We start from the raw sequence: 72,089 nt of genomic DNA on the forward strand, positions 1-72,089 counted from the left end.
CTCCTCTTGATTCGCGAGGGTATCCACCCCGTGAGTCAGTCAGAAGGCTTCCTCCTCTCCCTCCCTCCCCCTATATGTTGCTATAGGCCTCGACTGCTGATGGCATCTTTGGATACACTGAGCTCCTCCTCTCCTTTTCTTCTTTCTCTTCTCCCTTCTCCTTTTTTCTCTTTCTTCTCTCCTTCAGGATAAATTATTGTCTTTCAATGCACATTACTAACTCTACTCCTTTCCGAGAGCCTCTGTGCTTCCTTGCCTCAAGTTTCCATCAATCGTGGCTGTCTGGAGCTGGACCTACTGGAGCTAAAGATCAAGATAAAGATCTATTATATATGTATATGTGTGTGTATATATATATATATATATATATATATATATATATATATATATATATATATATATATATATATATATATATATACATATATATGTATATATATACATATATATACATATATATATATATGCATACATATATATATATATATATATATACATATATATATATATACATGTATATCTATATACATATACACATATATATACATATACATACATATATATACATATACATATGTATATGTATACATATGTATACATATATATATGTATATATATACATATATATATGTATATATATATACATATATACATGTATATATATACATATGTATATGTATATATACATATGTATATGTATATATATACATATGTATATGTATATATATACATATGTATATGTATATATATACATATACATATGTATATATTTACATATACATATGTATATGTATACATATACATATACATATATATATACACTACGACAAAGCATTCACAGGGACTCGTTGTAAAAAACAGACGTGAACATGTATCTTGATGCAGGCGAATATATTTTTGTTGCTAAACATACAGTGCCACATTGTGGACAAAATGTGTCAAGATAGCTTTACATGGAGCCAGTACAGTCTCAAGAACGGTAAATGCACAGAAAAAGATTCACAAATGCACGAAAAGATTCACAAATGTGCACAAGGATTCACAAATGCGCACAAGGATTCACAAATGCGCACAGAACAATTCACATATATATTTGATTTACAAATGCGCACAGACCAATTTACAAATATTTTTGATTTACAAATGCACAAAGAAGGATTCACAAAAACAATTTAATGATTTTTTCTAATTTTAAAAAAATATCACACAATATACTTCTGCATTTGTATGTATCTTTTTGTGAATCGCACAGCATTTGTGGCTCCACATTGACACGTTGCTTTTTTTGAGACTCCCGTGCCTTGGCTCGATTGCAAATAGGCTCGTTCGAGATGAGCCAGTTCTGCGCAGAATCATTAGCCGGCGATCGACACGCAATGCATGCCAGTTAGATATGTGTCTGACTTGTTCCCGCCTTGTACTGACGTCATCCACACGTGGTCAATGATATTCATGTTTGGTCTAGCTCATCCTGTGGAAAAAATCATAGTAGTGATAACAATACGGTACTATACAACAGTGCTCTCTGCAGCGGTCCCAGCTTCCCATTGGCTGCGGGAGCGTAGGTTGTGTTCAGGGGCCATGACTTGACCAATGGGGATGCGGTATGTTGCCAAACTGCCGGTCATCAGCAACATCAGTGTGCCTGTCAGAGTGGCTGCCCAACTGCATGCTGGGAGACCAACCTAGAGAAAGAAAGGGAGAGAGATTTGAAGTTGGGAGCTTGATATTGTTCTGCAACCATGACATTGCTAAATCAAGAGCTAATATTGATTCATCCTAGACTTAAAACAATGGGATAGAAATGTTGAATGCTTCTCAGTGTTGCTTCTCTATATACGCATGGCTTGAGGTGCAGTGTACTTACAGTTCCCAGCAGATTGCTCAGAGCAATGTCAGCATATGCAGAGAGGAAGGCTGCATGCAGAGTAAAAGGACTTAGGCTAAATATATCCAATGAGACAGTACAGTCTAAAAAAAGAAATCTATTAAATCAAACTTTGAACTGACAAAATGACAGAAACTATTAAACAATAACTATTTGGCACAGAGAAATTGCCAAAGGACATTAATGAAATATTGGTCTTCATGCATATGTCTCCTATATTTTTAAAGTAAGGAGCTGAATGTTTTGTTACAAGTTTCTTTAGGTCCACAGACAAGTCCACAGCCTAAGCAATGCTGCTGAATTTAGTCTCATTATTAAGTCTGACAAGTATGGAAAAGCCATATAACATAAAAGAAAAATATTTTGATGTGGTTTAAGTTAAAAAAAAAAAATTGCTTTTTAAAAAACGCTAAAAGGTTGAGTTTGTAAGATTTTAAAAGTTACAGAATCTTGAGAGAAGCAAAAAAAGACGCTTTACTCTGTTAATTGTAATATTTCTGGAAGTAATATTTATACTAAGTATGGTTAACTCATCCAAAGTATTTAGAAGAAAATGTTCATATGAACCATATGAACATTTTCTATGCTTTTTCGTAAAAAACTGTTAGAAAGCGTAAGAAAGCTATTCCGTATATTACACAGTATAGAGTGGTGTTCAAAATGATAGTCCCATTTGAAGCAAAAGTATAAATGATTGCTTTTTAGTAAATGTGTGATAACTATATTGTGCAACATGTCATTGCTGAAAGTAATACCACACAAATCCTGAGTGAAAAGCAGGTTTTGTTGGACCAAAACAAACCAACAATAAATAAGAGGGATAAACAATATCTATGGAAGAGTTATTGGTTATGTTAGTTATGTTTTGACAAGTGATAAAAACACTTTTTTTTAGTCCTGATATTTTGGCCATGGTTATTAGACAAATCATATATTCTTTTTAATAAAAGAGCTGTGGTATACACCCCTTGTACTTCAATTCATTATCGTTGTATGAAAGATCACCAACATTATCATTATGCACAAAAGACTATTGTGTGTGCTTGTGTGTCACCGTTGGCGATGGCAAAGAGGTGGGTCCTCCAGCTGAAGGTGAAGAAGAGTCCTCCAACAGCCATGCAGCCCAGGGCTCCATTAAACCCCGACAGGCCTGAGTACAGAGATTCATGACGCACCGCCATGGATAAACCTGTCTCTTACACACACACACACACACACACACACACACACACACACACACACACACACACACACACACACACACACACACACACACACACACACAGAGTTACAAATCTAATCACAAAGAAATACTGAGTCACTGCTTCTCTAAATGCTAAGGAAAGGAGCAGCAATGCTTCTCAAATTAGCCCCATTAGCATAGAAAACACTGGACCTTCCTTTACAAAAAGAGAAGGAGATCATTTTCGGCCACAATTCCATGTGGTGGTGCAAAGTGACGCACCATTCTAACGGGGATTCTAGTGGGCCGTTTGACTCATGTTTTCATTATCATCTTTTTTAACTATTTTGTCCCATTACAATAAAACACTATCAAGTCAACACTCCTCGGTCACATTGAGTTGTGTGGTGTTTCATAAACTGTTGTCTGCATATTCTTCTGATCGGATTAAAATCTGCATATAAACCATAACAACATGAAGGGATATGGGACACACGTATATGACACACATTGTTAGCGGGATAACGTATTTAATTCAGAATGTTTGAAACTAAGCAAAGAGACAGTTTAGTAGCTTTTTAGTTTCATGGATTCCAACCATGAAACTACTATTACTTTTCTAGACCTTCTTTAATTTCTATTCCAACTTTTTTAATGAAGTAATTCTTCATTCAAAATGTGTGAACAACTAGGTTGTTCGTGTTGTTTGCATGGCACAACACTGCAATAACATGGATGAAGTATGCACTTTTTTGTGGAACATTGGAGTTTCACCACTAACATTTGCCTGCCGTCGCACCATAACAACGTTGGTTAGTGAAAGTGCAGTTGGATCCTCTAAACACCACGTTTGTCTTTTCCTAACTCCTCATGAATTCTCCTTTCCATCGTTCCTTGACTCTGTGATGTTTTCCATGGTCAAGGAAAAGTGGTTAGACGTCAGGAGTCATTTTGTGACTATTTGACTGCAGCCTTGAAATCACACATACACATACAGACACACACACACACACACACACACACACACACACACACCCACACACACATACGCACACACAAGCTCAAAGATTTGGCTATACTAGAACGCTCCATGAGAAGGCGCTAGACACACACTGTGGTTTTTGTTGCCTTCAGATCAAATGGTAATTTGCTGTAACCTAATAAGGAAATGTTAATTTGTCACTCTCTATTGCCTCATATCCAAACAGAACTAATTTACCGGTGTTTACAGGAAATAATGTGCTAATAAGGAGGAGTTGACATGTCATTCATCTGCTTTGTCTATTGTATGTTCCACTTTGGAAAAGACTGTTCAGCCAATAGTCATGTGATAATGGCGTATAGGGCTTTGTACAGGAAGTGCTGACAAAGGCCCTATGTTTCTCTAGTATGCCACATAATAAAACGGTTCCAGCTTATTCTTTTTGTCTTTTACTGTAATGAGTAATGGGAAAAGGAGACACGGGGAAAAGAGGAAGCTTTTGGTGGGGAATACAACAGTTTTGTTTCTTACATCAAACAACTTAAGTATCAATGTATTATTTTGGCATTGCATCTTTTGGTTCAGATTCCATCGTCCAGTTTCTCCGCGGTACTGCTGCAAAGCATCGATACGAGAGGCTGGTGGGTGCACAGCAGGTCAATCTCACGCCCATGCAAAGCAAACACTACACCGTAAAGCTGAAGCCTAATGCAGACTGCACAGGGGACACGCTGACCCAAATAAATCTGAGTGATGCCAGAAGCGTTGACCTTTTTTCTGCTGGGTAAAGCATCAGCTGCACTGTGTCTTTCAAACCACACGTGATGGCTGGGGTCAGAAGTGTGCAGTGTTACACTGTGACAGTGATGTCACAGTGTACTGACCCTGATTTTAAAAGGGATTTGTTAATGTTCTTGTGTGACTTTGAGGGAATATGAACTAACAATCACATAACACACAGAAAATAACCAATATACCTTTTGTACGCACAAGCCCAATTTGCGCATTACAAAACCGGAGTGGAAAAATGCTAAATTATAGTAAATACAACATTTTTTTTAATACCTTTAGCTTCCCATACAACATTGACAGCCGGACAGAGGAGTTGGTGCAACAGGTAATTTCTGGCACTTTATAATTCACAAAGATAGAATGTACTGCAGGACTGTTTGTATTGCATTGCTTGCTATTATACAGGAGTAGCTTCACCTAATTAACTGTAGTTGAAATCAGCAATAATTGGAATTTTTAGCCATTTTTGCATCTTAACCAAGCTAATGATGAAACCACTGCATCTGTGTGTGTAAGCAGAGGCCATTAGTCCTGCAGCCCCACCCAGAGGGACTGCCACTGCTCCGTAGAGGAAAGAAATGAGCTTTAAAACTGCTTGCTGACTGTTTCCCTGATATATTAAGTATATATGTTTTGAGCAACATGACTCCTCCAGCATGAATTTATTTTTACCTTCCGAGGTTAGAGCAAAATCATGAAATATTACTGAACACTGTCTGACTCGACAGAAGAGTGAACACCAGTAACACACTATTTGCTGTAGCGGCAATGTGTTATTTACACACACACATGCACAAAGATGAATATGCTCCTGTGCAACTGCGAGGGAATTATCCTTTTACTAAATAGCCTGCTTGCATTGTCACATTTTTGTGAGTAGAATTTTTCTCAAACCTAAAACTACATACTATATATAGAAGCCTAATGTTGAGCCATCCATGCTAAACAAAAGATACATTATGAGAAAGACAAAAGGATGAATGCAAAATGATCATTCATGTATTCATCGCGTATAAATGCCCGTCAGACCGTGCTGCGATTCTTTCCCTTATTAGCAGGCATTGTGGTCTGCAGTAAAGCAGTCTGGTCCTGTATCCCACTGACCACACCCAGTCCTGCCTCCTCACTGTGTCTCTATGGGCTACTCCGCCGCCCTCTCCCTCTTTTCACTGTTTGTTTGTTTGGCCTCTTTCACAGCCACGCTCTTCTGCAGCCAGCACTGCACTCACCTCCTCTCTTCTTTATTCCTCACTTCATTATCTTCATCTTCATCTTCCTGTCCCCCATAACCTTTGTTTCTCAATCACAGTTCTTCCCTCAGTCCCTTCTTTCCTTCCTTTGTCACACCCTTGCACTTCTCCCTCTTGTTCCCGGCCCACATAGGGGTGTCATTAAAGACTAATGGCAATGTGGGAGGGAGGCCCCAGAGAATACTAAAATGTTTTGCTGTTTTTTCTAATTTGTGTGTTTGTGTGTGTGTGTGTGTGTGTGTGTGTGTGTGTGTGTGTGTGTGTGTGTGTGCGTGCGTGCGTGCGTGCGTGCGTGCGTGCGTGCGTGCGTGCGTGCGTGCGTGTGTGAGTGTGAGTGAGTCACTCCCAGTGAGATATTGTCTATGCTAATAGAATGAGTCAGAGAGCTCTTATCATATCAAGCCTAATATCTCCTCTCCTCTTTTCCGGTTGCTGCCTGCATCCAACCACAGTGACTAGCTACAGATTAACTGTAAGTCAGTGCAATAGGTTGGAATGAACAACTGAGACGAACTGCACATAATGCATTGCTTTTGAGTGTTGGTGTGCAATGGCTGACTTTGCATTTGGGCCTTTGCTCTTCATTCAGCAGACTGACGCTCTCATTCTGTCATTCAATGCCCACGAGGGGGAAACTGTGGACACAGCTGAATGCTTTGCTTTCGACTCACAAATATCAAATGTTCTATGGGCTTATTTCTTTTTTTTTGTGTTCTTTAATATATATTTCTCTTATATAAAACCCTTATCTAGCCTTCTGTATAGATGCTAGTGGCTCTATGAGGATGTGTTATAGGACACAGTAGTGCTTTCAGCTAAATCCTAGTATCAGCATGCTAACATGCTTGTAATGCAAACATGGTAATGTTTTCTGGGTAATGGTTACCATCTTGGTTAAGTATGTTATCATGCTAACATTTGATAATTAGTAATGCACTTGTTTGATCTAGAAATACAAATTATAGTTTTTGAAATTGAGACTGGATAATAACACTTGATAAAAAGTAAGGGTATTTGCTCATTATTTAACATAAAGTACAGTTGAGGCTGATGTGAATGCTATTCGTTATGCAGACATAACTATATAGTACTGCCAATAAATATACATCCTTCTACCAAAACATATGCTTCATCCCGTCTGATGCTGCACCAGCATGAAGTCAAAAGGGATGCAAATGTGCGAATGTAACTTGAAAATTGCTTTTCATCTGCTGGCACATGATACATAAAAATCTACTTACAGTGAACCCAGGTTGGCTTTACTTTTTCTTCCCTCCTGTATTTGATCCCACTTGAAAGCATTTCTACAAATATTCTCCAATGACACAAAAGCAGCCGGAGGTGGAGGCTCCGGTCTACATAAAGCCCCTGATCTCCTGCTTTGGAAACCCCTTATGGGAATAGTTTACGCCCCAATGCTTTGAGTGGCAGCTCTAAATATGGTCTCACACTCTGCCTGTCGCTGTCTCTTCCCTCGCTCAGTGTGAGCCATGCTGCTGAACTGCTGTCATTCTTGCTCCTTCTCAAAGATAAACTAGACATGCATTAAGAAGTGACGAGGCTATTTACTCATAGAGAGTCAGCGATCCACACATCTCTAAACATCTGCCGTCTGCCCAAAAACCTCTGGTCTCTCACCTCAGCTTAATTCTTGAAAGAAAATAATTAAACGGATGACAACTGCGCTAAAAGTGGAGATGAATGAGACGGTGGCGAAAGCAATGGCACTTTGAAAGCTAATTCCGAAGAGGCTAAATAGAAAACAATGATCATGATGGTGAACATAATAGAAAATAATTAGGATAATGATGATGACTGTGGTAACAAAGATGGCGATCGTAATAACTGTAATTTCCGCACAGCACACATTAGTTGTAAAACAAGAAGCCTGTAAAAGGCTTCTTGAAATGCATTTAGCCCAACATAAAAAAGTAATGTCTGTATATTGCAGGGTAGAGAAAGCACTAGTATAGCAAAATATATTATGATGAATAAAAAAATGTAAAATGATTTGTTCCGACATAACATATTGATGGTTTAAAAAGCTGAAAAAAACCTACATTTTGCATTATGAAACAGTGAGGTTGCAGTCTCACCATCAACTACTTTTCCCAGAAACCAAACCAGAGAGCTGTTACACAATAAGCATAGTGATTGCAAAGCACCAATGGAGGGAAGTGTGTAAGTGAAAAGAATGTTAAGAGGGGGTTTGGAAGCTCACATAAAGAAAGGATTTAAGGCAATAGAGAGAGAAGTTATGGAGGGGATGAAAGAAAGACAGAGCCAAGGGCACAACGTGTCTGAAGAAGATGGTTGTCAATTCAATAGACTCAGGTGCACACAGACCTCCTGATCATGGAGGGTGATCAGTTCATAAATCAAAGTTGTTAAGAAATGTTCTTTGATACATTTCTTAACAACTTTCAAGTTCACTTCTCTCTCCGGCGCTTCATTTTCTACATTTCACTCACTCTATTTTTTGTCCCCTGTTTTTTTCCCTATTTATTTTTTGTCTCTCCTCTCCATCTGACACTTTCTTTTTTGTCTCTCGACACTTACCCTGCTTTTCCCCTTCTGGTTCTGTGTCAGGCATTAAGCTTTTGAATCAGACTTTGTTTCAGTTATTCACACTCTCTCACTTGTGCCGCTTCTTCACATCTTTCTGTGTGTGCGTACGTGTATAAGTGCATTTACATTTATTCAGGGCAGCCGGTTCACCAAACTTCATGGTAAAATATGCATCTTACAACACCAAAAGTCCAGATTCTGATCATAAGAAACCTTTTTGTAACATTCTCCTAAAATAGTTCCAAAGAGCAGAACTACAAAAAAGTAACACTAATAAGAGAAAAAATATATAAAAATATAATGAGTAAGTCGGAGATAAAAACAAAGCATGTCTTCAGGATAGCGAGCACATAACTCGACATGCTCAGATGGGACCACTTGAAGATTGTGTACTCGTCCTAAGTCAACAGAACCGGTAGTGCCAGAAATGTCCTCAGGTACAATTGTACCCCAAATTATTCCAGCATATGTTCCAGCGGCTTTTGCTGCCCTGCAGAGGATTCTTTTCAGTGTGTGCTTGGCCACTCCCACTATCTGTGTATGTAACTACCTGCCCAGTTTTTAGACCAAGGACTTCACAAGTTGGGGTTGAGTTGTTCTGCGATTCCTCAGATAGACCATGGCCACCTCCTTCTGGCTGTCTTGGTGTGTGTGAGGGGGTTGACTGTTTTCCTCAGCATTTCTCGCCATCTCTCCCTCTGTTTCATTTTCCGTGTCATAGTTATTCTCATTAAAGCCAGATTATGGTAATGTTGTATGCTGTTCAGTCCTTTCCAGCTGAATGTCCCTTTGTCTTAGCACTGCTTGTGGGCGATCAACTTTTCAAAGCCTGGAGTGATGTATGCAAACGTGAGTGCTCCCATGCCTCACGAATATCACCGCACCATCTTGGCCGATGACCAAACCTGGACCTTTCAATCTGTGCAATCCACCTGTTTGTAGTAGACTTTGTCCCCTGTTTCGTATCGGTAATTAATGGGCCGCAGTTCTTTCAAAAGAGCTCTTTGGATCCTTTCAGAGCGCTCAGCTTCTGTAAATGCTGTCTTTGCAGCATTTAATGTTGTGATATGCTGAGCTTTCCAAATACTCAAAGGAGTACCTTCCAGGGCTGGCAGTTTCTTAGTGATAACTTTTTTAAATACTAGCTGGTAGGGACTGCAGCCATGCATGTTGGCATAGAGTTCTTTGCCATCAGAGCTCAGCCCTGGACCATCCTCCAGATACATCCCTTGTGCCTGTTCACTTTCATCAGGATTTCAGTTAGTGCTAATTGTTCAATCCAAAGTACTGCAGTATCTTGAAAGGTAACAAAAAAGATAGATGACATACGCTCCTCATTTACTACTCTACCTTCTTCTACTACTTCACCTGAATCAACTTCATCTTCCCCCTCACTGTCCTCCTTTACCCCGTCTCCCAATCAAGTTCTTACCTTGGTGACCACTTGCCCCCTTGACCTCATCCCATCTCATATTCTCAAGTCTATCCCCCTGACCTTCTTCCCTTTCTCACCCATTTCATCAACACCTCCATCTCAACTGGCTGTTTCCCCAACTCTCTGAAGAAGGCAAGAATTAACCCTCTCCTGAAGAAACCCACTCTCAATCCGTCCGAAGTCAACAACTACTAACCTGTCTCTCTCCTTCCTTTTATTTCCAAAACTCTGGAGCAAGCTATCTTTAACCAAGTCTCCTGCTTTCTCCACCAGAACAACCTTCTGTACCCTCATCAGTCTGGAATCAAGGCAGGCCACTCAACAGAGATGGCCCTCCTTGCTGTCTCTGAGCAGCTCCACACTGCTAGAGCAGCCTCCCTCTACTCTGTCCTCATCCTTCTTGACCTCTCTGCTGCCTTTGATACCGTGAACCACCAGATCCTCATCTCCTCCCTCCAGGATGTCGGTATCTCAGGCACTGCGCTCTCCCTCTTCTCATCCTGCCTCGACTATCACACTTACCGGATAACCTGGAAAGGATATGTGTCTGATCCTTGTCCTCTCACTACTGGGGTCTCTCAGGGCTCCGTCCTAGGTCCTCTCCTCTTCTCTCTGTACACCAACTCCCTCGGCTCTGTCATTCGCTCGCATGGCTTCTCCTACCATAGCTATGCTGACGACACCCAACTGATCCTCTTGTTTCCCCAATCAGAAACAGGGATACCAGAGCGAATGTCTGCCTGTCTGACTGACAGGCAAAGATGTCCACACACCACCTGAAAATCAACCCTGACAAGACTGAACTGCTTTTCCTTCCAGGAAAAGACTCCCCCACACAAGACCTCACGATCACTTTCAACAACGCAGTGCTGGCCCCGACCCCGACTGCCGGGAACCTCGGTGTGACACTTGACAGTCAACTCTTCCTGAGTGCCAACATCACCGCAACAACACGCTCCTGTAGGTACATGCTGTACAACATCAGGAGAATACGTCCCCTGCTCACACAGAAGGCAGCACAGGTTCTGGTCCAGGCTATGATCATCTCCCGCCTCGACTACTGTCATTTCCTCCTGGCAGGTGCCAATGCCAATGCCATTCGACCTCTACAGCTCATCCAAAACGCAGCAGCTCGACTGATCTTCAACCTCCCGAAATTTACTCACACTACTCCGCTCCTCTGCAATCTTCACTGGCTACCGGTGGCCGCCCGCATCCGCTTCAAAATATTGGTACTTGCATTCCCTGCTATGAACAAATCAGGTCCGACCTACAAGCAGGATAGAACCCTATACACCAGCTTGTTTGCTCCGCTCAGCTTCAGCCAATCAGCTTGTCGCTCCTTCACTGCGAACTAAACACTCAACAAAGTCACGACTGTTTGCTGTCCTGACTCCTTGATGGTGGAATGAGCTCCCCATTGACATCAGGACAGCAGAAAGTGTCTAAATCTTCCGCTGCAAACAAAAAACTTATCTCTTTCGACTACACCTTGAATAAGGACAGTGGGAGCAGCACTTAGATGGCTCTTACTTATAGCACTTTGTAGTTTGACTTTATTTAAGAAATTGTACTCTCTTAATTCCTGTTGTTCTCAGTTTGTACTTACAGGTGACATTTAATGTAATGTAATGTTATCTAACACAGCATCTAAAAGCTCCATCTTGAACTTACGTAGTTGTACCGTAAGATGTAATTGACCATAACAGCCATTAAGGTGTCAAACGAAATACATTTAGTGTTATGAATCACATAATATTGGACGTTTCATTGCTGTCACTTAGGCTAGCAATAGCTAGCTAGCAACTGTTACTTTGCTAATTTGCATGGACATACATGTCAGAAGACCAGTATCTGGATAATGTATGCTAGTTATGAAAAGTACAGTTGCCGTGTACATTCATTATAAATGGCATAAGTTCAGTTTAGTAAATTCACAACTAGCAGGTGCATACACACACAGTAACCATTTTGGTGTGCTTGTTCACTGCCTGTTTGGAGGGGGGCAGGAGAGGTGAAGTGGTGGGGGGATTTGTGTGTAAGGAGTAAAAACCTGTCAAACCTATCAAACCTTGTTAACCATAGTCATTTCCTATTCAGCTTGTATCGTGTTTTGAGGTGCACAAAACCCAATCTCGCCAAGGGCAACCAAAGGGCTAGAGCCGGCCCTGCACTATCCCTCGCTCTTCCCGTCAGTAATAAAGCAACCGCTAAGGCCTACTTCTTCTCCTCCAGGTCTGTCATCGGCCTCCAAATTTCTACGTCATTTTTTGCACCTCTTGTAAAAAGAAAGGCCCAGGAGTGACACCTGGCCATTTCTTCTAACTTAAGATGACACATATGTATAGTTTCATAAAAAAAAGGCTACATAACATAAAACAGCTGGGTACTGTAGCTTTTTCGTTTTTTTTTCAGCTGAGGGTAAATACACATTTGGTGCTTGAGTGAACAAGCGTATGTGTGATTGACTCCAAATGTAACTACAGTGCCTGTGTTCATCATGATATAAGGAACATCACCTTGTAGTTTCTATGTGTTTTTTGTAGTTTTAGGACAACTATGGAATGTGAAGGTACAGTGGAATAAGCTCCAGTCCATCAGGCATTGACAACAATAACAATACTTAAGGATACAAGGTTTAATTAATAATTGGCCCTTTTATGAGCTATGTGTTTAGCATATTGAAAGCCTCGTCGTTTAGACATTCAAAGTAGCAGTAACTATTTCAATTATTCAACTCCCGGGCAACCAGAACAGAAAAGTCAGACTTAATGCTTAATGTAATGTCTTACATTGTTGCTTGTTTCTTGGAATTAGTATAAAAAGAGAGAAGAGTGTCCTCTGGCAAAAAAATAAAACTATGGCTGACTTTTTGAAGATTAATAAAATATACAAATTGGACAAAATAAAATGGACAATAAAAGGGAAAGAACGAGAGGATGCACATATTATAGCATTAAAAACCATGTCGGCTTTGTTGCTCGTTTCCAGTTGTTGTTGTTGTTTTCCCATCACCAGTGTTGTTGACTTTTTTTGATACTGGTGTTTTTATTGCAGCAGCATTGTGTGTGTGTGTGTGTGTGTGTGTGTGTGTGTGTGTGTGTGTGTGTGTGTGTGTCTGCTACGGTCAGCATGTGTCTATGCTCCGGTTTGTATGTGTATGTATGAGTCCACTCCCACTCTGCTTCTTCCAGCATGACTCATAGCTACACACACACACACACACACACACACACACACACACACACACACGTATTTAAGGACACTGTATTGTACTTTTATCTGCAGGGGGCTAAATCTTTTGAACTCCAAGTCTTTGTCCTTTTCTGTCCCTGAATAGAGTGAGGCATATGCAGACGCCACACAGCCACGGGTGTGTGTATACACAGCCACAGGTGTGTGCTCTACTAATTGCTCTGTCTTCTGAAAAAGCCTACAGGCAGCCACCGCCTCTTACGGTTTCATATTTATATGAGCTACTAGGTAACACTTTAAAATAAGTAGACAATATTTTGCATTAGTAAAGCATGGATGAACACTGAATTCATCATTTAAAAAGCATTATTCCAAAATGAACACTCATTAGTAACTCATTAGTATGCAATTCATCAAAATATTTATAAATGTTTCATACTTGATTCCCCAAATGTAAATTAAGTCTTAAGTCAGCAGTTAGTTAAGTATGTTCTGTGACCTCATCTAAAGTGAAGACTATTTATGCTTTACAAAGCATGTATAAGCAGTGCCTCAAAGCTACCACAAAGTGATAAAGAACATTAATATGATGGTGATGGGGGACGCCAGTGGCATGAGGGTTCCAGTTTGTTTTATAATATGTATGTTACACATACATATTATGGATTGTGATATATATATATATATATATATATATATATATATATATATATATACTCACAATATATATATATATATATATATATATATATATATATATATATATATATATACATATATATACATATATATATATATATATATATATATATATATATATATATATATATATATATATATATATATATACACACACACACATAATATTATTCTTTATATTGTGATATATTCAAGAAATACTAGGGTGCACGTTTTGCTGATTGCATAATATGGTAAACCTCACCAGAATATACAGCTGCTATGCATGGAGCTAAGCCTGCATTCTTTCTGAGGTCCTGACTCCTGACTAATGGTTTGATAAATGAAAGGTTTATGCTGCTACTGTAGATAAACGTTAATGATATTGTTTATACTACCAGCATCGTTGAGATGGCTTGTGCAACTTTGGTGGCAGAACATAGTTTCAGTAACCAAATAAAGTTCGTTATTAATACTATATTCATTATTTTAGTGCTTACTGTTATGATCGTACGGAAATCATAATTATTAGTGCAAATAATAAAACTTGCGTGAATGTTTGTCCGTGTGATAGTCTGGCGCCTTGTCTCTTGCCCGTACTCAGCTGCACGAGGTAAGAGGATGCCGATGATAGATGAATTTCCAGGTTGAGAAACTCACAAGAGACAGATTAAAAGACAAAATGGGGCTGCCCCTGAGGTTTATGGGTTGAGATGCCAACCATAAACCGCAACATCTCCGGTTTGTGTCTGTTGCATATCTCTCTCACTCCCTTATTTCCGGTCGTCTCTGCTGTCTATAATAAAAGGCACATAAATGCCCAAACCACAGCAGGTGGAAAAATAATCAGACTTTAAGTCTTTATTATATGTCAAGCTCTAGAAACAATAGATTATACCTTCACAAACTCCACACCCAGTTAGAATTATAGGCTTTTTGTTATAAATGTTTCTCAAACCCTGCCCTCACCAGTGACAGCTGCGATTGGCTTCAGCACCCCCTGATCCTAAAGAAGATAAGCGGTTTGGATAACGGATGGAATGAATTTATGTTTCTGAAACCCAACAGAGCTCCTCCAGAGCCACGAAATACATTATTACACAACTGTTTTAACAGACTGTGATGTACTTCCCATGACTAGTGAACTGACATGCATGTGTGAAATGCTGCAGTGCCTGTTTAAGTACAGATATGGCCAATTGTTATACAGTAAGACTATTTACTGACACTGTGTGGGGCCCATGGACACTGACGATGTGTGGGGCCCATGGACACTGAACAAATTAAATTAAATGATTCTTTATCAATCTCCTCGGGGAAATTCTTCTCTGCATTTTACCCATCTTTGGTTAAGAAGCAGTGGGCTGCCCTCTGAGGCTCCCGGGGAGCATCTCGGGGTTGAGTGTCTCGCTCTGGGACACTTTGACATGTGAACTATATGGGGGACTGGGGATTGAACCGGCTACCTTGTGGTGGGGCGACCACTCATCCCCCTGAGCTACAAAGATGAGTCAGTACAGTACAGTATGGCTGTCAAAAGCACATTAAAACATTCCCACTTTGCTAATGCTCCCACACACTCAGATTGGGACTCACCAGCCAACGTTCCCACTGCTGATCCCAGCAGAGCATGGGCGGCCAGCAGGGGAGAGTAGAGAAGAACAGCACCGAGGATGAGGAGGGAGGGCCCCAAAGCTTCACAAGCAAAGATCTGACCCACACCTAGAAGGATGCCACGCGTAACCTGGGCCATAGAGAGAAGTTAAAAAGAGGATTACAGAATATAACATATTGTTAATGATTATACAGAGGTGTTGAATGCAAGTATAAACATTATAAAGTAATACTACTTTTAGAATAAAGAGCCAAAGCACACCCACAAAAACTGAATGACAACATTTGTGGGTTGTACTCAATGGCTCTCTTCCCAGTTGAAAACAGCCTATTGTCTTCTCTCAGTTAAAATGGGACATGAAAAATTAGCTTTTTCAGTGCTTGTGCACATACATTTGGGTATCCGGATTGACCAACGTACAAACTGTGAAATAAGACAACCCCGTCATGAAGATACCGCCCTTATCTACACCCACGGTTAAAAAAAAACATAGGTGCGGCATATTTTCTAATAAGCCAATCAAAGCAGGCTGGGATTTGTTTGTTTCAAACAGAGGGTAAATACAACCATATTCAAACAGTATAAGAAAAATATGTTTTCCTTGAAGCGTTTAAACATGTTTGAGAAGAAACCCAAAATAAAAGTATGAACCTTGAAATGAGCATTAAATGTCCACTATAAAACACACATACACACACACACGCACACGCACACACGCACACACGCACACGCACACACACACATCATTCTTAACATTCAGTCAGGAGGTAAGAGTTTCCATGGCAACAGGATGGGTGCACCTGCCTGTCACAGATATTTACAAGTCATAAATGGTGTTTAATTATATTGCAACCACATACACCCTTAGTATGCATGTGCTTCTGTGTGCGTACTCCTGTGTGTTTGTGTGCAGAAAGATTAAATAGGCTGTTGTGGTCGTGCAGCGAGAGCGCCCTCCTCAGAAGAGTGAAAGCTGAAGACATTAAATATAAATAGGACCTACGTCATCCTCATCTCTGGAGAGTACCAGAGGAAAGACGAAAGAAAGAGGAGAGAAGGAAAAAGGAAAAGGAGATGGGTGGAGGAAAAGAAAGGGGAAGAGCAGTATAAAAGATAAATGGGATGAAAGAGGAAAAATAATAGCGGAGAAGGAAGAGGAGAATGTTTCGGGGGGACTGTGACAAAAAAATACAATTGTGTTGTCCTTGAATATGTGGTTATTGTACATTTAATTATGAGGGAGGAGGGCAAAGGAGGACGAAAGAGGCAGATTCAAGAAATGACGAAGAAAGATGCAGAAAGTGGGAGATGGAGGAAGGATAATTGCATGGCAGAGCAGACACATAAAGACTAGGGAGAAGAGAAGCAAAGGGATAAAAGGAAGGATTTAGAGGTTTCAGATCAACAAGCCAAAGACAGTTCATGAAGTGAAAAGGACTGTGTTTAAAAGGAGAGACACAGGCCAATGGAGAGAAGAAGAAAAAGACGGAAAACTCTTTTATAGGAGGGCAGAGGGGCTGAAACTTGTGGAAAGTCATTATCTAGTGCGAGGGACATACTGTGCCACGGGGTGTGATGCTTGTTAATAGAAGTGTTGGGCAAATCTTGATTTTGGACACACAACAGCAATGAGATGATTTTCTCAGAGTAGCTAATCTAGTTTAGAGAACTTCTGTCAGTTTGCCGATCACAGTGTTCTGGAATACACTTATACAACATCCTGTACCACTCCTGGCTCATAAAACAGTACATTTTTTTCCGGGTTTAGTGGTATCGTCTCCATCTTCAGTGCTGTGTTGACATAATATAATATTGTGGTTTGTGCTGCTAAAATACCAAATTTGAGCAGTGAAGATATTTTGTATATCTAGTGTGTCATACATGTTTATAGTAATATGCATAGTTTGTTGTCTCTGCATGTGAGGCTATATTGTCCATGTGATCAGCACATACTGTCAAACTGCAAGTTGTCAATACATAGACACAAATGCTAACGAGAACTCTTTATGTACACTCATTACATTTGGAAGAAGACGGAGCTAATTTGGATCACATAATGCTGTTTCCAAACAGCATGGAGATTAAACTCCCGTTGCTCCTGAAGCATTGCAATGCCAGCTGGCTCTCAAACATCAAAAGCTGACTGCAGCTTCCTGTGAGAGTCTGCATTCTTTTTTGACAAAGTCTCGTGAGAAGCATTTCAAAGCGACAGCAATGCATTTCAATCTGGTTTATCGAAGCCATCTATTTTCTGCAGTTTGCATTTTAATCAAGGTGACGTTCAGGAGCCTACATACAGATCTTCAGGTTTTATTACATTTTGACTTCACAAAAGTTAACCGCAGCAATAAAATCCACCTCAATATTTCCTTCTTCGAAACACTGACACTCATACTACCACTACCTCTACACTCTGAATATTGTTTACAACCTCAGACACTTTATCTTAAATGCAACTGCTTCACTTCTACTATGATTTTTAATCATCAATAATCGTTAAATTAAAACGGTTTGGGCTGATAATAATTTCCGAACAGGAGCTTCATCAGTAACTGTTGCTAAGTAACTAGTGAGCCATGGCTGGCGGATCTTATGCATATTTTGCTCCGATCAGTTACTTGTTCGCTCTGGCAGACACACGGAGGATAGCCTCAGTTCAGCCTGATGTTTGTCTCTTAAAAACGATAAGTCACTTCCAGTAGTTCCCTTTGAGACTACTAATGATCTGCACCTGTTTTTATGAACATGTGACTTGATTGACAATTATTACTTTGTTGTGCTCTATTTAATAAATGTTTGTTCACCGTAAATTACGCTTCTCCTGATTTATTTAACTAGCTGTGCCTACCTATTACCATTCTTATGTTTGTTTCAGTTCTTTCAGAGTCTGCTTTTGAACAGCAACCAATGCACGAACAGTTAATGAAAATGAAAATTGAATGGCCTCACCTCTACGGCAATGAGCTCGGTGCCATTGTGCTCTGGCAGCCCCGGAGGCGTAGACGGGTGGTGTGGGAAGTAAGGGTTGTCTGGACCGGTACAAAGGAGGTAAAGGACAATGATGACGTTGAAGGGAAATGCTGCGACAGGCAAGTCCCAGCGGTCCAACACCGCGGAGAGACCACTGGACAGAAAGACACTGAAGATGGGGCCGGGGGTATGGCGGACGAGGATGGTGGGGCGAGGGTTGAGAGAGTAGTGTTAGTGCTGATAATTTTTTATGAAATGGACCTGGTTTACAAGCTTTTTGCAGACATATGCTGTTCATATTCACACTACATACAGAGGCTAATGTCTGGTTGGTTGCTTTGGCTCCATACAACATAGAGACGCAGCAAAAGAAATGTCTTTCAGCCTTGAAACACATTGCAGTGCAAACGCTATTGTGCAACATTAATTACTGAATTATGTAACCATGTCCGAAGTGAGACGCACATTTACTCATATAACGGTTTCACCAAATCAGGTGAACTATATGAATATAATCGATAAGTCTTTGTTAGCAGGTTTTTGGTGATATGTGCTGAGCTGCCAGTATCACAATCAGATGTGATTAGAAATGCTGTTTCAGAGCTATGAGACCAGTGATGTGGCAGGGAGAGATTTGGGCTAATTATCATTAGCTATTTCTAGACTGTGTGAGCCAAAAAGGAACAATAAGCCCAATTCTCCTTTAAAATACTAATATAAGGAAAAGGTTTCGATAAGAACATAAAATACCTGTGTATCTTACCATGTAGCTGATCCCACGCAGACAGGCAGCAGCAGCCACCAGTACCAGTCACCTGCAGAGCTAAACACTCCTATCAGCAGAGACACTAACATGCCATTAAAACCATGGAGACCTCCTGACAACTCAGCACTACATACACACACACACACACACACACATACACACACACACACACACACGAAGAGAGAACAGAAAGATTCACATTTCATTATCACAACTACATGTGTGAGACAGTGATTTATAGTAAGATTGTTTTCAAGATTAGTACACACATGAGTGTAGCTTTTTATGGGTCCCCATGAAACAAACAGCAGAGACCCTATGGCGACACCAAATGTGTAACACATATAAGATTATTCAAAACACAACATTAGGAGCCCCAGTTCAACCAGAATTAAGCTGCAGGTCTGCTGAGACCATCAAATCCTTTAAATCGAGATTGAAGACTTTTCTGTTTGCCTTAATTGAACCATATTCAAGGATGTCAATTTCTGCATCTCACTACTGCATTTTATTTCTTAAACTGCAATGCAACTTTCGTTATATTCTTTGCCTTTTTACTGATTTTTAATGTTTTAAAATTAATGTTCTTCTTCATAGTTTTTACATCTTGTTTTCTTCTGCACTTTGAATTGCCTTGTTGTTGAAATGTGCTATACAAATTAACTTGCCTTGCCTTGTTATACTCATGAATTTTGAGTAGAACCCTCGATCAATTTTAGTCATAAGCTGGTGCAAATTAAAGGCTTGTGTTAGGGGTCGGCTCCCAAGCAACTGACAGGACTTTAATGGGGGTTTGATTATTTGAAAGGTACATGTTTCCGTATGGACATATCATTAAATATGTACATACTACATACGTGCACCTTTATGAGCTTCTATGTCGTTTGTGTGAGTGTGTGTTTATGCATGTATGCACATCAGTCCACCTGTCTTGCTCCATGATAACAGCTGTTAGTGTAGAGGCCAGTACACCCAGAGTTCCCAGCAGTCCTTGCCACGGGGAAGTCCAGAACAGTGCGGCCAGAATGAGAGCACCACTCAGCGGGTTGTTGGCTAGGATCACCCTGGCCACCCCTCTCAGGCCCCACACCGCCAGCTGCAGCACAAACAGCTTGTCTGAGGACACAGAAAGAACACATTTTACACATTTTGGACAGCATGCACCCCCACAGCTAAATCCTTTTTATTATTCCCAACTTAAGGCGATCTACAGCACGAAACATATTTCTCTTGGCCATAGAGGGTTTTATACAAGAACCAAGATGGGAGTTTAATGATTATGTTTCATGTTGGAGGGAGAGTGCAGCAGAATTCATCATGGGCGCTGTGTAATGATTAAATCTGCGATATTTAACAACTATGTAAGCATTTCAGAGTGTTGGCCAACTTTATCAAAGTTGTGGAACTAATCGCATTTTTTTAAAAGGTCCAACATTAGAAGCAAGAAAATATGTTGGGATGCAGCAGTGTACTGTGAGAGTTGTCCTACCCTGCATGTATTTATCCAAGTGTTCCATGTCCCCAGTGCACAACAGCAGGCCATTCGTCACACGCCGACTCCGGCAAGAGTGATTCCTGCTGGCCTCCTTCACCTCCGTTTTGGGATCTATCCACATCCCCACAGCTGTTGGACCACACTGCTAGAAAAGCGATAAATATGTCGTAGTGACAAGACCGTAGGTTTGGATAGGATCCACAGGGACTAGTCACGACCAAAGTTTGAACAAAATATTTGCATACTCACTCGTGATGTTAAAAAAACGCCCGTTGTCGCTCTGTTTGTTCCCCTGTTGCTTCTCACTCCCCTTCCTTCTCAGTCATGCCTTCATTGCGTTTCCCTCCTCTTCCTCTTTCCTCCCGAGTGAGGTTTAAGGGGATGACTAATGTTGGAAGAAAAACATATTCACTCTTAATCAGTTACTAACAGTTACTGATTACAGTTACTGATATAATATATAACAGTTTCACTGTTATATTCAGACTTCTTATCTTATTGTCTCTGTTTAATCTTACACACAAACTCAGCATGTCTCCTGATAGCAATGAGACTGGGGAATCTGTATGTCTCGGTCTAAAAGTGTCAGGATCCCTGTCTAACCCATGTGTGTTTACCTCTGTTCTCCCAGGGCCCTATTGCACGTACGTGGTTCAACAAATCCGATCAAAAGTCCTATTATCCAGCTTAACCTAACGAGATGATTGACTACAGGATATGTCGGTTCCACGAAGGTGGATTCTCCCACCAACGGTCTCGTTTATTCTAACCAGACGTCAGTTCACAGGATAACTGTGCGTGCCCGCTCCTCTTCAGCAGGGAGAAAAGTCGAACGCCAAATTCATGATGTTGTCTTTCTAAAAAGACATATAAACTCAAAGAAAGACTGTCTCTTTTCTCTGCTGATGAGCAGAAGTTGATCAAGACTACATGATGAATTTAAGTCCATAATCATGACAAAATTTAATGGTGCTTTCAAATTCAAGTATAGCGAATATTCGTAACACTTCCTGTTGTGAATGCAGTGGAACGCCGCGTAACACTAGTCAGTGCAGAAATATCAGACAAGTAAATGTGTCAAACAAAATAAAATGTATCCGCTAATTTTAAGTGCCTCATCACCCAAATCATTCAGATTATATTTAAATGTGCCTGCTGGCAGTAGTATACAAATTAATATATACTTATGAGGATATATGTACTGTATGCATGTATGTATCACGAACTATGTGTATATTCATATAACCTATGTGTGTTTAGATTACCATATAACTAGGAGTTTGAATATTTGAATGGGCGGATCAGTATGTATGCATTATTCATAATCAGAAATTCAATAAGTTGAAGCAGGGATAAGGATTGTTGTCTTGAGTTCACCTTCATCGTGTTCTACAGTAATGATATGCATCGTGTACTAATGGCTGTCAAATAAGTATGAGTGCTTTCAACACATCCATAAGTTTCTAAAGCGCTAAATAAACGTTATGAGCAGCACGGCATGCCGCGGCTTTCTCGATGTTCTCCGCATCGCGTATACAAACGTGTACCACTCGCAAAAAAGCGAGCTGTGCTTTGCGCTCTTTTTTCTTTTCTTTTTTTACACAATCCTTCTGTGATCCAGTCTGCATGTACAGTATGTATTGTGTACAGTATGCATTGTGTACAGTATGTGAGACGGACAGCGCTCGGCTGCGCCGGTGTTCAATGTACGGCTCCAGAAAGTCTCGTAAATAAATGAGTCCTTGTCAGCAGAATCGATAGCGATCATATTAAGTCATCATGATGTGAGAACGGATCTTGGCGATCTGGAAGAACTCTCTCCCTATAAAACTAATATAAAACTAATATCGCTCCTTCATCAATGAGGAAGAGAGCTGCTTTTTGTCCGGTGGGAGTGGCCATCTTATCTAGTAAACTTTCACTAAACCTGCTCCCGACCAGGTTAGGCGATTTCGATGTGTTGCTATGGTGACTGATCTAAACTGGCTTCGTGGAACCGAAAATCCAGATCTACGTCATCTTATCCTGGAAGTTATCCAGCTATATCAGTAATTTTTACATTCTTGTAGCAAAGGCTTTGGTGTTTAATTTGGTGTATAACATCAATATATTTTCTTGTGATTTATGGGTACCTTGGTTTTTAAAAGGTTAAGACTGGCTGCTGCCTGGTGGTGACTGGAGTGGAGGAGGGTCGCTGTGGTATATTGGATCGAGCACTCGGTGCTCGATTGTGTTTGACTGTCACTACCACTGAGTACTGTGATAGATTGTTCATGTCTGCAGTTGATTCGCGCGCCAGTAAAGAATCTAACTTGTGCTGCATCCTCGTCTACGTGCATTTTGTATCTAACAGTGATTTAGATAACCCACGAATAGTACAACTACAACAGTGACTATACAAGAAGCATAAAGCCACAACATGGTGTCAGAAGAAGGAGTCATGGAATAATTCGAGGACGGCATTTTAAAAGTTAGCTACAAAAAAAAAAAAAAAAAAAAGTGCTAGCACGCACGAACATGGAGCAGTTCAAGCCGCCACCACCGCTGATACTTTCCGGGAATATAGCTGAAAACTGGAGAAGATGGGAACAACGTTTCCAGCTGTATATGACCGCTTCAGGTGCGTTGGATAAGGAAGAGACGGTTAAAATAGCCATTCCGCTCCACACTGTCGGCGAGGAGGCGCTGGAAGTATATAACACACTCCACATAATACCAGTTGGGGATGAAGAAACGATGGAGGAAGTTCTACAAGCGTTCACGGACTACTGCAGCCCGCGAAAGAACGTGGTTTTCGAACGCCATCAATTCTGGTCACACGTGATGTCAGCAGGAATATCGGTGGACAGATTCGTCACAGTACTACGCCAGAAGAGTAGAGACTGTGAGTTTGGCAGAAATGAAGATGACATGATTAGGGATGTGTAGGCTATGTTGGAGTTTTTTCCAGTGAACGAGAGGGTCGCCTCCCTGCGCCTTCGGGTTGCGGGGAGTAAGGCTCTGACTGTTGTTTGTGCTTATGCACCGAACAGCAGCTCGGAGTATCCGGCCTTCTTGGAGTCGGTTGGAGGGGTCCTGGAGAGGGCGCCTCCTGCCGACTCTATAGTTCTCCTGGGAGACTTCAACGGTCACGTGGGTAATGACAGTGAAACTTGGCGGGGGGTGATTGGGAGGAACGGCTTGCCCGATCTGAACCCGAACGGTGTTCTGTTGTTGGACTTCTGTGCTAGCCACGGTTTGGCCATCACAAACACCATGTTTGAGCATAAGGTGGTTCATAAGTGTACTTGGTACCAGAACACCTTAGGCCAAAGATCAATGATCGACTTTGTAATCGTATCATCTGACCTGCGGCCGTATGTCTTGGACAGCAGAGCTGTCAACTGATCACCACCTGGTGGTGAGTTGGATCAGATGGCGAGGGAGGCGGCTGGAAAGACCTGGCAAGCCCAAACGTGTTGTGAGGGTGAACTGGGAACGTCTAGCTGAGGATCCTGTCCGGAAGGTCTTCAACTCCCACCTCCGGAAGAACTTTTCACGCATCCTGAGGGAGGTTGGGGACATGGAATCCGAGTGGACCTTGTTCAAAGCCTCTATTGTGGAAGCTGCTGTCAGGAGTTGTGGTCGGAAGGTCGTCGGTGCCTGTCGCGGCGGTAACCCGAGAACCCGGTGGTGGACACCGGGGGTGAGGGAAGCCGTCAAGTTGAAGAAGGAGGCCTTTCGGGCCTGGTTGGCCCAGGGGTCTCCTGAAGCAGCTGATGGGTACCGGCAGGCCAAGAGGGCTGCAGCTGCGGCGGTAGCGGATGCTAAAACTCGGTCATGGGAAGAGTTCGGGGAGGCCATGGAGAAGGACTTTCGGTTGGCCTCAAAGAGGTTCTGGCAAACCATCCGGCGGATCAGAAAGGGAAAGCAGGGCCTACCCCAGGCTGTTCTCAGCGGGGGAGGGGAACTGCTGACTCGGACTGGGGACATCGTCGGACGGTGGAAAGAGCACTTTGAGGAACTCCTAAACCCGGCCAACATGTCCCCTGGGGAGGGGGCAGTGCCTAAGGACCTTGGGGTGGGTGCACCCATATCCCTGGCAGAGGTCACTAAGGTAGTTAAAGAGCTTCTTGGTGGCAAGGCGCCGGGGGTGGATGAAATCCGCCCTGAGATGCTGAAAGCGCTGGACATTGCTGGGCTGTCTTGGCTGACACGCCTTTTCAGTGTCGCATGGGGGTCGGGAACAGTGCCCATGGACTGGCAGACCGGGGTGGTGGTTCCCATTTTCAAGAAGGGGGACCGGAGAGTGTGCTCGAACTATCGTGGTATCACACTACTCAGCCTCCCGGGAAAAGCTTATGCCAGGGTGCTGGAAAGGAGACTCCGACCGCTTGTCGAACCTCGGATTCAAGAGGAGCAGTGCGGATTCCGTCCCGGTCGTGGAACAGTGGACCAGCTCTTTACCCTTGCGGGACTACTGGAGGGGTCTTGGGAGTTTGCCCAACCAGTCTACATGTGCTTTGTGGACTTGGAGAAGGCTTTCGACCGGGTCCCTCGGGGGATTCTGTGGGGGGTGCTGCAGGAGTACGGGGTGCCGGATACGTTGGCACGGGCTATTCGGTCTCTATACGCCTGCAGTAGGAGTTGTGTCCGTATCCTCGGTATTAAGTCAGACACGTTCCCGGTGGGTGTTGGCCTCCGCCAGGGCTGCCCTTTATCACCGGTCCTGTTTGTGACCTTCATGGACAGGATTTCTAGGCGCAGCCGGGGGGCGGATGAAATCCGGTTCGGGGGCCTCGGGATCGCCTCTCTGCTGTTTGCAGATGATGCGGTCCTGTTTGCTTCCTCGGACCGTGACCTCCAGCATTCGCTGGGGCGTTTTGCAGCCGAGTGTGTAGCGGCAGGGATGAGGGTTAGCGCCTCCAAATCCGAGGCCATGGTTCTCTGCCGGAAACCGGTGGATTGCGCCCTTCAGGTGGGGACAACATGCCTGCCCCAAGCGAAGGAGTTCAAGTACCTCGGGGTCTTGTTCACGAGTGAGGGTAAGGTGGAGCGAGAGATCGACAGGCGGATCGGTGCGGCTGCAGCAGTAAAACAGGCGCTGTACCGGTCCGTCTTGGTGAAGAGGGAGCTAAGTCGGAAGGCGAAGCTCTCTATTTACTGGTCGGTCTACGTTCCAACCCTCACCTATGGTCACGAACTCTGGGTCGTGACCGAAAGAACGAGGTCGCGGATACAAGCGGCCGAAATGAGCTTCCTCCGTAGGGTGGCCGGGCTCAGCCTTAGAGATAGGGTAAGGAGCTCGGACATCAGGGGGGAGCTTGGAGTCGAGCCGCTGCTCCTTCGTATCGAAAGGAGTCAGCTGAGGTGGTTCGGGCATCTAATTCGGATGCCTCCTGGACGCCTCCCATTAGAGGTTTTCCAGGCACGTCCAACTGGGAAGAGGCCCCGGGGAAGACCCAGGACACGCTGGAGGGATTATATCTCCCGGCTGGCCTGGGAACGTCTCGGGGTCCCCCAGAACGAGCTGGAAAATGTTGCGGGTGAGAGGGAAGCCTGGGTCGGTCTGCTGGGTGTGCTGCCACCGCGACCCGACCCCGGATAAGCGGCGGAAAATGGATGGATGGATGGATGATTAGGGATAAATTAGTGTTTAGCATAAACGATATTCGTCTGAAGGAGAGACTGTTGCGTGACAATGAGCTCACTTTACGCAGAGCCATGGACACATGCAGATCAGCAGAGCTCGCTAAGTCACAAATACAAGCGATGCAGACGTCACAGGTTGTCCAAGACACCTCAGTAGATGCTTTAAGGAAAGCAACAGGGCAAACACGCACGGGCAGCTGGAACAAGAACAAAACAAGCAGCAAGAGGCATGCAACAACAACTGTCTGCCATAAATGTGGAAACAAGCATGAGCCTCGTCAATGCCCAGCTTATGGTGCAGTGTGCCATAAATGTGGTAAGAACAACCATTTTTCTAAGGTATGTAGAGCTGGCACTGAGAAAAGCAGCAACTACATGACAAAGACAATAAATAATTTGGAGAGTGAAGTTGACTCCTTATACATAGGCATGATTGGAAAATACAAAAAGAAAGCAGCTCACCAGGCTATAGGCACTGTATGGCATGAAACAGCCACAGTCAGAGGCGTAGCAATTAATTTCAAGCTGGACACAGGCGCCGATGCAAATGTGCTTCCCATGCACATATATAGGCAGCTACCAGGTCCCATTCAGCTACGGCCCACAGAGACTGTCCTTGTTGCGTTTGGTGGAGCCCGCCTACCCACAGATGGTGTTGCTTCTCTAGAATGCAGGATGACCAAACATAAAGCTATGCTGGACTTTCATGTGTCAAGTCGGGCCGACAAGCCAATTCTGGGTGGAGATGCATGTGAGGAGCTGCAGCTGGTGAGAAGAGTTGAGGCACTCACAGCGAGATCCCCGCTACCAGGAAAAGCTCCAGCTACCAAAGAGGAGATGCTACAGAGGTATGCAGAGGTCTTCACAGGATTGGGCGAGTTCCCCGGTGTACATCACATACACATTGACCCCAGCGTCACGCCTGTAATTCATGCGTGCCGAAATGTCCCCCTCTCCATCATGGACTCACTGAGAGAGACACTCAAAGACCTAGAGAACAGAAAAGTCATAACCCCTGTCAATGAACCAACAGAATGGGTGAATAGTCTTGTTGCCACAAAGAAAAAGAACGGTGCGCTAAGGGTATGTTTGGACCCTTGCAACCTGAATGAGGCAGTTAAGCGTCAGCACTATTCCATTCCTACACCGGAAGACGTGCGCAGCAGATTAGCAGGAAAATCCATCTTCTCCATCCTAGATGAGAAGGATGGCTACTGGCAGATCAAGCTAGATGAGCCATCGTCTAAGCTATGCACCTTCAATACGCCATGGGGCCGGTTCCGCTTCCTCAGACTTCCATTCGGGATCAGGTCTGCCAGCGAAGTGTTCCAACAGAAGAACTGTGAGACCTTCGGCGACATTCCAGGTGTGTATGTTATAGCAGACGACATGATCATTGCAGCGTCATCAGAGCGAGAACATGATGACATCCTTCAGAAAGTGTTGGAAAGAGCAAAGACTGCACATGTGAAGTTTAACAGAGACAAGATCCAGTTCAAAGTTGACACAGTAAAGTATATGGGACACATCATCACAGCATCAGGACAGAGGGCTGACGACACAAAAATCAAGGCAATTGTCGATATGCCAACCCCAGAAGACAAACAAAGTCTCCAACGTCTGCTGGGAATGACAAAGTTCCTGGCACAGTATATACCAAATGAAGCCTCACTCACAGCACCCCTCAGACAGCTGCTTAAGAAAGATGTCGCGTGGCAGTGGTGCCCACACCACAGCTCAGCACTACAGACACTGAAGACCACTCTCACACGAGCCCCAGTGCTGAGGTAATATGATCACAAACAGCCTTTGACTCTGCAAGCTGATTCCTCAAAAGACGGACTGGGAGCCTGTCTGCTGCAGGATGGCCACCCAGTGTGCTATGCTTCACGAGCACTCACCGACACAGAAAAGAGGTACGCTCAAATAGAGAAAGAGTTGCTGGCCATAGTGTTTGCTGCTAAGAGATTCCACCAGTATGTCTACGGAAGACCAGTAACTGTGCAATCCGATCATAAGCCTCTTGAGGTCATCATGCGCAAGCCGCTGAGCAAAGCACCTGCGCGGCTGCAAGGGATGCTTCTACAACTGCAGAGGTATGATCTACATGTAACGTACACACCAGGCAAGCAAATGTACATTGCCGACACACTATCACGCGCCACTGCAAGCAGAGAAGGTGAAAACATTAACGAGAACCCCTGTGAAGAGAGAGTTGTGTACGCCTTGGAGGCTACTGATTCCTTGAGCGAAGAAACACTCAAGCAGCTGAAAAAGGCAACGGCAGCAGATAGCGTGTTACAAGCTGTGTGTGAGAAACACAAGAATGGCTGGCCCATAAAAAAGAAAAGTCTGGACAGGAAACTACACGGCTACTGGTCAGTCAAGGACAATATAAGCATGGAGAATAACATTGTCATGGTCGGAGACAAGATCATCATACCCCAGAGCTTCAGGAGTACGATTTTGGAGAAGCTACATCTTGCTCACCAAGGAGTGCAGCGCACAAAAGCCAAAGCAAGAAAATCCCTCTACTGGCCTGGCATGGCACGAGACATCGACGCAATGGTGGAGAAGTGTGTGCAGTGTCAGCAGCTGCAGCCCAAACACCAGGCTGAGCCACTCATACCACATGAGATTCCAGAACTGCCATGGATGAAAGTCGGAGCTGACATCTTCGAGCTACATGGTCAATCTTATCTCTTGTTAGTTGATTACCTGACCAAATATCCTGAAGTTAATCTGTCTGATAAAACAGCCTACACAGTGATCCAGAAGATGAAGTCTGTTTTTGCCAGACACGGGATTCCTAAGGAGATAGTGAGTGATCATGTCCCATTTGCCAGCTATGAGATGAAGTCATTTGCAGCATTGTGGGAATTCAAACTCACACACTCCAGCCCAGGTTTTCCCTCTTCAAATGGAATGGCTGAGAGAGCCATAAAGACTGTAAAACATGCGCTGAAGAAGGCAATGCAGACTGGCACCGACCCACATTTAGTGTTGCTGTCATTGAGGAACACACCGGTGACAGGACTGAATGAGTCGCCTGCACAGATGTTGATGGGATGAGTTCTACGGAGCACACTTCCGTGTTCCAGTGCCGTGCTGACACAGTCAGTCCCACAGCATCTTCACAGCAGAATACAGAACCTACAGTTCCGCCAAAAGCAACACTACGACACTGCCAGTGTTAACCTCAGGAGACACTGTACACATGCACACACGGCGTGGCTGGGAGCCTGCTGTTGTCATCCGACGGCGAGATGAACCACGCTCCTACACTGTGCAGACACCGGCAGGTAGGACGCAAAGGAGGAACCGGCGACATCTGAGGAAGATACACCCGAGTCTCTTCATAGACACTGAACGTGATGAACAGTTGGACTCAGAGGTACAACCCTCTCAAGTGCCTGTGTCAGTGGACTTACCACCACATGATCATCCACCACACAACCCTCCTACTGTGACTACAGGCAGTACACCCACATGCTACACGAGGAGCGGCAGAGCGGTTAGACGCCCTGCCAGATTCAATGACTGATTTCAGGAATGTTTTGTGAACTCATTCAAGTGTGTTTAAAAAAAAAAAAAAAAGGAAAAAAGAGAGTGAAGAGAAATGTTTCAAAACTGTTGAATGTTATAAATGTTTAAATATTTCTCCAGAATGCTTAGCAGGAAAGTGAATTGTAATGTTTAATGAAAGCCATAAGTCTATTGAAAACCTGCTTTATTATTCATTGAAGTATGCAAGTAGAAAAGACAAGTTTAATGTTGAAGCCATAGTGTAAATGGTAAACAAAGAGTTAACTGTTGAGATAACTGATATGTATGCCACTTCTCAGTCGGAAAAGAGGGATGTGGTATATTGGATCGAGCACTCGGTGCTCGATTGTGTTTGACTGTCACTACCACTGAGTACTGTGATAGATTGTTCATGTCTGCAGTTGATTCGCGCGCCAGTAAAGAATCTAACTTGTGCTGCATCCTCGTCTCCGTGCATTTTGTATCTAACAGTGATTTAGATAACCCACGAATAGTACAACTACAACAGTGACTATACAAGAAGCATAAAGCTACAACAGTCGCCTTAGTTTGCTGAGAATGACAGCTGACAGCAGCAGAGCAGAGCACACATTTAAACTTTGACAGCAACGATATGATTGGCTTAGAGACAGTGACGCGTCCGGTTGATTGCTTACACGGGGACGCCCCCCAGCTCAGCTGCTACGTCATGCGATTCAACTGAGATATATGAATAACCCGTAGTGTAGGGTCTTCCTTCTTGAACTACTGCTTGAGCTCCATTTCAATCAGGAGAGACTTGTTCCGAATTAAACAATGCATTTATTAAGTTTGATATAACAAAATAGTGCAGAGTCTCTTTCTTTGGCGATCGGACTCTATCCTGAACCAGGATAAACAGGGAGCAGTGACTCGGAGTTCTGACTCGGCAGAATCTCCCCAAAAGATTTTATATCGATAAAATAACTTAGTACGTTACCTACAGCCACCGGGGAAGCCTAAGGAAAGGGAAGTTAATCAGGAGAGACATGGTTACATTGGTACTGGTTAGGTGACGTGCATGAGTAGATCTTACCCCATGTAGAGTTTAAGTGAACCACCCTTAAAAGAGAGCAGGAATTGACCAGACATAGTCACAATAGACCAAGACTTTAAGAGGTAGTCCTATTAGCCCAGAAATGCAACAGAGGCCAGATAGACCAAGTTCAGAGGAGGTCACGCTAGAACAGAGTACAGCAAACGTCAAGAGAGACTAGGGATTCAGCAGCGGTCAAAATAGACCAGAGTGCAGCAAAGGTCGCAAGAGACCAGGAAATCAGTGATGATCACGATAGACCAGGAATTCAACGGTGGTCGCGACAGACCAAGAATTCCGCAGAGGTCACGATAGACCTGGAAATCCGCAGAGGTCACGATAGACTTGGAAATCAGCAGAGGTCACGATAGACCAGGAATTCCGTGGAGGTAAGATAGACCCGGCATACAGCAGAGGTCACGATAGGCCCGGAATACAGCAGAGGTCACGATAGACCCAGAATACAGCAGAGGTCACGACAGACCAGGAATACAGCAGAGGTCACGATAGACCAGGAAATCAGCAGAGGTCACAATAGACCAGGAAATCAACGGCGATCGCGACAGACCAAGAATTCCGCAGAGGTCACGATAGACCCGGCATACAGCAGAGGTCACTATAGACCCGGAATACAGCAGAGGTCACAATAGACCAAGAAAACAGCAGAGGTCACTCTAGACCAAGAAAGCAGCAGAGGTTACGATAGACTAGGAGGCAGCAGGAAATACCAGTCTTAGTCCTAGCAACCTTCCTTCACCGGAGAGCACCAATCCTGTGGCGTGAGGAAAGGCCCCGTACCTGCCGGACATAAAAACACCACCACCAGTTATATGCATGACTTACCACATATCAGGGTTTCAATGACCTTTGATTCAGCAGTATGGTGTCGAGGTCGGGCCGGATGTAAGACGTGAACGCCGATGAGGACCAACGTCCCATCCCCTGCAGAGTGGAGGCTGGGATGCCTTGAAGTTACCGCACCTATCCTAAATGAATGCCCTGAATAATGCTGGGGTGATAACTTGCTTCTGACGAGGATTAATTTGAAATGATAGTGAAACCAGGTTTTAGTTAAATGATGAAGCCCTCGGGTGAGAAATAACGGGGAAGTAGGGCCAGTCGTAGGTCTCACTGGGAGATACTTTTGCATGGATCTAAATGGGCAAAACAGAGTATCCGTACGCGCAACTATGACTGAGCAGGCACCTCCGCATTTGGAGTGTCTGAGAAGTAAATTTTAATGCTTACAATGAAAGGTCAAATCAGAAAAAGTGATATCTCTCTCTGGGTTGAAGTGATGCTCCTTACGAATGGCATAATGTCTCTGGAAGCGGAGCGCCCTCTATTAATTATGTCGACTACTGCCTGATTATCGCACATAAGAGAGATCTGCTTGCGTTTCCAGTGCTTCCCCCAGACATAGCAGGCCACAGCAACCGGGTAGATCTCAGCCAACGCTGAGGATTGCTCAAACTTTGAAAAGGCGGCGGGCCAGCGGCCAGAAAACCACTGGCCTTGATAAAAAATTTAAAAAAAAACACTGATGGCGCGGCATCTGTGTAGAACTTTAAGGAATCGGAGGAATTCACTAGCTCGTCATAAAAGAATGTAATACCATTCCAGTTCTCTAACAAACAAGACCAAAACCGCAGGTCGGAGCGACACCCTTCATCGAGCGACACGAGCTCATGCAGACTGGACACGGAAGATGCTCTGTCCAGGAGCCTGGAGATGAACGAACGTCCCTGAGGAATGACTCTTATAGCAAAATTAAGATGCCCGAGAAGTGATATTAACTGTCGTTTTGTTATGTTCCTTAACAGGCTATACGTTTTGGAAATCTGCCGGATGCGCTGTAACTTTGCGATAGGAAGGGACGCTTTCATCTCTGTTGTATCCAGCATAATGTCCAGAAACTTCAAGCGCGTGTCCGGCCCCATGGTTTTTTCCTTTGTAAGTGTTATGCCGAGGGATTGGAAACACTGTTTTAATCTATGTAGTGAGGTGCCTGAGCTGTCGTGTGGGGGATCTATCACCAGAAAATCGTCCAGTGAATGCAGCACTGAGGTAACTCTGACTCTGTTCAGCAGGATCCAGCATAGCGCCTCGGCGATGTGATTAAATATGGAAGGGCTGCTCCTGCACCCGAACGTCAACTGTACCGCAAAGCAAAGTTTGGAATCCCACCGGATCCCGAACAGATGCCATTGCGACGGATGAATAGGCATAATTTTAAATGCGTCCGTAATATCCACTTTGGATAACCATGCCCCCTGACCTGCTAATTTTATGAACCTGATGGCATTGTCAACTGTGGCGTAATGGAGGCTGAATAGCTCAGGTGGGATGAGGCTGTTGACGCTTGCAAGCGCCCCGGAACGTTGAGCGGACAGATCGAAGATTAACCTTTTCTTACCTGAATATTTACCTGTCGCTACCCCTATTGGACTCGTGCGAAACACTGAAAATAGAGATGATGTGAACGGGCCAATGACGTACTCTTTCTTAACCTCTTTCTCTATCAGCTGACAAACCGTATCTAGGTCGTTTTCTGCCGACTGAAGATTTTTTGCGACACAGGTTACCGTTGGCATGGTCAAGACGCCCACTCGGAACCCCTGAGACAAACCGTAAGCAACTGGTCCACAAACACAGAGTCTGGATGAGAACACAATTCATATGCAAGTGCCTGTACATTTATTGGTGTTGAGGGATGCCGTGTCAAAATGTTTTTGAACCACACGGTTTCCCACCCCGCGGTGGGATCCTGGATGCGCGCCGCGGGCACACTGACTACAGGTGCGCATCCCTGCAGTCGCTGCAGACTTGGAGGAAACGACAGTTGGGAAACGTACACACACCTTCGTTGAAATTGTGACGAATTTGCATGCTATTCTGACTGTCAACCTCTCGTCCCCGGCGATCCTGAGGTGCCTGTGCCTGCGTCATTGCTTGGCCGGAGCCAGGCGGCAGGAATGACACAGCGGGGCAAAATGCGCTTTGATGTCCAACGTTCCCGCACCCATGACAAGCCATAGTCTGCGTACCCCCCGCGATCATGACCAGTACCTCTGTGTCCAGCACGGACCAGTTTAGTTGGGAGTTATGCTGGGTAATGTACAGAGTGGCTTTGCTGGAAAACGCCTTGTGGTACTGGTAGAAGATATTCTTCCCATATTTCAGATTCAGGTCGGCGTTAGTGACATGTACGCGTCTAGCTCTTGTCTCCTCTCTGGGTAGACGGTGCACAACACATCCCGGTACACTCCAAATGCCACCATAAACTGCCCGATTGAAAGGTCTTTGCTCAACCGTGGGTCTGCCGATTTAAACACTAAGGCTAAGCTTCTATCGCACTCAGGGGAAGGCGGAATTATACTGACCAGATTGACATTTTTCCCACGTATGATTTTTTCCCTCAGCCGTGTGGTTATACTAGCAGATTGTGTGATATAAGGCCTACTCATGGGGAGCGCAGGAAACGCAGACGCTAACGAATACGGGCCAACCTCGTTTAGCGCAGACCCGCCTGCCAGCCTCCGCTCGGATCCTGGTAGCATCATGGAGTCCTAGGCGGCGATCATGGTGGCTGACGAGGACGGCGTGCGCGTGTTCTCCAGGTTCTGTAGGCGAGCGTCTATGGCCTGAATCGTGCCTTCCAGCGCCTGCAGGGTGTTGATGACGGTGTCGTCTCTGGCCGATGGCCCGGGAGTAGCGGCTGGAGAACTCGTCCTGGGCATGACATTTCTTTTCTTAGCCGGAGTCGCTTGGGCCGGGCCTGCCTTCTTCGTCCTTTTACTAGCTGGCGCCAGCGCTGGAAGGGGATCGGCCAGATCTTGGCTCACCATTAGACTCGTTAGCTCCCGTAGCTCGGGAAGCGGAATGCCTGGCGCTGGTGTTACGCCCCGATCTTGTAGCTGAGCCACGAGTGCTCCTTGCCCCTCTGCGGGAGAGCTGCTGTGCCGCCCCCGGCGCGACCTCCATCGCAGGCTTCCCGGAGCGCTGTGAGCCGCCTGATCCCCCGGTTCGAACCCTGGATCTCCGAGAAATGACTCTATCTCTGACTCCGACATCGTCAGACAAGCCACCACCGCTACACTCACCAGGGTAAACGATATGTACTTTCTCTGCATCAGCGTTCGCCTTTGTTTGCTGAGAATGACAGCAGACAGCAGCAGAGCAGAGCACACATTTAAACTTTGACAGCAACGATATGATTGGCTTAGAGACAGTGACGCGTCCGATTGATTGCTTACACGGGGACGTCCCCCAGCTCAGCTGCTACGTCATGCGATTCAACTGAGATATATGAATAACCCGTAGTGTAGGGTCTTCCTTCTTGAACTACCGCTTAAGCTCCATATGACAGTCATTAGTACACGATACATATCATTACTGTAGAACACGATGAAGGTGGACTCGAGATAACAAGACTTATCCCTGCTTCAACTGATTGAATTTCTGATTATGAATAATACATACATACTGATCCGCCGATACAAATATTCAAACTCCTAGTTATATGGTAATCTAAACACTCACAGGTTACATGAATATACACATGGTTCATGATACATACGTGCATACAGTACATATATCCTCATAAGAATATATTAATTTGTATACTACTGCCAGCAGGCACATTTAAATATAATCTGATTGATTAGGGTGATGAGGCACTTAAAATTAGCAGAAACATTTTATTTTGTTTGACACATTTACTTGTCTGATATTTTGCACTGACTAGTGTTACGCGGCGTTACGCTGCATTCACAACAGGAAGTGTTGTGAATATTCGCTACGCTTGAATGTGAAAGCACCATTAGATTTTGTCATGATTATTCATCATATGTAGTCATGATCAACTTCTGCTCATCATGATCAACTTCTGCACTTCTGCTCATCAGCAGAGAAAAGAGAGAGTCTTTCTTTGAGTTTATATGTCATTTTAGAAAGACAACATCATGAATTTGGCGTTCGACTTTTCTCCCTTCTGAAGAGGAGCGGGCATGCACAGTTATCCGGTGAACTGACTTCTGGTTAGAATGAACGAGACCGTTTGTGGGCGGATCCACGTTCGTGGAACCGAGATATCCTGTAGTCTATCATCTCGTTAGGTTAAGCTGGATAATAGGACTTTTGATCGGATTTGTTGAACCACGTACGTGCAATAGGGCCCAGATTCCTCTCTCACATCTGAGAGGCACTTGTTTTGCTTTGACATCAACTTGACTTTTCTAAGCCCCTAGTAATTCTTCTGAATACTTTGTTTACACCTTGAGAATAGTTGAGCACTTGGAGTTTATAAAATAAATGTGTGTGTGTGTGTGTGTGTGTGTGTGTGTGTGTGTGTGTGTGTGTGTGTGTGTGTAGATGACTGTGTGGTGCATACCTGCAACTCCCCAGTGACACATCACTAACTGAACGGCCCAATTAGCAGAGAAATGCTTTTGTTTTGCTTCCACTCGTGAAACACAAGAAAGGAGACTTCTGAGAGATGTGTGCATCCATCTGTGTGCATATGTGGCCGCTGGTGCACACCCATTAGTAGACTAAAAGTGCAATAAGTGAATACAATAACAGCATGTCAGATGCCATGACAGAGAGATTCTTTTCACTCCGTCTGAGGCAGTGCACCGGGGATTCAAAAGCCTTGTTTTTGCAGGTGGAAACTGCTGTGCCATCTCAAGCACTGCTGATACCTCTTGCTATTTCTCTTTCTCTCTCTCTCTCTCTCTCTGCCTTCCCCCTGCTATCTATGTCTCCATTGCTCAATCCATCGTTAATTTGCTTCAATAAACAAATCCGCCCTCCCTCTGCTTGTCTCTGCCGCTCAGCTCATTCCAATCAGACTGTGAAGCTCGGAAGAGACATACACACACGGCGGAGAGAGAGATGCAGGTGAACGCTGCAAGATTACACTTTGACCCGCGTTGGTTTCGTTAAGAGGAAACATATAGACACACGCTGCCATTCACACAAAAAGCGCATAGAGGCAAGCCATTGTCCTATAGCTGCAGTCAATTTTGATGTTCGTTCACTATTGCAGGTGTGTGTGTGCGTCTGTCAATCCAGACTCATTCCAGCACATTACATAGGTCACTGAATGTATTTGTGCCCTCAGAGGGCGATGCTGTGAAGTAAACATCACTGGCTGCATCATTGTGTTGTAGTGAGCCATGTTATAACTAAATACTGACTTTATATAGAACTTTGTTCAGAAGAAAAAAATATTTTTAGCAGTCAGTTTTACTATTTTAAATGTTTTCTGTATATATGTGAAAATAATATTTTGAACACATGCTTATTTCATACTACACACATATCTGCACCACATAAGCTAGAGACTTCATTTACAACCTATAACATGTATAGATCTGTACAGAGTTTTTCAAAGCTTCTATTGAGGTTTTCAAACAAAGCTGTGAATGTCTGTTGTCATATTTTATAACGTCAACAACACCCTAAAGAATGTGAAAAAATGTGTTGTTGTTGTAGTTATGAATATATTTATACTGTAAGATTTCTGCTAGACAGCCCCCGTTGATACGTCCTTTTGTGTGTGTCAAGTGGGAGAGCAAACACTTTCAATGTTGCGTTAGATTAAAACTTGTTGGGAATTTTGGGAATGATTACATTAATCTTTTTTTAAATATATAGTTTCACTTTTTGAATTTACAACTCTCTGGATTTTTTGAAAATGTTTGGACCACTTGAGTGGGAAACAATCCTTAGCAGCCACTGTAATCTAATTCTAAAAATAGTATAATACTATTTATATTAGTTTGCTTAAAGCTCATCCGCAACTGGACAGAAATATCGTATTCAAACACAATGCAAAGAAAGAAAAAGCTACCAAGCATTTGAATGTCAATTAGGAATTTGAATGTCGACGCTATTAAAGGAAGCATCAAAGTACCAACTTTTTGGTAAAACCATAAACATGTACTGCAGTGGTCCCTCGTTTATCGCGGGGGTTGCATTCCAAAAATAACCTGCAATAGACGAGATCCGCAAAGTCGTCAGCTTTATTTTTTACAATTAGCCTTGTTCTTGGCAGTGGCTGCAGCGTGCCAGACGGTGATGGAGGAGCAGAGGATGGACTCAATGATGGCGGTGTAGAAGTGCACCATCATTGTCTTTGGCAGGTTGAATTTCTTCAGCTGCCGCAGGAAGAACATCCTCTGCTGGGCCTTCTTAGTGATGGAGTTGATGTTAAAGCTCCCACTTGAGGTCCTGGGTGATGATGGAGCCCAGGAAGCGGAAGGACTCCACAGCGTCAACGGGGGAGTTATGCAGGGTGAGAGGGGCGGGTGGAGCTGCGCTCTTCCTGAAGTCCACAACCATCTCCACTGTTTTTAGAGCGTTGAGCTCCAGGTTGTTCTGGCTGCACCAGGTCACCAGGTGGTCAGTCTCCCACCTGTAGGCGGACTCATCCCCGCCGGAGATGAGCGTGGTGTCGTCCGCAAACTTCAGGAGCTTGTCGGACTGGTGACTGGAGGTGCAGCTGTTTGTGATATCTACATGATGTCATTAACCTATTTACACACTGATGGGAGAAGCTACCGTGCTACTTGCCACATCAGTATTATCAACCATTCATAGGCACAGCTACTGGAGCAATTTAGGGTTAAGTGTCTTGCTCAACGACACATCGACATGGGCTAGCGGAGTCGGGGATCGAACCGCAGATCCTCTGATTGGAGGACGACCCTGCTCACCACCAGTGTTGGAATGTAACAAAGTATTTTTACTTTGTTACTGTACTTAAGTTAAGTACAGATTTTTTAAAATTTACTTAAGTAAAAATAATAGTGCATAATTTTTACTTTTACTCCGTTACATTTTGTAGCTATTATCTGTACTTTTACTACATTTCTACAATATGTGTCGTTATTCGTTACATTTTATGAATACGGTTTCGCCAAAATGTTGCTGACACAAAAATATAGATTGCGTTCAGCACTGTAACGGAAACACATGAGCCACCCACCACCCTGCAGAATAACCCTAAGAGCACACACACACACACACACACACACACACACACACACACACACACACACACACACACACACACACACACACACGCACTGCAGGAGGGGCGGAGGGGGGGGGGGTCTCCCAGAATACACCGCGGCCCAACAATAACACCAGTCCGCCCAGCAGGATCCGAGCTACACTACAGTTAGCTACCTATTTGCTGCGGCTCGCCGGTCTGTGTGACCATCTGACCTATTTCAACGCTGTCTCCTACAACTTACGTTCCCCCAGAACTAAAACGCATGTTCAATTAAATTGACTAGAAACGTATTTTCTCCCTGATTACTTCGGTATTCCAAATATGTTGATTATACGTCTGTGTTATTGTGAAGTCAAAAGTGGACTTTAGATTATATTAAAATATATATATATATATATGTGTGTATATATTAAAAAGAGGGAAATGTGGAAGTAAGAAATTAATGTGTATTAATGAAGAAATAATGTGGAGATAAATAATCAGACTAGATAATAAACAGAAATTAGAAACATTATTGCCGACACCTGAAAAGGGGGCGGAGCTATCGGCACCGGAAGTAGCTGCGGGGGAAGGTTAGAAAAGTGGGATCTGACAGCGTGAGAATCGGGACGCTGTGCAAGAACAAACAGACACATCTGCAGACACGGAGAGGCAGCCGGTAAGAGGGAGAGACTTTGTTGGTGATGGTCACCTGATTGACTGACGTGAGCGCTGGAACGGGCGGCGCAGCTCCGCAGCACATCTACGTGCGGCAGCGTTAATTGTTTGTTGACATCTTGGTGGAGGCACAGCTGATGCGGTGAAATGTTGCTTGTGTGTGGGTTTAATGCACGGGGGTTTGATTGCATACGGAAAGGGTGCTGAAATGTGGCTTTTTTCTGTTTTATTTAAGGTTTTTCACCCTTATTTGCTGAAGGGAGTTTTGCTCAAAGGGAGCTTTTTCAGTAAAGCGGAAATTAATGACTTGATGAACTAAATCTCAAAAATAAAAGGAGATAAAAAGAGAAAAGTTGTTTTTTCATTGGAGTGGAATCCAGTCAAAATCCAAGTAGATGGGTCAATCCCTTTCAAGTGGGCAAATGCGCTAAAACAGCGGACAGAACTTGACAGTTATACTGCAGTGAGTTTACTGCACTATATGGAGTTTATCACCCACTTTTGGCTGCATTCCCAAACAACCCGACTGAGAGAAGACCGGACTGAGCGCGACGAGGGCTGTTACCGGCACCTCTGGTCAAGCAGTCTTCAGACCGGCCCCGTTACTGGCTTCACACCAGTCCTTTTCTTTTCCCCCCGCATAGTTTAGAAATGTAAATATGCTTAATTTCAGCGAGAAAGCAAGAAAACAATAACACACACGATTATTAACGTATTTGTAATAAACAATAAAACTAAAATGTGTATAAGCAACGCATATGTGTATAATCAACGTATTTGTTTATGTTTATGTTAATGTTCTTGACTTTTTGAAAATAAATAAATAAATATTTAATTTGGTTGCTTATAATTATTACTAGTAGTGACTTCTGTATAGCCATTACCAGTAGCTATATCTGCATCTTTATCAAAATGTTACAGCCCTAGACATTGAGAGACAACCCATTGCAGGAGTACTTTTACTTTTAATACTTAAAGTAAATTTAAAAGTAAGTACTTTTTACTTTTACTTAAGTAGGATTGTTGATGTAGTACTTTTACTTTCATTTTCCTGGGTACTTGTACTTTTACTTAAGTACTTAACTTCAGTACTTCCTCCACCACTGCTCACCACTAAGCCACAGTTGCCCTTGAAGACAGTTTTATTACTGAAGTTTTAGCAGGAGACAATGGCACACTTGACATTTGCACCCAAAAAGTGATTCGGCTGATGCTGTTATGCAAAACTATTAAATTAGCAATAAAAAATACAAAAAAAATTTTTTTTTTATCCCTCGGTGATCAGAGATTGCACTTTGATTAACTAAAGTTAAGTTCCAGTAACTACCCTCATATCCACTCTCAGCTGCAAGATCATAGACCGAAGCAACATGCTCTCAAAATTCATTTAATTGTCTTTTGACCTGGTTTCATACACTTCTGCTCATCTAAAAATATGATCTGCCCACTTTGCAGATGTATAAAAGCATAACCACATCATAGCATTGCTGGAGACACACATACCAATTTCTACAGAACACGAAGAAATGAAGAGACGTTTTAATCTTGCAGCGGCCCAACCTTTTTGCTTCCCAAAAGAGTGGCGTGATGGAGATGAGCGAACAGATGTGTCAAGCCAGTCGATAACCTTCCGTCTTCCCTCCAGCGGCTGAGCAATTAAACGGCTGACAAGACAAGGAATCATTACGGAGGCTAAGCCTGAGTGATCGACTCTGCATGTGTTTGTGTGTGAGCATGTCAGTGTTTGTCTGCTTGCAGTCTGTGTATCTCTCCCTATGTCAGTAAATGTGTAGGTTGGTTGCGCTGCCATTGACACAACAAAATCAATAACCCCTGCTCAGCCTCTCTAATTCCAGATATTATACTCTCCCACCCTGCACTTTCTCTTGTTGCAATGCTAAATGCATATAGATAAGTGTAGCATTTAAAGTGTCTTATCGGGCGACTGTGGCTCAGTGGTGAACAGGATCGTCTTCCAATCAGAGGATTGGCGGTTTGATCCCCGGCGCTGCTAGCCCATCTCGATGTGTCCTTGAGCAAGACACCTAAAATGCTCCCGTAGCTGCGCCTGCTGAGTATGAATGGTTGATACTAATGTGGCACCTTCCATCGTGGCTCCTCCCATCAGTGAGTGAATGGGTGAATGATGTAATTTCACTAACAAGGACCACGGTACTCGTAACTGGTGTTGGTGAAAGGTTTATTTGGAACCATTAGGTGCTGGAGAAGGGGAAGGAAGTGAAGGATGCAGGGTAAGGGAATGGGGAGAAAGAGGCAGGTTTTGGTGCGCCGGTTGAGGCGAGCGTCTGGGGTGTGGAGACTGTGGATGGGGGCCTTCTCTTGGCAGCTCTGTAGTTCAGAGTCCCACCATTATTTCTGTAGAGAGAGAGGTGGGGAGGCAAGCACGGGGTGGGTGGGAGGGATGTGAAGACTGAGTCAAGGAGGGAGTGGATGGGTTAATTGCGTTTTAGTAGCCGGGTGCACAGGAGAATGGGCCACGTGTTGGGTGTGGTCCACGTTCCCGAACTACGTTTCGTGGAAACCTTATTTCACTAACAAGGACCACGCCACTTGTAACTAGTGTTGGTGAAAGGTTTATTCGGGACCATTATGTTCTTGAGCTGAAGAAGGAAAAAGGATGCAGGATGAGGGGGTAAGGGTCGAGGGTGAGGGATGTGGGATGAGGGTCGAGGGGTGGTGGTTGAGGGATGAGGGTCAAGCGTGATGAATGAGGGGTAAGGGATGGGAGGTAAGGGTTAGGAATGAGGGGAAAGGGATGTGGGGTAAGGCATGGGGATAAAGAGGCGGGTTGGTGCGCCAGTTGAGGCGAGCGGCCGTAGGTGACGTTGGGAGGCAGCGGCCAACTGGTTAGTAGTTTGAGCTCTGTTCTGCAAGCATCGTCGAGCGTGACTTGTGCGTGGAGGTTTATGATGGAGGCGGCGACTGAGAGGAGATGTGACAGGAAGGATCGGCCCTGGGGAATGATGCATATGGCGTAGTTGAGGTGGCTTAGCAGTGAAAGCAGTTGGCGTTTGGTGAACAACAGGGCCAGAAGGAAGTTAGAAAAGTGTACGGTGATGTGGTTGATTTTTCCGGTGGGCAGGGATGCTTGAAACAGAAGTGAATCGAGGGTGATGCCCAGGAATCCTCGAGACGTGGCAGGACCTGTGGTTTTCTCGGCGGAGAGTGGTACTCAGAGTTCATTAAACGCGGAGGTCAGGGTATGGAGGCCGAGTGCTGGAGGGGAGGAGGAAGGTGTGACTGTGAGTAAGTCGTCCAGGAGGTGTATGTCGTATGGGTGTTTGTGGTTGTTGGATGAGGGATATGGCGTGGCTGATAGTGGCTGATAGTGGCGTACTGCACGGAGTAGCCTGGGCTTGGGATAAGGCTATTGATGCTGGGTCAGGAAGAGCCGCGGGGAGATGAGAGGTCTATTGTCAGTCTCTTTTTCCCAGAGTATTTCCTGGTGGCTATGCCGAAAACAGTGTCACCTTCCTGTCTGCCTGACGGAACAGGATCTTTTGCTGGGTGAGGGCGGTTTTGAGCTGATGAACGGTGCAGCTGCTGACTGGGTGGAGACTGAGTCAAGGAGGGAGTAGATGGGTTAATTGCGTTTAAGTAGCCGGGTGCGCGGGAGAACAGGCTGCGTGTTGGGCGTAGTCCACATTCCCAAACTTCGTTTCGTGGAAACCACATGTAGTATTAAAGTGCTTTGAGTGGTCGGAAAACCAGAAAAGTGCTATACAAATACAGCCCCATTTACCATATTTAATGCCATGAGACTTCATCAGGAAAGCCAAGGTTGAGAAAATGGGATATCCAAAGATTCACTCTATTGCATTTCAATATAGAAGGAAAATGTAGATTTCTCTGCCTCACAAACCAGCAATGACTTTCCTCTAAAGGCTGATTTATACTCTGGTTTTACGCAGAAACGCAAGCACACATGGCCGCCCTTGCGTCGTCAAATCAGCCATTTTGCGAGAGAGACAGAAGTTATTTGCCTTGTGTATGCGTGTATAAGTGTCTGTGGCCGTGTCTACTACCGAACACTTTACGAAGTACACTGCAATACAGTGCACTATAACACAGAGCACTAACATATGTAGTGCACTGTGTTGCTGATAAGCGCTGTATCAAATGGAACACTTTCGTTAACCAATTGGCGGAAGTGACGGACGCAAATCTGTTTGCAGCACCCGCAAAAATTAAGCCGGAAGTGACATCCGCAAATCTGCTCGCAATACCCGCGAAACTAAAACTGACTAAATGAACGCACTTCTCACCCTATTTTTGTCCCTTGTGTTCCCCTTTCTCCAACCCATGTGGAAACTGCAACACCTCCACAATCGCAGCAGGAGGATATAAATAAAGTAATAAAAAGCTGGCGAAATGGCTCCTCCTCTTCCGCTACGTAGCCAAGATGGCGCCCGTTCAGTGCGAGTAGTGTCCATCGCTTTACGCTACATTTTTTGACCGTTTGCAGTGCGTCATCCGGGTACTTTCAGTGCACTGAATTCTGCTGGTTTTGTCAGTGAGGCGCACTAAGCACTGAAAGTCAGTGCTCGAAGTGCGCGGTAGTAGACACGGCCTGTGTGTCTGTTAAATTGCCCTAATGAGAACACCTGTGGGTTGCCATAGTGATGACTTCAAAGGTCTTCAGTTACATAGAGTTACATGGAGGAACACCTATCAAAAAAATCCCTCAAAAAAGATACTTTAAAAGCTCCTATTGCTTCAATATCGCATATAGAGCGTAAGGAAGACTTGATTAACAGATACTGTGTACTTAAGTGAATATTGCACCAAGACATGAATTAAATTGTTTATAGTGCTCGAGTGATTGTGCTTACACGTGTTCAATAACCGGTCACTCAATAACTTGTGTAACATTATGGTGAGTAATATCCCACAAGTTGAACCCTTGTGTGATGTTCATATTTGTGTGATTCAGCTAGTGTTCGCGTCTTCTGCATTTTGGGTTTTTTAATTCAACACAAACAATTTTATAATAAAATACTCAACAGACGTTTACGTCATACCAATTACAAGCATTATAAACGGCATATTTGGTTAATATTTGCCCGTCATAGAGCCTAGAGGACAGATTGTGAACTGTTAATATGATTGTAAAGGGGGTTGAATGATTCTTCCTGTACTTTTCCTAGAATAAGGGAACTAGTTATAGTCAGAAATTGTAGTTTATCTTGAAATGTATATTCCCTGGTATATCAAAGTGATTTCTAAGCCATATGGTATTTGGCCATGTGTAGAAAAGTGTCTCATTGATTTATAAAATAAATTGCATGGAGAGAACTGGTTTATAATTTAGAGCAGGTCTACTCTATAATTAGGCTTAATACCTCTAGAATAATGATAAACAAAACAATGTGCGACTCTTGTGCAGTGTGTAACATTAAGCATGAACTACAGTATATACATACTGGGTACAATCTTGGTCTAAAGGATGGCTGAGTACTAATACAAAAAAATTCAGTACAAATTGATACCGTCATTATAATTTTATAACCAAAAGATTGTCCCACAATTATACATTTTGTTTCTAACCATTGTTCTTTTACAGATGCCCAATTCTTTGAAGCATCCTTCCATCATGCTGTTTGCCGGGCAACCTCTTAGATCTTGTAAGTATCTAGGCTACAAATACATTGATTTATAATTTACTGTCAATTCAATAAATCAGATTATAAACAATGAAACTCATTTTGAAGTTCAGATGAATCAACATGAAAAATCTGTAACTGAGTTACATGACGGTTTGTCTGAGGTAATAATCGATAATATGGTTTTGTAGGCGGTGTGCTGTAAATCATATTTGCATTTTTTTTTTGTAACTGACTGTAGTTAATCCATCTAAAAAACAGATGTGTGGTTTTCTTTTGTTTGTGGCAGGCCGCAGAAAGTACAGCCCTGGTTGCTCTATACTTAAAATATGACTTAATATATAAAACTTAAAATGAAGCTTTACTTAAACTGTAAATTAATAAACTAATACTTTTTGGGGGGATCTTGTTCGTATGCATTTTTCAGAATAAAGACAAACGTCAAGCGCGACTGTATCCTGGGGAGCTTAAGTGTCTACCTCAATGAAGACATGGAGACACTCGTCAAAGAATATATGGTAAGTTTACATAACAGTGTGCCATTTTGAATATGACGATGTGACCAGCATGGGTACACAGCTCATTGTTCTCTTTGTTTATTATCCTCCAGGACTGCGAATCTACAGAGTTTGTGTCGGGTATTGGACAGACTACGATGGGCATCTACCTCATTCGTAGAGAGGGTGCTGGCCCCGAAGAAGAGCCTACAGATGTTGGTGTTGTTCTTGAAGGCATTGGACTTCTGCAAAACCTACCATCTGTCACACATGGATGTGTGATGCTTTTCGGACTGATATATGCACCAAACTTGAGTTACGCCAATGACCTCAAGTGTACATTTAAAGTATTTCAGAAAGTCCTGATGGAACTGGACACTACCAAGCTTTCACCAAAAGTCCAAAGACTCAAAATTAAGCTGCTCAAGTGATGGTGTAAAAGTGTCTGGATAAAAAGTGGAGGACTTGCTGCAAATGTCGATACAGAGCTTGGTCAATGTAAATATTTTCTGTGTTTTTCACGGTTATGAATGATATATTTTTGCTACGGATCACTAATTTTATATTCCTGCATGCATGATGCACAAGCCTAATGGCAATGTTATGGTGGTCCACGTTTTAAAAAATGGATCTCACGGATTCCGTGAAATGTTAGTGTAATGTAAGCATTACAGTTACCGTTCAGCACTGTTCTTATTCCTGCTGTGTGAGGCCAATGGCCTCGTAATGTGTTTTTTTTTGGATCAGAGTTGTTTTGGCATTTATTATCTGAAAGATATCTATTGTGGCAAAGAAAAGTTACATCCTTTAATAGAGCACTTTCTTAACCTCAATGGTAACTAGGACATTTTCTTTTTCATGATTTGTTTCTTTGCACACAACATGGATGTGAACACTGGCTGTGCTGCTATTGGAAGAGATGTGGTGTCGCATTTTTTACACACGCCAATAAATAGTAAATGTGAGAAATAGTTGTCTGACTGTTCTTTTTTTGTACACTAGTTATTGTTAATGATAAAATACATTTTTTAAATATGGATATCAATATTAAAAATACATTGGGTTTATTAATAAAAAGTACATACATGTAATGCATTTTAAGTAAATTGAGTTTATTGCATAAACCTGATTATTATGAATACGAAACAAATAGATTTTATGTAAAAAGAATACATAGACATACCTGGTTATGAATTTGAAACACATTAAACTTATTTATGCTAAATGCATTAATACAATGTTTCTTATGTGTTCCAAACACATTGGGTTTATTGGTATTTTTTACATTGATTTGATTTGTTTAATTCATGTTCAACTAACGAAAATACATCACATTAAGTTTTGTTAGTATTATTTTAATAATCGATTAATCGGTCGATTATTTTTTCCATTAATTGATTAATCGGATAAAAAATAATAATTTTTAAAGCAATAATTAAATAAACAAAACTGACTGCAAATTCACAGTGCAAAAAATCTTAACAATATAGAATTTATCAAAAATAAAGAAATACAAATCAGAAAACGACAGGATTTGTTTGAACATCAGAACTTGTTCTCTACACTCACAGACATTCACACTCACACGCATGCACACTCGCAGACACACACACACACACACTAACACACATGCACAGACACATACACTCACAGAGATGCACACTCACAAACACACTCACATACTTACAGATGTACATACTCAGAACTCAGAGAACAAGAGATAATATTCCAGAAGTAACCTCTCAATGTATCAACGGATAACTTACGGACTGCACTTTATCCAAACAAAGGTTGTTAATTAGATATGGAACTACAATCCCAGCAACACTTTCTCTGCATGAAGCCACATTATATCGGACTGTTGAACGCAGGTCTGCGTTCTGCACCTCAGAGGAGATATTTACGCGTTGTTCCTCTTGAAGCCTCTGCGGTATTTTAAAACGAAAACGTTAGCTAACCCAACAAACACGGAGAATGAACGACAAGCTAGCGAGCTAACAACAACGGTTAGCCTAGCTGCTATGTTATTTTACACGTAACGCGACTATGCAGTGACATACAACGGGCTGCTGAACCTCCTGCACCTTCTGTCTGCTGCGCTGCGCACTCCGCTCAAATGTTTTGTTCAATACATATATACACACATATATACATATATATATACACACATATACACATACATATATATACACACATATACACATACATATATATATATATATATATATATATATATATATATACACATATATATACACACACATATATACACACACACATATATACACATATATATACATACACATACATACACATATATATACACACATATACATATATATACATACACACATATATATACATACATACATATATACATATATACACATATATATACATACATATACATACACATATATATACACACATATACATACACATATATATACATACATACATATATACATATACATACATATATATATACATACATACATATATATACATACATATATATACATATATATATACATACATATATATATACATACATATATATATACATACATATATACATACATATATATATACATACATATATACATACATATATATATATACATTCACATATATATATTCACATATACATATATATATATATATATATATATTCACATATACATATATATATATATACATATATATATATATTCACATATACATATATATATTCACATATACATATATATATTCACATATACATATATATATATATATATACATATATATATATATATATATTCACATATACATATATATATATATATACATATATATATATATATATTCACATATACATATATATATATATATACATATATATATATATATATATATATATATATATATGTATGTATATATATATATTTTGAACAGGTACTGTGGACAAACCACTCCTTCTTTGGTCCATGGTTAGTCTGTCGCTTACCTTAAAGATGTATGTTAAAGACCAGCAATTGATTCACTTTATACAAAAGCAATAATTGCTTTTCATATTTTTTAGTTCAGTTTTTCTTCCTCAGTGAGAAAAGTCCAGCCTGTGTTGTCTTGAACAATTGCACTGAACATCTTGTGATGTGAGGAAAGTTCTCCTCTTTGAGAGAAGAGTAAAGACCCAGATGTAATGCTGCTTTAAAGTGCTCTGCATGGATTAGACTGCGGAGTCAGAGCTTTGTGCATGCGCGACTAACTTTCAATCTGGACGCGTAGCGTAGTAGTGTATTTGCCTGACTGTGAGCGCGTTTGAAGCGGCTCGCTGCAGCACCGCTGCTTGTTGAGAACAGAAGTTACATAACAATACGTGCTTTTACGTCAGACTCACTTCCTCGCGCTGCCAGTCGGCGAGGCTGCGGAAGCGCGCGCATCAACATGAATCGCCTTTAAAGTGAAAACAGTGTCGCTGTGCTATGTTCATGGCGTTTAACTTATTTTTTTCCATTAATTGATTAATCGGATAAAAAATAATAATTTTTAAAGTAATAATTAAATAAACAAAACTGACTGCAAATTCACAGTGCAAAAAATCTTAACAATATAGAATTTATCAAAAATAAAGAAATACAAATCAGAAAACGACAGGATTTGTTTGAACATCAGAACTTGTTCTCTACACTCACAGACATTCACACTCACACGCATGCACACTCGCAGACACACACACACACACACTAACACACATGCACAGACACATACACTCACAGAGATGCACACTCACAAACACACTCACATACTTACAGATGTACATACTCAGAACTCAGAGAACAAGAGATAATATTCCAGAAGTAACCTCTCAATGTATCAACGGATAACTTACGGACTGCACTTTATCCAAACAAAGGTTGTTAATTAGATATGGAACTACAATCCCAGCAACACTTTCTCTGCATGAAGCCACATTATATCGGACTGTTGAACGCAGGTCTGCGTTCTGCACCTCAGAGGAGATATTTACGCGTTGTTCCTCTTGAAGCCTCTGCGGTATTTTAAAACGAAAACGTTAGCTAACCCAACAAACACGGAGAATGAACGACAAGCTAGCGAGCTAACAACAACGGTTAGCCTAGCTGCTATGTTATTTTACACGTAACGCGACTATGCAGTGACATACAACGGGCTGCTGAACCTCCTGCACCTTCTGTCTGCTGCGCTGCGCACTCCGCTCAAATGTTTTGTTCAATACATATATACACACATATATACATATATATATACACACATATACACATACATATATATACACACATATACACATACATATATATATATATATATATATATATATATATATATACACATATATATACACACACATATATACACACACACATATATACACATATATATACATACACATACATACACATATATATACACACATATACATATATATACATACACACATATATATACATACATACATATATACATATATACACATATATATACATACATATACATACACATATATATACACACATATACATACACATATATATACATACATACATATATACATATACATACATATATATATACATACATACATATATATACATACATATATATATACATATATATATACATACATATATATATACATACATATATATATACATACATATATACATACATATATATATACATACATATATACATACATATATATATATACATTCACATATATATATTCACATATACATATATATATATATATATATATATATATTCACATATACATATATATATATATACATATATATATATATATTCACATATACATATATATATTCACATATACATATATATATTCACATATACATATATATATATATATATTCACATATACATATATATATTCACATATACATATATATATATATATATTCACATATACATATATATATATTCACATATACATATATATATATATATATATATACATATATATATATATATATATATATATATATATATATGTATGTATATATATATATTTTGAACAGGTACTGTGGACAAACCACTCCTTCTTTGGTCCATGGTTAGTCTGTCGCTTACCTTAAAGATGTATGTTAAAGACCAGCAATTGATTCACTTTATACAAAAGCAATAATTGCTTTTCATATTTTTTAGTTCAGTTTTTCTTCCTCAGTGAGAAAAGTCCAGCCTGTGTTGTCTTGAACAATTGCACTGAACATCTTGTGATGTGAGGAAAGTTCTCCTCTTTGAGAGAAGAGTAAAGACCCAGATGTAATGCTGCTTTAAAGTGCTCTGCATGGATTAGACTGCGGAGTCAGAGCTTTGTGCATGCGCGACTAACTTTCAATCTGGACGCGTAGCGTAGTAGTGTATTTGCCTGACTGTGAGCGCGTTTGAAGCGGCTCGCTGCAGCACCGCTGCTTGTTGAGAACAGAAGTTACATAACAATACGTGCTTTTACGTCAGACTCACTTCCTCGCGCTGCCAGTCGGCGAGGCTGCGGAAGCGCGCGCATCAACATGAATCGCCTTTAAAGTGAAAACAGTGTCGCTGTGCTATGTTCATGGCGTTTAACTTATTTATTTTTCATGTTTGATTGACCTCACGCCGACAAGACTGGGAGAGCAGTGAGACACAAGGTCTGCACTATGCTGTCTAGAGAGATTTAATGCAATAAGCCCCTCCCAATGCAAAAAAACAAACAAACATGCGGTTAACGCATGATCAAATAGTTAACGCCGTTAAAGGATTGCCAGATTAATCTTGCGTTAACGCGTTATCGTGCTCAGCCCTAGTTCATAGTTTTCCAGCCGGTTTAACAGATGATTGAAAGTATTTACAAATTACGCTACTTATTATTTACATGATCTTAGTTTGTCGGTCATGATCGTTCGTTCTCGTGAACGGCCGACTGAAACGTCACTTTAAATGTTGCCGCCGCAAGGGATTGTGGGTTGGCATTATCTCATTTCCTTTTGATAAGGAAGGTCCAGTGGTTCCTAAGCTAAAGGATCTAAGTTAGGAGGCATGAAGCTCCTTTCTTTTACGTTTAGAGAATTCGACCGGCACTTATCATGGTGGCCACTAAGGTACTTCCGGGTCATTTCCCTCAGTTAGGAAGGTTCCTAACCAAAAAGGACTACTCGACCGCAGCACCTGTTATCCCTCTCTCTATCCCTCACTCTTCTCTCCCTCATTTTACCCTCTCACGTCCAGACACCCGAACAGCGCCGACTAGTGGTCATAACTCATGTAATTACTACTGTCAGTGAACACCCAGTTCATGATCATTTGCAACACAGGATCAGCTTTTTGAGTTTGGATGAGGTACTGTCTGTTCATATTCAGGAGTAAATTGTCCATAGTTACCGCTGCCATATCTGGTAAAACAGACTCCACATGTGATATTATGTCTGCATTAGGTGGGGTAGTGAGGGCAGACTAAGCAGGGTGCCAGATTAGCGGTTGAAATCTGTGACTCTGTCTTGTCCGTTTGAGTGTGAATTGAAACATCTCACCTGATTGGCTGCAACCACAGGGGTCAGAGTGGCTTCTCCAGCTGTCAGGGGATGACGGGACATAGAATCAGCATTAGCATGTTTAGTTCCCTGTCGATATTCAATTGTCCACTCATATTGGACAATTTCCAGAGCCCACTTATCCCTGGGACCTGTAGGATCACAATCCAGAGGCATCTTCCTCAAGGAAATAAGAGGTTTGTGGTCTGTGATGATGCAAAAAGGGGGACCTGTTAGATACTGGCGAAAGTGCTGGATACGATAGTCCACAGTTTCCTGTCATATGTAGACCAACATTTCTCTGTTTTTGTCAAAACACGACTGCCAAAAGCAATGACATTTTCCATGTTTTCAGCATTCACCTAGATAGAACACATCCAACGGCTGTGCTGGATGCATCTGTGAAGAGCAAAAACTCATGTGAGAAATCTGGGTAAGAGAGGTTGGGTGTGTTACACAGAGTATGATGGAGGCTTTCAAACATGCTCTGTTCAACCTCAGTTCATAGAAATGTCTTTCCTTTTTGAGTGAGAGCATGCAAGGGCTCTGACATTTTTGCAAACCCAAAAATGAAACGCCGATAAGAAGAGCACAGCCCAAGGACTGCTCTAACTTCAGTCGGGCTTTTGGGAGCGGGCCCGTCCCTCACTTTTTCCTCGCATTTTGAGGGTTTGAGTTTGAAATTGGTGGCTCTGAGGCGATCAAACACCTCCGTCACATGCTGAAGATGGACAGCAAAATTTGGGGTATATACAATAATGTGATCAAGGTATACTAAATATGTTTTCCATGAGAGACCTTGTAACACCAGTTGCAATAGATGTTGGAAAGTGGGGGGTGCGTTTACCAAGCCCATTGGCATCATACAAACTGGTAAAGTCCTCGGCCTGTGGTAAAAGCTGTCTTTGCTTTGTCCTGTTCCTTGAGCTGCACTTGCCAATACCCTGATGAGAGATCGATTGTGCTGAACACGGATGAACCTCTGAGTCCATCCATGGTGTCGTCTGTTCTGGGCAAAGGGTGTGCATCTATTACTGTGAATGGATTCAAACCTCTGTAGTCTACACAAAATCGCTATGTGCCATCCTTTGTCCTGACCAATACCATAGGTGCTGCCCAGAGGTTGTCACTCATTTCCACAATTACTTTTTCCAACATCTTATCGACATGTGATTGAATAAATATTTGCTTCCTAACTGGGGGTACATCTTTTGTATGGATGTTATGTTTGACCATGTCTGTATTACCAAAGTCTGTGCTGGTTTTACTGTAGATATCACGGTAAGACGAGAGCAAGTTGTACAGGTTGGAATTTCTGCATTTGTCAGATTTCCACACTTGCCATCAATCAGCAGCTTGGTTGGCTGGGTGACCTTAGTTGGCAGATTGGATGGCCGTACTGGGCAGGTGGACACATTACATACAGGCGTTGAATCCTCACTTATGTCAGTGTCTGACACTGGACTAAACTGTCCTAACTGCAGCCCTCACTCTTCTTCTCTCCCTCATTTTACCCTCTCGCATCCAGGCGCCCGAACAGCGCTGGATAGTGGTCATAACTAATACATGTAATACATTTACATCATACATTATTACTCTTACACTGCTTGTAGTTTTTCTGCCATATAGTATTAAACAAACAGGATTCATGGATTTAAAATACACAATTACACACTAACTGAACACACATACACACACAAAGTGAGTGATAGAAAGTCAGCAAAAGGTTAAGCAGCTGATTAAACTGAGTTTAGCCTTATGGTGCGTTCACACCGAACGCGTTAAATTTCGACGCGCGGCGAGATTTTTTTCGACACGCGCGAGAAATATTGTGTTCACACCAAAAAGGGGGCGTGGCTTATCTCCGCCACTTTTCTCTTTGAAAAGAGCAATCTTTTCTGTTATAGACCAGGGGTCACCAACCTTTTTGGAACCGAGAGCTACTTTGAGGTACAAAATAATCCGAAGGGCTACTTGTTTGATACAAAGTTCCTGAACAACAAAGTTCCACAGATCACCTTTTAATTATACTATATGTGAACTGTCTGATCACATATCAATGTTAATTATTCTTCACAATAATTATTAACAATTTCCACAACAATGATGGTAGGAAAAACATGTTTTTATCACTTTGTTAGGTAAATGAAAATAAAGTTATATTCATGCAAAAAATAACTAATATTTAGTTACTACTAAATAGCGTATTGTGGAAAACAATAAGCTATTTTTGTGTCAAACAAAACAGAATAATTGCAGATGTGTGAGCATCAAGTTGCATCAGTGTTAGTAGCTCAGTGAGCTGCTTTCCTCTACACATCTTTTATCAAAGGGGTTGTAGATTTGATACGTACTCTCAATTCATGCTTAATGAGCTGAGGTCTGTTTTCTGATAAAAGACGCAACAGCAGAAAGACATCATGGAGATCTCATAAAGATCGGCTTTTGGCAAAATAACAAGAATCGGCGAGTCACACATGCGTAGCAGTCTGTTAACGCCGTACGGTGAACTTTTAAAATCAGTATTTCCTCTTGCGCCCAGAGACTCTTGATATAGTCAGAAACGTTGTTTATGGAGCTCCAGGCTGCAATCTGTCTTGACCCGCATGTACATGAACTCCTAGGTTTAAAACTGATAGTGGAATAAAGATGATGAGGGACCGCCGGACTGGAGATTCAATCTGAGAAACAAACTTATTTTTTCATTTTGCCTACAAGCTCAGACATCTACAGCCGACAATTATGAAGAATTTAATGACCACTGTTAAGCACATTTAAGCACAGACCCGTTTTTAATGGAGAAACAAAAATTGAAGAAAAAAAAAATTGAATTTCTTATTTTTTTTAAATCCTGTGATTTCATTTTGAAGGGACTTTTATGCAGCGCAGTGGTTTTTTTGCCGGGTAGTCCCTCCGTTTTCACCAGCGTGTTCCAGATTGTGTTAAACGACAGGGTTGGAACCGGCCTACATCATCACCAGCCAGCCCTCCCGCTAAGATCATTCTGTGCTTCACAGAACACGTTAAATTGACTCTATAACATAAAGTTCAGAAACTACTGACTAAGTTCTATACTACTCTTCGTGATCTGTATTCATAAACATGGTTTCCACACCCAGCATGCAACACTACTGGTCGTGATCTGTATTCACACTCATGGGTTGGATGTTTCTTGCAGGTTTTCAGACCTTTTTGGCGATTTTAGGACATTCTGCCTTGATTTTAATCCAGAACACTGGCACTGCGGCAGACTTGAAACGTACATTAAAGTTTCATTTTTGGGGTAACGTTCTCACGTAGCCTCTTCACGTGTCAAAAGTAAGAGGCTCAGACGGATGTATCCGGCCATTTTTCAAAATAAAACCGACCTTGGTTTTCTTTTTTTCCTTCATTCTTTCTGTGCGGCCCTATACCAAGAGTACGTTGTGTCACTCGCTCACAGCCAAAGACATTTTTGAGTGTGATTCAACTGCATGGCACCAAAATCTAAATCCTTTAAAAAAGGAGTATACTGATATTGTTCTTTATTCCCATGTGACTATTATGCACCTGGGCTGCAGAGTTAGTTTAGGTTCTGTTACCTTTGTTACGCACCTTCAACACCCCTAAACACACACACACACACACACACACACACACACACACACACACAGAATGCAACACTACTGTGTCCATGCTATCTCAGGTTTAAACTGCACCATCTTTTCATACATTGGAGATGTTAAGAATGTCCCTCGATTTGGGTCGCTGATCTACAGTACAATCGTCCCTCGCTTTAACGCAGTTCACCTTTTGTGGACTCGCAGATTAATTTTTTTACAGCAACAGTATGAACGCGCATTGTGTTCTGCGCCCTGATTGGCTAAGGGACTGTACACCCTTGTCAATCAATCTCTGTGCAGTGTGTGTACAGTACAGAATACGTTCGGCTAAAAAGCCAGCGGAGCGCGGCGCCAGGTCAAAGAGGCATGGTCAGAGGATCTCGTAGATTGATCATTAAAATGAAATTTGTTAAACATGTTTGGGCTTATTTTTTTAAATCTGCGAAAGTTTGAACTTAGAGTTTTTAAATAAGGGAGAAATGTGAGAAAATGTTAATGCCTGTGTGAGAAAAGTGTATAAAAGTGTGTGGTTAGGGGTTTTACGGCTTTAAAACATGTATAATAATTTTAAAAAATAAAGCTAATTACTTCGCAGATTCCAGTGTACAGTCGTCCCTCGCTATAAGGTGGTTCACCTTTTCGCAGTTTTTTTTTGTTGTTTTTTTTTTTTACAGCATATAGTATGAATGTGCATTGTGTTCTACACCCTCATTAAGATAAGGGACTGTACACCCTTGTCAATCAGCAGTGTCTCTTGTACAGTACAGAATATGTTCGGCTAAAAAGTCAGCGGAGCAGCGCCGGACAAAGAGGCATGGCCAGAGGACCTTCTAGATTGATCATTAAAATTAAATTTGTTGTTCGGGCTTATTTTTTTAAATCCGCGAAACTTTGAAATTGTTCAAATGAGAGAGAAATGTGAGAAAGTGTTAATGCCTGTCTGAGAAAAGTGTATAAAAGTGTGTGGTTAGGGGTTTTACGGCCTTAAAACATGTATAATGGTAAAAAATGAAGGTGACTACTTCGCGGATTTTGTCTATTGCGGGTTATTTTTGGAACGTATCCCCTGCGATAAACAAGGGACCACTGTATCCACAATTTTCTTCCACTCTGAAACAAGTATTATTGATTACAGAGAAACTCCAATATGAACACACTGGTATGTGTGTGTGTCCGAGTGTGCCTCTTAATGTTTACGTGTCTATTATTGTCTTCTGGCGATTCTGAGAATGTTCCACCTATCACGAGAGGCTCAAAGAGAGGACTCAAATGCAGATGCATGGTAAAAAGAAATTAACTTCATTCTTTCCCAAACAGGCAGAACTCTTAAAAAACAAACATGATTCCGACAGAACGGAACAAACGCAGCGACAGGAACAGGACTACACATGCGTATACACACAGTACAACTCTACAAGGGAACAGAAGACACACAGGGCTTAAAGCCTAGTTCATGCTTCTGCGTCACGTCGACGGCGTAGGTACGCCGTCGACGTGACGCTGTCGTTGAGCATTCAAAGTTCTGCGTTGAGGGACCGCGTTGCTCTGCAATTCACCGCCATGCCGCCAGGTGTGTGTGGCTTTGTGGTTTCAGGGGTTTCAGAGTCGGAGCTCATCAAAATTGAAGAGCAAATGTGTATATTGCAAATGTTAAAGCGTAGGCGACAGAGAAGACGTTTGCGGAGGTAGTCTGTACGACCACTAAAAAAAAAAAAAAGGAACTGCTGGAAATTACGTTCTAAGCGGACCAATCACAGCGCTTCCGGTCCACGTCGACGTGACACGTAGTTAGGATTTTGGGGAGGTGCACGGCAGGCGTAGGGGTCTGCGTCGGCGGCGTGGGTACGCCGTCAACCCGACGCAGAAGCATGAACAAGCCTTAAGTAGAGGAGTGGGTGATTAGACAAAGCAGGGAAGGGTGTGGGTGATTGGAAACAATCAGGGACTAGGGCAGACAATCAATGGAGCAGCAAGTGCCGGGAACACAGAACACAAGAGACACTGACTACAAAATAAAACAGGAATCCAGAAAAACACAACCCTAATTTCCACATGAGAACACTAGTTTACGGTCCTACATTATTTCCAGGTTTTTTCTTTTGCTATTTCGTCCAAATTATAGCCGACCTTTACTAAATTTAAGGCGACAAAAAAGGACATTGAAGTACGACGAATCCAGCGAAAGTTTGCAGACTAGGAGAGGAAAGCGGAATTTGGCGGTTGAGCTCTGGCCACTCTGGAAATGAGTTTGGCTGTGAGAGTAAAAAAGTTAAGGCTAACGGAGCAAGTACAAAGAGAAAGAGGATGATACAGCGGAATGAAAAGTGGTGATTGCGTTTAAGAATGAAGGGGCTACATTAAAACTCACCAAAGCAATAGAAAAGGAAATAGGGAAGATTAAGTTTGCCAAGTTTTTAAGCAACAGGCGACTGTTAATCTTTGCTCCAAAGCAAAGACAAAAGGAGAAGATCCTCAGAGCTGAAACCTTGAATGGAGAAAGAATCAGCAGCCATAGTCCAGGGAGCACTACTAAACTGAGGGGTGTTTTACAGGATGTGCCACTGTCAATGTCTATAGATGAGATAATCCAGGAAGTGAAAGGAGGAAAGATAGTAAAAGCTTCTAGACTTCAAATAAATCAAAATGGAAAGAAAACGAATAGCCTATCAGTGCTGCTTGAGTTTTAAAAGATCCTATATAGCCAAGAAAATAAGAAAATTGTATATGAGCTATAATGTAAAAGAGTTTATTCCAGCTCCATTAAGATGTGCCAAAGAATGGGACATACCGCAGGGCAATGTAAGGGGAAGCACAGATGTGCAAGATGTGGAGGTGAACATGAGTACAGAAAATGTGGCCAAAATGTAAAAATGAAATGCTATAACTGTGGAGGTGAACACAGTGCTGCTTTTGGAGGATGCCCAAATAAATTGCAAGCAAGGGAAGTGCAAAAATATAAAATACACAATCAAGTGTCTTATTTAGAAGCAGTTAAAAAAGTGAAGGGAAATTATAGTTACTCCCAGGGAAACACTCACAAACTAGAACGTGCATTTCCTGCAGAAAATGCGTTGGAATGCACAAAGCTGAAACTTGTAGCTGAAATATTTGAAAAAAATAGCTGAATAGATGAATATATAAATAAATAGCAAATAATTGCTGAAAATATAGAAAAGGCAAAATACCTGCTGAAAAGTTTACAGTTCAAAAAGCAATTAACTGAACTGTTGAAAATCCTTGTTGTTTAAATGTATAATTGGAAAAGTTGAAAGAAAAACTGCATCATCTAAATCAGGGGTGTCAAACATACGGCCCGGCCCGCCGAGGTGTCCAGTCCGACAGAAGAAAAAAATTTTTTTTTAATCAAAGTTAGTCATAGCTGTGATTTGAACCGCTGATCCTTTGCTTCTAATACAGACTTGCAAACCATTGATCCACAGGAACAGTTGATGAGACATATAATGTCTCATGATATTATGATATTATTGGCTTGCAGAGTGTCTACAAACCATCTGTTAAACCTCAGAATGTAAACGTGAGCGTCAGTGTGTGTTAAACCTGACACACACACACATACACACACACACAAACGTGCACGACCATAATAACACGTTAGCGCGGCCATTCACGTGCGCGGCCGTTGAGGCGCGTGTGCACCCGTTCGCCTGCACATCCGTTCACGCGCGTGGCCATTTTAAGTTAGTGGGCGTTCACGTGTGCTGCTGTTCACACGCGTGCACGGCCGTTCATGTGCGCACCTGTTCGAGTGTGCAGCATTTACGTGCCTGCAGATACACAGACCAAAAGGCTGCAGCTTGAGACGGATTTGCTCTCACATTCAGTCAGATTTCAACACGTCTGAATCTGTTGGATTCTTATCAACCGCAGTTTACGACAGAAGACAAGATTTCCCACGTTTTGAGCTATAAATTATGCCCAAAGAGTATACGGTTTGGAGTAGAGGGAAGTTTAAAATGTGTTTTTAACAAAATCCTCACATCTCTCTCAACTCTAAGTATGACGTGACCCGCTCTGAGCTGCCCAATACACACCAATAATAAAGGCAGAAAAGGTGCAGAAAAAACTTAAAATGAAAACGCAGACAGTTAAAACACTATAAGGCCCCGTTTACACGAGGGGAAAACGCATATATATTCATGCGGTTCGGCCTTCCATTTACACGAAAACAGAGTTTTTATCACGGAGAACGATCATTTCTAAAAACTCCGGCCAAAGCGGAGATCTATGAAAACTCTGTTTTCGTGTTTGCGTGTGCACTCGGTCAAACAGAGTTTTAGGTCCTCAAACGTCACCGTACGCGCTAAAAATGCATAACGTCATATATTAGCATCCTCTGTTTACAGTTTGCTTACTGATCACGGCGCTCGGTAGCGTATTTATGCAGATTCATGTAAACAGAAACTTTTTTGAAAACGATCATGTGTGTACGACGTTATTTTTGAAAACGGAGGGGCCTGAGAGATATCAAAAAAGTTCAGTGATACAGTATGTGGCAGTGGGGCGGGTTTGCGCTCAGCTGCGGAGGGGACAGAGCGAGGGAGTGATTCAGGGAACAGGTGCGAGGTATCAGAGGTAATCAGCCTCAGCTGCGCCTAATTTGTGTCTTGTGTCTCTCCCCAATATAAGCAGTAGTAGCGGCAGTGGAATGGAAGAGTGGGACGTGGCGGCGACACGCCGGAGACGACAGAGACATTGAGTGCTGTCAGAGTGAGCGCACCGAAATAAAGAACATTAATAACACACTGGTATCGTGTTGCCCTCTTTTGACTCACAAAGTAACGCGGACTTGTTACAGTGGGAAGGAGTGCCTGGCCATCCGGTGGGCGGTCGACTGCCTGCGCTACTACTTCTTGGGACGCTCTTTCACACTCTGATCAGACCACGCCCCGCTCCAGTGGCTCCACCGCATGAAGGATACCAACACGCGGATTACCCGGTGATATCGGGCTTCGCAGCCTTTTAATTTCAAGGTGATCCAAAGGCCGGGGACGCAGATGGTTGTGGCTGACTTCTCCCGCTCTCAGGAGGGGGAGTAGGTTAGGTTGCAAGGCTCCCTGGCCTAAGTCTGGCGTCGCGGAATCTCTGCCGGTGGTCTTTTGGAGACAGGCCCAGCCGGTCGATACCTGCCTTGCGCACACCGGTGTACACCAGCCTGGTTGCCGGGGGAAGCCCCAGAGCCGCCATCTGCACCTCCCCTGCAAGAAGAGGCAGGAGCCGGTCGCAGGCCAGTGACACGCACCCACGGTTGAATGAGTCCAGAAATGACTGCGCATCATCTTCCGCTGTCATTCTCTGCAGGGCGACCCCCGCCAGCGCAGAGGGTGCTGGAGAGTGGGCCGGCATCGATGGAGTTGCCATCGACCAAGCGGTTCCAAAACGGAGTTCTGCTGCTCGGCCGTTTCCTGGAGAGATTCCAGGAACTGCCGGTTTGTCGCCGCCTGCTCCTGCTGGATGGCAGCGATCCCCACGATCATCTGGCCCAGCCCGACCGTTAGGCTCCACTGTAACGAGTCCGTGTTACTAAAAAATGGTGTTTTTCTGAAGCTAACTGGGGAATATTCAAAGAATGTTGTAGGAACGCATGTGAAGATATAACTATTGAGGGGCGTAGTCAGCCAAGAGACTATGCTTATTGATGTTGCATCAATATGCATTCCTAAGAGTAAGGTGATTAGGAAAAAGAAAACGGTCCCTTGGTGGAATGAGGAATGTAAAAGGCCATTAAAGAAAGAAATCATGCCTCCAGAAAGGTAAGAAGCCTCCTGACTCAAGATAATTTGATCGATTATCAAAGAAATAGAGCGGTAGTGAAAAGTAATTTAGTCAGCCAAGAAGAATTTCAGCCTCTTCTTGTCAACATCTGATCATCGATTGAAAGATCTTTCGCATAGAGATACCAGAGTTTTCAGTCACCATGTCTCTGCTAGCTATGTTGCTCGCGTAGCTACGTGGGATCTTTACAGGATGTGAGGGAATAATACTGGTCTCTGATTCGACGAAAAGTCCAGTCACAATGAAATGAGAAGCAATGTCATTAGCTAAGGCGCAAATCAGTTTCATCCGCTAATGAGAAGCTCTCCTTTCTGTAACGACCGTGACATGTTTGCTCGCTGTCATAGACTCCCATTTGGCCGGCGCCCCAGAAAGGGGGAGAGGCATTTCTCAGTGATGATGAATATTTATATTTGGTCACATTTAATTTAAGTGGTTGTTGACAGGGGCTTACGGTCTCCCACACACATTTAGCGAGTCAACACGGTATATTTATTATTTAAATTATTTGGTATATGTTTTTTGATGGTGTATATATATATTATTTTTTTTCTTTATTTTTTTCATCTCAAAATGTTAAGAGGGGCGGCGCCCTAGCGCCCTCTATCGACGCACCGCCACTGGTGGGAGGTACTGCAGGTGGGCCACGAGAGGTCATTTACAATAAATAAATAAAACGTTTTTAATTAATATAAAATATTTTTGATCCGTGACGTGTCTTGTATCTCGTCAATGGCGGGAAATGCTATGTTCACACCGAATGCGTCAAGATTGGAAATAACCACAAGTTCTGCTTTGTACTTGTGTAAATTCCACAAAAGCCGAACATCAAACTCCATGGTGTTTGGGTTCATAATATTATCCGTTGTCCAAAAACAGCGTCTGAATGACAGCCGCTATCCGGGGGACCGGCAAAAGTTTGATTCAACACCGGCAGTACGGCAGTGACGAGGAGAAGGCGTCTGTCGCGCTGCCTGCTGGAAAATACGCGTCTACGCAGCTTCTATGCAGCTGTGTATTGACTTTGCATGTAATCACGACGCACGTTGAAACCTTGACGTGTTTGGTGTGTACGCACTGACACGATAAGCTACCTAAATATTGGTGGGGAAAATTGTACAATGGAGCGGTGGCTAGTAGGTGGAAATAGGATAGCTGATGAATCAAACCCAACAAGCGAGTCCTTAGATAATGAATCCCTGAAAATAAAAAAAAAGGTTCGTAGAAAGTACTCAACAGAGTACCTACCACTAGGATTTACCAGTTTAGGACCAGAAGCTTGTTTTTCGAAAACAAGCTAAAAGAGTATCTGAGCCATAAGAAAGCCTTTGACTCCACGTGTGTCACTGGGAGTGAAAACGCCAATGCAGTTGAGGTGTCCTACCGAGTAGCAAAGCTGATAGCAAAAACTGGGAAGCCACACACCATTGGGAAGGATTTGATTTTACCTGCTACCAAAGAGATGGTTGGAGTCATAATTGGTGAGAAAGCAGCTAAACAACTAAATTTGATTTATTTTTCTGATAACACAGTAAAGCGTCATATTGATGATACAGCTGAAGATGTGTTGAAGCAGCTAGTGGGCAGAATACAAGCAAGTCGTTTCTATGCTCTCTAGATTGATTAATCAACAGACATATCAAGCTTGGCAAATTTGCTTACTTTTGTTAGATATGAACATGATGGAGAAATACGTGAAGATGTTCTGTTTTGCAAACATTTGCCTTCACATACTACAGTGGAAACCATTTTTTAAACTCTGAATGGATTCATGGTTTCTTATAAAATAGACTGGACAAAGTGTGTGGGGCTAAGCACTGACAGAGCTTGGGCCATGGTGGGAAAACACACTGGAGTTATTAAAAGGGTCAAAGACGTGGCTCCACTAGTTACCGCTGTCCACTGCAGTATCCACAGAGAGGTACTCAAATGGACTCAATCTATCACTCTATCCTCCTTGACCTCAGTGACACTGAGGTCAAGGAGGATGAGGATGGTGAGGAAGCCAGAGTCAGCAGAGAGAAGTATGTCATTGGTGATTTTCAGTAGCGCAGTTTCAGTGCTGTGTTTTGAACGGAAGCCGGATTGAAAGGGTTCGTAGAGATTATGGAGATTGAGGTGGGATTTGAGATCTTTCAAGGATTTTGGACAGGTAGAGGAGATTGGAGATGGGCCGGTAGTTGTTGGGGATGTCGGGGTCTAGACCAGGTTTTTTTAGTACGGGGGTGACAGCAGCGACCTTAAGTGGGGGTGGAGGGTATGAGACCAGAGGACAGTGAGGAGTTGATGATGTTTGTGATGAGAGAGGAGAGTGAGTGAAGGCAAGCCTTGACTAAATTAGAGGGGAGGGGGTCAAGGGCACAAGTGGAGGTCTTCATGCTGGAGACTATGGAGCAGAGGTCCATTTCAGTAATTGATCTGAATGATGAGTGAGTGGCTGGGGTGTGAGGGAGGGTCATGTTGAGGGCTATGGGGCGAGGTTGTTGGGGTGGAGAAGGTCGCCAACTGGTTGTATAAAGAAATTATTTTGTCATTGAGGGAGAGAAATGAGTTGCATTTGCTGGTGGTGAAGGAGGTGGAGATGGTGTCCATGGGCTTGAGGAGTTTGCTGATGGTGGAGAAAAGCGTTTTGGGGTTGTTGGAGCCAGATTGGATGATGGAGTAGTAGTGGGTGGATTGTTGTTGGTGGAGTTTGTAGGCATCAAGGTGTACAGTGAGTCCAGTTTTCTTTGCTACGCGTTCTAGTTGACGGCTCTGTACTTTCAGGTGGCGTAGTTGGTCAGTGTACCAAGGGGCGGAGTGAGTGAAAAAGACAAGTTTTAAATTTTTGGGGGCGATGAGGTCAAGACAGGAGGAGAGTGTATCATTATAGTAGTTGACCAGGGCAGTGGGGGAGGCAGTTGAAATGACGGCAGAAGCAGAGACGATGTTAGCCAGGGAAGAGGAGAGTGAGGGGAGGTTGATTGACTTGGTGTTCCAGAAGGTTATGGTATGGCTCTGTTTAATATGGGGGCTGGGGAAGTCAATGTCCAGGGTAAGAGCCAGGTGGTCAGAGACGGTGAGGTCAGTGCTGTCTAGATTGGTGATGGTGATGCTGGAGGTGCAGATCAGATCAAGAGTGTGTCCTTTTTTGTGGGTGGGAAAGTCGACATTTTGGATGATGTTGAAATAGTTGAAGATGTCCAGAACAACTACGAGTCCTTTGACAATCTTTGTGAATTCCTCAATAAAGAGGAAAGGCAGATCCCAACCTCTGTGGCAGGTGCCATTAGAGAACACCTGCAAACTCTGAAGAGGCATCTCTGGGAATACTTCCCTGTGCTTAGCGAGCAACACATCTGTGGACAGAATCCATTTTCCCCCATAATGAGGATGCCATCGCAGGTCTCAGTTTCAGGGAGCAGGACAGCCTTGTGGAGTTATCGGAATATACTGATTTGTCTAACAAGGCATTGATGTTTCTGATGCCTTTTGCTACCACTTATCTGTGTGAAAATGGATTTTCAGCACTTGTGGCTTTAAAGACAAAGTATAGGAATAAACTCGATGTTGAGCCTGAGCTTTGCCTAAAGCTGAGGTCCATTCAATTCAATTCAGTTTATTTTGTATAGCCCAAAATCACAAATACAAGATTTGCCTCGGAGGGCTTTACAATCTGTACACATAACATCCCTGTCCCAGGACCACACACCAGATCAGGAAAAACTCCCCCAAATAAAGATAGTAAAAACCCTTTGAAAGGGAAAAAGGGGAAGAAACCTGAGGGAGAGCAACAGCGGAGGATCCCTCTCCCAGGATGGACAGAAGCAATAGACGTCATGACCAGAATGAGCAACGTAAAAGAGTTGCAGCGTATTGCATTAATATGACAAAAATATTCATATAAGGAGCGGTAAGCATGGACCTTGATCCAGCCACAGTCCATCGTAGCATGCAGGACCTGCTCCAGACAGCCATGATCCATGGTGGGGTGGGCAGGACCAGCTCCAGACAGCCACGATCAATGGAAACTTGATGAGAGGAAGCACAGAGGCTCCCGGAAAGGAGTAGAGTTAGTAATGTGCATTGAAATACAATAATTTATCCAGAAGGAGAGAAGACTTGAGAAGGGAGAGGAGGAGCTAAGTGTATCCTAAGAGGCCCCCGGCAGTCTAGGCCTACAGCAACATATCGAGGGAGAGGGGAGGAAGCTTTCTGACTGATTCACTGGTTGGATATCCTCGCGAATCGAGAGGAGAGATGTTTGACCCAACCTCTGAAAGAAAGCTTCCTGGATCAAAGATCAGGCTCTAACTATAAGCACTGTCAAAAGAGTCAGGGCTTTGACAGCTGCTATGCAGGAACATCACCCTTCTCGTTAGATAGGTGACGCAATTCACTATTGGCACTTCATTTCTTACGTTTGTTTCTTTACAAATTGTTTTGTGGATGGATTGTTAATTTGCACTGCATTGCTGTAGGCCCACGTTCACATAGAATTATTCAATTTATATTCAGTGTTACGACCCTGGACGTAATTATGTGTTCTGTGTTTGTTTCGTATCTGTGTGTGTGTGTGTGTGTGTGTGTGTGTGTGTGTGTGTGTGTGTGTGTGTGTGTGTGTGTGTGTGTGTAGGTATGTGTGTAGGTGTGTGACTTGTCTCCCTGAACCTTCGTTTCCATGGAAAATAATTGGATGTCCTGCCTCACACACCACCATTGGATCAAGCCCACGCTTCCTATTTAGCCGTTGCCGACACTTAACCCGGCAGACCATTGCTCTCGCTTTGTCTCGTGTTACTCGTGTATACGGTTGTGTGTTTGCCCATTTTGCTATTCCGGCCTTGATTCTTGCCTTGCCCTTTTAGATTTGTTTGCTGTGTATATATAGTTGTACATTAAACCTATTTGTAACACTTGTATATATTGTGCAGGGAAGTAGGAAGTTTAACGACATTTTGTTTCTTTTTGTCATCTGTTTTTGTTAAATGGGGAGTTAGGAAAGAACAATGTACATTGATTTTATTTTTTGTTTGCTTAGGTTAGTTAGTTTCCTTTTAAAAGTTAGAGGTGTTTTTTCATTTTTTATTTTGGCCTTGTCGGCTCCTGAAGCTGTTCTCCCAGCCACAAAAAAAACAATAGTGGTCTTGCTCTTTCCTGTTGGTTTAAGCTCTGGTCATAACATTAGGGTTGCAAATTTCTGTATTTTACTTAAAACAATCGATAATTGATAAGATACAAAACACATCTTTTTCTCAGTTTAAGTATTATTTGAACAATTCTAGCGGCACATTAGTTATGTGTAACATTAATTGATGAAGCACAAACAATTTAAACGAACAAAATAATAAAACAATAAGGCTCTCGCACGAAATGGCTGCTCATATCTGCCTGTTGTTATTCAACAAAAAGCATCGCCAAACCAAACAATGTCAAACGGGGCGTCCTCTTGTAGTATTAAAGTATATGAGCTCCAGAGAAAATGGTATACAAAACACAAATTGTCGGTTAATACATTTTTATTCTGTTTAATTCTTAAGGTCATTTAATCATCCCTAGTTTATATTTTGATCAGAAATGTGGTTAAAGGTCTGGGTGAGCCGCAGAAGATTTTCAGAAATTGGGCCACGGCATTCTTGAGTTTGGGAACCGCTGTACTAGAGGAACAGCAGAAAAGAGATCTTGAAGACTACAAACGTGAGCTAGAGAGACTGAAAGCAGAGAAGAATGCCAGGGCTGCTCGAGCCAGACTATTAATCTATAATCAAGAAGTAATGCAGGAGGGCAGTGTGTGCTCTGCTGACTTTAAAACAAGAGGACAAGAACATGTTTTTCCACCACAACATGCGTCTTCAGCTCTCATCCATCAGAAAGAATTCCAGCGAATCCTACACAGTCCGATGTGTGTGCTCTTGCCCAAGCACTTTAAGATAGCATTGCTATGAATCGCCTCCCAGTGCCAGAGCCATTTCTTTTTGTCGGCAACCCAATCCAGTTCATTGAGTGGAAGGCCTCATTCATATCATTTATCGACTGAAAGAACATCTCGTTAGCTGAAAAACTTATACTTGAGAAAGTATGTGGGAGAAAAGACACTTGATGACACATGATACAGAAATGATTATGAGGCCTGTAAAGATGCATGGAACCGTCTCAACGACAGGTATGGTCAGCCATCTGTTATACAGAGAGCTTTAAGAGAAAAACTGGCAAGCTGGCCAAAGATCCAGTCTATGGATGCGGAAGGATTTAGGACATTTGCTGACTTTCTACATGCTTGTCAGGAAACCATGCCCACTATTAAAGGTCTCAGCATTTTGGATGACTGTGAAAAGAATCAGAAGCTGCTATAAGTTACCTGACTGGATAGCATCATGGTGGAACCGCCATACCACTCAAGTTTTGAGAGACGCTGACGCTAACGGCATATGAATCAACTCGCAGCCTTAGATCCTCCGATGGGGCCCTTCGGGCCATTCCGAAGTCGAGGCTTAAATTAAAGGGTGACAGTGCTTTTGCCATCAGGGCCCCTTGACTTTGGAACGACTTTGGAGGAGATAAGGCTGGCAGAATCAATAACTTCTTTTAAATCACTTCTTAAAAGTGGTTGTGTTTTTATGGTATGGACTTTTTTTGTTTGCCGCCATTTGCGCCATGTCTATGCTTTGCAAATCTGTTAAATCACTTTGGAAACTGTTTTTAAAAGTGCTATATACATAGAGTAATTATTATTACCTCCTTATTACCAAAGATTGCATACCAGGAAATTACACACACATTTTTACCTATGAAACGGCAAGACAGTGGACTCATCTCTGACACTAGCAAATGAAATTCCACCAGTTAAGAGTGTGAAGTTAGTCTTTTAATAGGCTACAATTGCTCAAGGGCACTAGCACCACGGCAGGCAGTGATGTAGTACTCAAAAGCCATCCTTGAGGAAAAGTAAAGATACCTTACTGGAAAATGACTCAAGTAAAAGTGAAAGTCACCTATTAGAATACTACTTGAGTAAACGTCTTAAAGAATTTGATATTTTCTGTACTTAAGTATCGAAAGTATTTTTCTGACGTAATGTACTTAAGTGTTGAAAGTAAAAGTACAAGTACATGCTGGTAATAAAAAAGCTTACAGTCAGAATTTAGAGAACTACGAAGTTTATTCTGTTAAGTGCGGTGGCCACCATGACAAAGGACAAATCCATCCTGACTGGACAATAAGGTTTAAGTTAAGGAGTAGACTGGACATAACGAACACACGTCAGGTGTCGTTGTCTCCCGTCACCCCGAGATGGGACTCAGTCCGTAAAAGTATTGTTTAACACGTAACCGGTCCATGGCACAAGAAGGTTTGGGACCGCTGGACAAGAGCAGTGTTTTTTTAACCTTTTTTGAGCCACGGCACATTTTTTACAATAAAAAAATCTTGAGTCACATCAACAACAAAAAAAGTTACAAAATGTCACATTGTAGCATAATACAGCATATGTGGCAGGTAATTATTGCGCTATCTACTGGCATGAAAGAGTATTGAATTACTAGGCCAGCCAATATATTGCAGGCTCAGATGCTCAACAACGGCACATTATTTGCGGCAACTAAATAATATTATTTTAGACCGATTAAGTGAAACATTTGAACATTTTCCCACGGCACACCTGACTCTCTGTCTCACGGCACACTAGTGTGCCGCGACACAGTGGTTGAAAATCACCGGACTAGAGGCTGTAGAAACAAATGCAGAATATTGTGATTCTCCAAACCTGCTTGGTGAAGTCAGTGTTCCACCATAGTCCCCGATATCGGTCTCATGATTCATTTTTTTTCTAAAGATAGATTTGATGTTGTAGCGAGTGACGAAAGTCTCAGGAAAAATGTATCGGAGTAAAAGTCCCAGTTTTTTTTATGGCAGGTAATCTTGGGAGGGGACAATGAACCCTATGCAGTTCGCACGGATCTTGGATCGAGTATTGTACGTTGTTCATCACCTCACGATGACTCACTAAGCATCACCAACATGTGTCACAGAATTGTTATGAAAGAACTTCCTCCAGTGACTCCATCAGATGCCATTAAGGTTCTTGAGTATGACTTAAAGGATTTTAATGAAGACGACAAACTGGTGTGTGAGGATGACATACGCTTTCTGGGCAAAGGAAAGTATTCAAATGAACAGTCGTGACCACTATGAAATGCCACTCCCCTTCAAAGAGAGACCACATCTTCCTAACAAATAAGCATTTAAGTATTTTTTAATAGTTTGTTCCCATTTTTATTGTCTTTTATTTTTTAAGTTGTGTTACGTCAGTCAGTGCATTTCCGGTTGCACTTCTATTTTGATGGTACAAAACCTGAAGTTGAAAGTAATGAACGGGATGAAATGAAAGGTTCCGTTAACGACAGAAATAGTTATTAAAAGGCTAAGGATGTGTTCGTTTTAGCACCCAGCCGATGTGTGCACAAGGTTAGTATCTGTTTCAAGTTCATTTTGGAGAAAATATTGTTTTAAATTGTTACGTTTTTTGTTTGTGTGTGCGTACACAGTGGTTAAGCTAACCAATTACTATTTCCATATTTTTCTTTTTAAGTTCTTACGGTGAGTTAAATAAACATTACTTAACCATCAGTTAAAGACTCCAGGCCATAATTCAGCTGAGGATGCTACAGTCATATCCCTTTATGTTGTTATGGTTTATATTAGGGATGTCAAACTCATTAAGTGAAGGGGCCACATGCTGCCCATTTTGATCTCAAGTGGGCCGGACCAGTAAAATCACAGCATAACGCATAATTAACGACAATGTTTATCTATGTTTAAATCATTGGTGAAGGTTTTTAGATGATAAACTCAATTTTAAGGTCTTTCAACAATTACCTAGAAACAAAGACCAAAAATTCAGACATCAGCCCTCTGTTTATCTGCCTGGGCTCTCCTCTGCAGATTCCCTCGCTTTGTGACACGTTTGTGGCGCCACTTTCACGACGTGATCCATCTTTAACGACTTCCAACACAATAATATCAGTGCTCAAATCAGTTGTGACTGTGGATGAATGGTTTGCATGTCCGTCTTATTAAGCAGAGGATCAGAGGTTTGAATTCCCAGCTCTGTTAATTTTGTTCTTAAAAATCTCTCTCTCTCTCTCTCTCTCTCCCTCTATATATATATATATATATATATATATATATATATATATATATATATACATACATAATGGCGGCCCCTAAGGTACTTCCAGGTCATTTCCCTCAGTTCGGAAGGTTCCTAACCAAAAAGGACAATTCGACCGCAGCAGTTATTCCTGAATCCGCACACTGGTACAGGCGGCGGTATGCACCTAGGAAAGTTGGTTGCGATTCACCAGTCAAATTTATAGAAGAAGGACACGAGACATGACATAACTTACATAAAGGGACATAATACAATTAATAATTACTCAAAATATAGATAAGAAAAACTCCATCCATCCATTTGTCGCCGCTTATCCGGGATCGGGTCGCGGTGGCAGCACACCCAGCAGACTGACCCAGACTTCCCTCTCACTCGCAACATTTTCCAACTCATTCTCGGGGACCCCGAGGCGTTCCCAGGCCAGCCGGGAGATATAATCACTCCAGCGTGTCCTGGGTCCTCCCTGGGGCCTCTTCCCAGTTGGACGTGCCTGGAAAACCTCTAATGGGAGGCGTCCAGGAGGCTTCCTGATTAGATGCCCGAACCACCTCAGCTGACTCCTTTCAATACGAAGGAGTAGCGGCTCGACTCCAATCTTCCTCCTGATGTCCGAGCTCCTTACCCTATCTCTAAGTCTGAGCCCGGCCACCCTACGGAGGAAGCTCATTCCGGCCGCTTGTATCCGTTCTTTCGGTCACGACCCAGAGTTTGTGACCATAGGTGAGGGTTGGAACGTAGACCGACCAGTAAATTGAGAGCTTCGCCTTCTGACTCAGCTCCCTCTTCACCAAGACGGACCGGTACAGCGCCTGTTTTACTGCTGCAGCCGCACCGATCCGCCTGTCGATCTCCAGCTCCACCTTACCCTCACTCGTGAACAAGACCCCAAGGTACTTGAACTCCTTCGCTTGGGGGAGGCATGTTGTCCCCACCTGGAGGGAGCAATCCACCTGTTTCCGGCAGAGAACCATGGCCTCGGATTTGGAGGCGCTAACTCTCATCCCTGCCGCTTCACACTAGGCTGCAAAACGCCCCAGCGAATGCTGGAGGTTACGGTCCGAGGAAGCAAACAGGACCACATCATCTGCAAACAGCAAAGAGGCGATCCCGAGGCCCCCGAACCGGATTTCCTCCGCCCCCCGG

At 42.7% G+C, this 72,089-nt stretch overlaps 1 protein-coding gene and 1 long non-coding RNA gene across 2 annotated transcripts; one reads left to right on the forward strand and one right to left on the reverse strand.

Moving 5' to 3' along the window:
- Nucleotides 1–890: 890 nt before the first annotated feature.
- si:dkey-183c6.7 (urea transporter 1) lies at nt 891–52,427 on the reverse strand. The gene is made up of 10 exons (XM_068587823.1): nt 52,404–52,427; nt 21,067–21,202; nt 20,812–20,962; nt 20,249–20,438; nt 19,320–19,448; nt 18,536–18,725; nt 15,568–15,715; nt 2,943–3,077; nt 1,868–1,917; nt 891–1,685 (listed from the first exon to the last, which is right to left on the reverse strand). The coding sequence occupies exons 3-10, from the start codon at nt 20,936–20,938 to the stop codon at nt 1,509–1,511; spliced, it is 1,146 nt and encodes a 381-aa protein (XP_068443924.1). The 5' UTR covers nt 20,939–20,962; nt 21,067–21,202; nt 52,404–52,427; the 3' UTR covers nt 891–1,508.
- On the forward strand, nt 39,691–46,685 carry LOC137792624 (uncharacterized). The gene is made up of 4 exons (XR_011078115.1): nt 39,691–39,729; nt 45,313–45,373; nt 45,780–45,870; nt 45,963–46,685. It is a non-coding gene; the product is annotated as an uncharacterized lncRNA (long non-coding RNA).
- Nucleotides 52,428–72,089: the final 19,662 nt, after the last annotated feature.

The sequence above is a fragment of the Clinocottus analis genome, unplaced genomic scaffold (genome assembly GCF_023055335.1).
Source record: "Clinocottus analis isolate CAN_PGR_092001 unplaced genomic scaffold, fCliAna1.0.p SCAF_21, whole genome shotgun sequence".
Classification (NCBI taxonomy): Eukaryota; Metazoa; Chordata; class Actinopteri; order Perciformes; family Cottidae; genus Clinocottus; species Clinocottus analis.

Bases quoted from the DNA above. Each gene is read 5' to 3' on its own strand.
- si:dkey-183c6.7 (XM_068587823.1), bottom strand. From the start codon at position 20,938: ATGTGGATAGATCCCAAAACGGAGGTGAAGGAGGCCAGCAGGAATCAC. The intron at 15,716-18,535 runs GTGAGGCCATTC...TCTATGGCCCAG, and splicing joins CCGAGCTCATTGCCGTAGAG to GTTACGCGTGGCATCCTTCT. The intron at 1,686-1,867 runs GTAAGTACACTG...TTCTTTCTCTAG, and splicing joins TGAGCAATCTGCTGGGAACT to GTTGGTCTCCCAGCATGCAG.